This window comes from Ranitomeya imitator, chromosome 1, assembly GCF_032444005.1.
Source record: "Ranitomeya imitator isolate aRanImi1 chromosome 1, aRanImi1.pri, whole genome shotgun sequence".
Classification (NCBI taxonomy): Eukaryota; Metazoa; Chordata; class Amphibia; order Anura; family Dendrobatidae; genus Ranitomeya; species Ranitomeya imitator.
The window spans coordinates 1215766364-1215838452 of record NC_091282.1 but is presented as its reverse complement, the minus strand read 5'-3'; the positions used below and the strand labels follow the sequence as shown (position 1 = coordinate 1215838452).

General features: G+C 47.6%; 1 protein-coding gene across 1 annotated transcript; it reads right to left on the bottom strand.

Annotated features, from left to right (window-relative positions):
- Positions 1-17337: 17337 nt before the first annotated feature.
- On the bottom strand, positions 17338-53895 carry LOC138657150 (vomeronasal type-2 receptor 26-like). The gene is made up of 2 exons (XM_069744738.1): positions 53187-53895; positions 17338-18351 (listed from the first exon to the last, which is right to left on the bottom strand). The coding sequence occupies exons 1-2, from the start codon at positions 53893-53895 to the stop codon at positions 17444-17446; spliced, it is 1617 nt and encodes a 538-aa protein (XP_069600839.1). The 3' UTR covers positions 17338-17443.
- Between the last annotated feature and the right edge of the window lie 18194 nt (positions 53896-72089).

Below are 72089 nucleotides of genomic sequence, written 5' to 3'. Positions count from 1 at the left end.
TAAAACACTATAAAAGCTCATTAAAAACACATACATTATGCATCCTATCATTTAGAATGCATGTTTTGTGCACATGATGCGTTTTTTTCCGCAAAAAAAATGCATCGCGGTAAAAAAAGCAGCACGTTCATTAATTTTGCGGATTTTCTGCGTTTTTCCCGCTATTCTATGCATTTGGGAAAAAACGCACAAAAAACGCATCCAAAACGCGTCAAAAAACGTGAAAAAAACGCATGCAGATTTCTGGCAGAAGTGTCCGGTTTTTGTCAGGAAAATTTCCGCAAGAAATCCTGACGTGTGCACATACCCTGAACCAGTTACAGAAGAAGAAGAAATCAGGCTCCTTGCATCTTCTCGCCCGACCACTTGCACCAGTGACCCCATTCCGTCACATCTCCTCCAGTCCCTTTCCCCGGCTGTCACCTCTCACCTAACAAAAATATTCAACCTTTCTCTCACTTCCGGTATTTTTCCATCCTCATTTAAGCATGCCATCATACATCCATTACTTAAAAACCATCCCTCGATCAAAACTGTGCCGCTAATTATAGACCTGTCTCTAATCTTCCCTTCATCTCTAAACTCCTCGAACGCCTGGTCCACTCCCGTCTTACCCGCTATCTCTCAGATAACTCTCTTCTCGACCCTCTTCAATCTGGCTTCTGCTCTTTATACTCTACTGAAACTGCCCTCACTAAAGTCTCTAATGACCTACTAACAGCTAAATCTAATGGTCACTACTCCATGCTGGATGTCCTCATATGACCTCGAGCGTGGGAACTTTTTCTGAATATTTTCCCAGCCTTGAGGTCATATAAGGACATCCAGCAGAGGGCGCATCACCGCGAATGAAGGTAACTATGTGTCATTGACCTACATTACATTCATTCGCTGGGGTTTTACAGGCACGAGCACAGCTGCATTATAGCAGAGCTCCTGCCTGTAAAATAATTTAACCCCTTCAGATGGATTTACATGGATGGATTTACATCGTCGGACATATTGATGGAGATATGTATATTGTTGGTTTATTATTTTTTATTTGTTACAGGTCGAGGGCCTTCAGGTGGATTGAGAGTGGAATAAAATATTACAACAACCTGTGTGTTTATTTAATTAAAATACTTTGAAATATTGTGTGTGTGTGTTTTTTTAACCATTTCATGCTATTGGATTAATAATGGATAGATGTCATAATTGACACCTCTCCATTATTAATCTGGCTTAATGTCACCTTACAATAGCAAGGTGGCATTAACCCTTCATTACCCCATATCCCACCTCTACACGGGAATGGGAAGGGAGTGGCCAAGTGCCAGAATAGGCGCATCTTCCAGATGTGCCTTTTCTGGGGTGGCTGGGGGCAGATGTTTTTAGCCAGGGGGGGCCAATAACCGTGGACCCTCTCCAGGCTATTAATATCTGCCCTAAGTCACTGGCTTTACTACTCTAGCAGAGAAAATTGCGTGGGAACCCACGCCAATTTTTTCAGCGATTTAACCCTTTAATAGCTAGACAGCCCAAATTTTGCCCATACACACTACTCACATTAGTAGTGTGGAATATGCAAAAAAAAATGGGGATATGAGATGGTTTACTGTGTGTATGTGTGTATATATATATATATATATATATATATATATATATATATATATATATATATATGTATATATATATATATATATATATACTGTATATACTAGATGGTGGCCCGATTCTAATGCATCGGGTATTCTAGAATATGCATGTCCACGTAGTATATTGCCCAGTGACGTAGTATATAGCACAGCCCATGTAGTACGGGTATATTGCCCAGCCACATAGTATATAGCAGAGCCATGTAGTATATTGCCCAGACACGTAGTATATTGCCCAGCACAGAGCCACGTAGTATAGAGACTTTAAAAAAAAAACGAAAAACATATACTCCCCTATAGCCCGTTGAAGTCCTGCTATACTCACCCTCCGCCGCCTTTCTCGCTCCTCTCCACTCTCCCGGGATCGCTCCATTGCAAGTGGCACCTTCCGGTCCCAGGGCTGGTGTGAGCAGGACCTATGATGACGTCGCGGTCACATGACCGTGACGTCACAGAAGGTCCTTGTCGCACACCAGCCCTGGGTCGGGAGCGAGAGCTGCCGCTTACAATGGAGCTGTCCCGGGAGCGTGGAGAGGAGCGAGAAAGGCGGCGGAGGGTGAGTATAGCAGGTTTTTTTTTTTAATTACTTTTAACATGACATATTTTTAATATTGATGCTGCATAGGCAGCATCAATAGTAAATAGTTGGGGGGACACAGGGTTAATAGCAGCGGTAACGGAGTGCATTACACCGCGGGCCGTTACCGCTGCCATTAACCCTGTGTGAGCAGAGGGGATTATGGAGCGGGCGCCGGGCAGTGAGTTCAGGGGAGTAGGGGAGGGACTAATCGGACTGTGGCCGTCGCTGATTGGTCGTGGCAGCCATGACAGGCAGCTGCCTAAACCAATCAGCGAACGAATAACTGTGACAGAAGGACAGACGGAAGTACCCCTTAGACAATTATATATATATATATATATATATATATGTGTCTCACTGACAAAATAAATATATATATATATATATATCAGTACCTATGTTTTTGGGGGCACATGGATCCATTGTATGTCCGTATGTCGGTTTTGCAAGCCTGCGAGAAAATCTCGCAGTACGGATGCCATACGGATTACATACGGAGGATGACATGCGCAAAATACGCTGACACACCCTGCCTACGGATTAGATACGGACCACTATTTTGGTGACTTTTCTGTGTATTACGGCTGTAAATTACGGACTGTATTTTTATACGCTGAGTGTGACGCCGGCCTAATTCTCTTGGATCTCTCCGCAGCATTCCACACTGTAGATCATCAGTTCCTCCTCACTATGCTCCGCTCCATCGGCCTCAAGGACACCGTTCTCTCCTGGTTCTCCTCCTATCTCTCTGACCGATCCTTCACTGTATGTTTTGCTGGTTCCTCCTCCTCTCACCTTCCCCTTACTGTAGGGGTTCCTCAAGGATCAGTCCTAGGCCCCCTCCTCTTCTCTTTGTCCAATAGGGGCAGTATACAATCAGTAGATTTGGTTTCCAGTACCATCTCTATGCTGACGACACCCAATTATACACTTCTTCTCCTGATATCACGCCGACCTATTTAGTAAACACCAGTGATTGTCTTACCGCTGTCTCTAACATCATGTCCTCCCTCTATCTGAAACTGAACCTGTCAAAACTGAACTCATGTTTTCTCCCTCTATTAACCTACCTTTACCCGACATTGCCATCTCCGTGTGTGGTTCCACCATTACTCCAAAGCAACATGCCCGCTGCCTTGGGGTCATACTTGATTCCGAGCTTTCATTCACCCCCCACATCCGATCACTGGCTCGCTCTTATCTGCATCTCAAAAACATTTCTAGAATTCGCCCTTTTCTTACTTTCGACTCTGCAAAAACTCTTCACGGTTTCTCTCATTCATTCCCGTCTGGACTATTGTAACTCTCTACTAATCGGCCTCCCTCTTACCAAACTCTCCCCGCTCCAATCTGTCCTGAATGCTGCAGCCAGGATCATATTCCTCACCAACCGTTACACCGATGCCTCTACCTTGTGCCAGTCATTACACTGGCTACCCATCCACTCCAGAATCCAGTACAAAACTACTACCCTCATCCACAAAGCTCTCCATGGCTCAGCACCACCCTAAATCTCGTCTCTGGTCTCAGTCTACCACCCTACCCGTGCCCTCCACTCCGCTAATGACCTCAGGTTAGCATCCTCAATAATCAGAACCTCCCACTCCCGTCTCCAAGACTTTACACGTGCTGCGCCGATTCTTTGGAATGCACTACCTAGGTTATGATTAATCCCCACAGTTTTAAGCGTGCCCTAAAACTCATTTGTTCAGATTGGCCTACCGCCACAACGCATTAACCTAACTATCCCTGTGTGGCCCATTAAAAACAAAACAAAGAAAACCTTAAACCATAATCCGGTTCCTCGCATCATGTTCTCATACATTTTATACAGTTAATAGCCCTCTGTGTCTGTACTGTTACATACTTAGGCTGATAACTGGTTCATGCAGCTTTACATGGACACCCAATAATAATTACTAATAACTAAAGCATTTGTTACCATCCACCTTGCGTGTCTCCCCTTTTCCTCATAGTTTGTAAGCTTGCGAGCAGGGCCCTCATTCCTCCTGGTATCTGGTGAGCAGGGCCCTCATTCCTCTTGGTATCTGGTGAGCAGGGCCCTCATTCCTCCTGTATCTGGTGAGCAGGGCCCTCATTCCTCTTGTATCTGGTGATCGGGGCCCTCACTCTTCTTGGTATCTGGTGAGCAGGGCCCTCCTCTTGGTATCTGGTGAGCAGGGCCCTCATTCCTCTTGGTATCTGATGAGCAGGGCCCTCACTCTTCTTGGTATCTATTTTGAACTGTGATTTCTGTTATGGTGTAGTGTCTATTGTCTGTACAAGTCCCCTCTATAATTTGTAAAGCGCTGCGGAACATGTTGACGCTATATAAATTAAATTATCATTATTATTATCCCCCCTCACCAGACAGCGGTGTATCCCAGCGGATATCTCCTGTTGTGAATTCTGTTGTTAAGCTCCCTCCTGTGGTCATGGATGGTACTTCGGCTGGTTCTGTCCATGGACTTTCTCTGGTGGCTGTGGATGTTTCTGAGTTTCCTTCCACAGGTGACGAGGTTAATTCGTTAGCTGGCTACTCTATTTAACTCCACTTAGAGCTTTGCTCTACGCCACCTGTCAATGTTGTTCTATTGGTCTAGTTTGCTCCTGGATCGTTCTGGTTACCTGTTCACTCCAGCAGAAGCTAAGTTCCTCTTTGCTATTTTCCTATTTGCTATTTTTCAGTCCAGCTTGCTATTGTTAATATTGTCTTGCTTGCTGGAAGCTCTGGGATGCAGGGTGGCTCCTCCGCACCGTGAGTCGGTGCGGAAGGTTTTTTTTCCTGCACACTCTGCGTGGCTTTTTGTAGGTTTTTGTGCTGACCGCAAAGTGACCTTTCCTATCCTCTGTCTGTTAGTAAGTCGGGCCTCTCTTTGCTAAATCTATTTCATCTCTGTGTTTGTCATTTCATCTTAACTCACAGTTATTATATGTGGGGGGCTGCCTTTTCCTTTGGGAAATTTCTCTGAGGCAAGGTAGGCTTTGTTTTCCTCTTTAGGGCTAGCTAGTTTCTGAGGCTGTGACGAGTTGCATAGGGAGCGTTAGGAGCAATCCACGGCTATTTTTAGTGTGTGTGATAGGCTTAGGGATTGCGGTCAGCAGAGTTTCCACTTCCTAGAGCTTGTCCTATGATTTGTAACTATCAGGTCTTTCCGGGTGCTCTTAACCACCAGGTCCACTATTGTCCTAACCACCCGGTCATAACAATCTCCCCTGTGTGTCCATGCTGCACACTCCATATCCCCCTCACCAGACAGCGGTGTATCCCAGCTGAGATCCCTGTGTGTTCCATGCTGCCCACTCCATATCACAGCTCAGAGGCAAGAAGTCTCATGACATGGTGAGACAGCAGAGAGCCTCTCTCAGGCCAAAGCTTTTATCACCAATTGATCTTCTTTGTCTTTTTTTTCCCCGATTCTCCTTATTATTTTATTCAGAGTCCCATGGCTTCTAGTACCACCTGTATGCGGATGACCCTCAGATCTACCTCTCTGGCCCAGATGTCACCTCTCTGCTGTCCCGAATCCCAGAGGGTCTCTCGGCCATATCCTCCTTCTTCACCTCTCACTTCCTTGAACTCAGTGTAGACAAAACCGAACTCATAATCTGTAACGGGGTCTGCCGTGCTGGAGTACCTCTTCCAGTACCACACCATGTTTCAGGAGGTCCACTCTGCTTTGGCTGAAGTTAGAATGAAGGACGCTGGCTGGAATTCCTTGATTACATGGGCGCATATAAAAGATCACTGCGTCTCCACATATTTCCAGTATCACCACACTACTCACAGGGCACAGAATATATATCACACAGATACAGAGGGCGAGCCAATTGAAAAGCGGAAGGCCAGACATACATTACCATAGCCGCAGGTGGCCGGAACCTGCCGATATTTACTGTGGGAATTACAAAGGTGGGGAAGGTCAAAAGGGTAATATCTTGTCGTCTCTGCCCAGGGGCGCAGCCGGTGGGCTGATGCATTAGGGATATGCATCTCACCGGGAACCTATTATACATACATATAACTGCACAACATATTCTTGGTGCGGTGGGGTTCCGTAACACGGCTCCCCTTTTCAGCGACGCGATCGGCATACACAGTCTGATACTTAACGGATCGGTTTGGGGATGACCAAAGTTTATGGGGTGAGTACAAGTTCCGTTTGTCGACTTAGTCCATCGGCGTTACCGTTTTGTTTGCCGGGTCTGTAGTGGATTGTGAAGTCCCAGAGGTTGTAGGGTTAAACTCCACCGCAGTAATCTGGCATTGTCTCCGGAGACCCAATTAAGCCAGACTAGGGGATTATGGTCCGTTAGGAGGGAAAAATGTCGTCAATAAAGATATGGTTGCAACTTTTTGAGTGCCCATACTACCGCCAGGCACTCCTTCTCGCTGGCCGAATAGCTTAATTCACGGGGCAGTAGTTTCCGACTCAGATAAGCTACCGGGTGTTCTTGGCAGTCCGCCTGACTTAGCTCAGTACTGCCCCCAATCCAAACATAGAAGCGTCTGTGTGAACAAGGAAACGTTTAGTTGGATCGGGTGCGGCCAATACAGGGGTATTGGTGAGGGCGTCCTTTAGTTGGCGGAAGGCTTCCTCACACTCTAGGGTCCAGGTTACTTGGCAGGGTTGGTTCTTACGGGTCAGATCAGTGAGGGGCTTGGCTACGCTGCTGTAATTGGGGACGAATTTTCCTGTAATACCCCGCTGTCCCTAGAAACGCCATGACCTGGGTTTTAGTGCGTGGGGTGGGCCATTTGGCTATGGCCTCAATCTTGGCTGGTTCTAGTCGCTGTTTCCCACTTTCCACCCAATGCCCTAAATACTGAACCTCTGCTTTGCCCACGTGACACTTGTTTGGGTTCAGGGTGATTCCGGCCTTGTGGATCCTGTCTAATACTGTCTCTAGGTGATTTAGATGCTCTTCCCATGTCGCGCTGTAGATGGCGATGTCATCCAGGTAGGCACAAGCATAGTCCTGGAGACCATCCAGAAGCCGTTCAGCCAGCCTCTGGAAGGTCGCAGGGGCATTCTTCATCCCGAATGGCATAATTCGAAACTGGAATAAGCCAAACGGGGTGACAAATGCCGACTTGGGAATAGCGTCAGGACTAAGGGGAATCTGCCAGTAGCCTTTGCATAGATCGATGGTGGCCAAATACTTTGCCCCCGCCAGCCGGTCTAACAACTCATCCACACGTGGCATGGGATACGCATCCGTCACTGTTTTCTCATTGAGCTTACGATAGTCTACACAAAACAGTGTAGTCCCATCCTTCTTGGGCACTAACACTACTGGGGATGCCCAGGGACTATCTGACTCCTCAATGACCCGTAAACGCAACATCTCTTGTATCTCTTGTGGCATCCCTTCTCGTGCCGACTCAGGGACGCGGGAGGGGGGTTGTCGCAGGGGGGTCTGATCCTGGGTCTCCACCTTGTGTTGTGCCAGGCGAGTGTACCCTGGTCTCCCTGAAAACATCCTCTGTCGCTGCCTCAACAATGCCTCCGCCTGCTGTCTCTCCAGGTGGCCTAAGTCTTCACCCCAGTGTACCTGGTCCCAAGTTTTAGATGGAGTCCTTTCCCCTAAGACATCAGGCAAGGGAAGTCCGGCTAAATCCTCTGCTTCAGGTGCACAGATGGCCACTACCTCTTCAGGGTGCTCCCGGTAGGGCTTCAGCATTTTCACGTGAAACATGCGGATAACCCTGGGGTCGTCACAATCGGCGACATTATAGGTGGTGTCGGCTATTTTCCCCACTACGTGGTAGGACCCCTGCCATGCAGCTTGGAACTTGTTCTGCCTAGTGGGCTCTAACACCAGGACCTTCTGCCCTATTTCCAAGGTGTGTTCTCTGGCCTGCGATCGTACCATATGCGCTGGCGCCGCTGGGCCACCTGCATGTTCCCACGTACAGCCTGGGTCAGCTCCTGTAGGTGGTCCCGGAATTCCAGCACATAGGGTACAATAGGTACCCCTTCTATGATGCCCTCCCCTTCCCAGTGTTCTAGTACTAAGTCTAGGGGTCCCCTTACCCGTCTCCCGTATACCAGTTCGAATGAGGAGAACCTCGTGGATTCTTGGGGCACCTCTCGATAGGCAAACAGGAGGTGTGGCAAGAATTTCTCCCAGTCCCTGTAGGTCCCGGTAAAATTCCCAATGAGTTGTTTTAACATCCCGTTAAAGCGTTCACACAACCCATTGGTTTGCGGGTGGTACGGGGCGCTTCTAATGGACTTTATGCCGCACAGCTTCCACAGTTGGTTTGTCACCTCTGCTGTAAACTGGGAACCCTGGTCCGAGATAATCTCCCGGGGAAATCCAAACCGTGAGAAAACCTGGAGTAGGGCAGCCGCCACCGCCTCTGCCAGTATGTTAGGTAACAACCGCCTCTGGATACCGTGTGGCTTAATCTACCACTGTCAATATATACCTTTTCCCTGACGGACTGGGTTTGGCTAACGGCGCTATCAGATCGACCACTACCCGGTTAAATGGTTCCTCCACAATGGGGAGGGGGCGTAATTTGGCCTTGCATCGATCTCCCCTTTTGCCAATGCGCTGGCAATTGTCACAAGTCTGGCAGTACTGATGAACATCATAGGTTACCCCCGGCCAAATGGAGTTTTGTGTCAGACGATGCCTGGTGCGACTGACACCGAAGTGCCCGGCCAAGGGTATGTCATGAGAGATTTGCAGTAACTCCTGCCTATACTTCTTGGGAACTACCAGCTGTCGTTTGATAGTGGGGCTCGTCCCTGTGTGGTGCTGCTCTGTGGTCCGGTAGAGGAGTCCCTGCTTCCGTACAAACTGTTCCCCTTCCAGTACCCCTCTCCCCTCCTGTGCCTTCCCACGATATCCCTCCAATGAAGGATTCTCAATTAACTCCCTCTTAAATTCAGCTGGAGTGGCCCAAGAAATGTGTCTGGCTATGGGAATACGTGTAGGGCTGGGATGTCTTACCTGGGCCTCCTCTGAGTGTGATTCCGCCTCCGCAGCTCGAGCTTGTCTCCGGGTGGTCACAGGATATGTCTCAGCCAGAGGGGCAACCTAGAAGGCAGACAACATGGGCCCCAAGTCATTTCCCAGCAAGACGTCTGCAGGCAAATCCTCCATCAAGCCGACCTCAAAAAGGCCATCCCCGACTCCCCAGTTCAGGTGAATCCTGGCAGTCGGCAGTCGATGTAAAGCTCCCCCTAGTACACGGACTGCCACTGTCCTGTCCGTCTTCTCTTGGTCCTGGATGAGATGAGGCTTCACAAGGGTCAAAGTTGCCCCGGAATCTCTTAGTCCCTGCATACGTTTCCCATTAACCCACACGACCTGTCGATGCTGTTGTCGATTATATGCCCGGGCTGCCTGCACGGGGTCTTATTCATGCAGCACTTCCTCCATCTGTTCCACCCCTTGGTTAGTCGTAGCCCCCAATGCCGGGTCAGCTTCGCCTTGGTAGCAGTTTACAGCAGCTCGGCTGAAGGTAGCTGTTCCCGCCTTTGGCTACTGGGTATGGTGAGTCCGGTTGGGACATTGTCTTTGCAGGTGGCCCAGCTGACGGCAGGTGTGGCATCGCACCCCAGGGGAACTGTGGTAGGCCTGGTTTCTAGCTGGTTCCCCTACAATCTTCGGTGGTTTGGGGCCCTCCAGGTCCATGGGCGGACCCCTAGTGACAATCTTTGATAAAACCAAAAACACATGGCCTACTTGCTTAGTGAACAAGTCTGTAGAAGCCTGTTCACACCACGAAAGAACTTGAAGACACAAAAGCGCACAGAGAGGTGAAAAAATACTCTGTTGTAAAAAGTCACAGTAAATAAGCAAGTGCTAGTCAAAAAAATGAAAAAATACAGGGTATTTAGTTAATACGTTTTTTTTGCAAAAAAAGTATGTTAAGCTGCTCCACCAATCGCCAAGGTATACCCATAATAGAGCAGTCCTGTCTAATGTATATAATCCCTATCTGATGTACAGTTAGGGCCAGAAATATTTGGACAGTGACACAATTTTCGCGAGTTGGGCTCTGCATGCCACCACATTGGATTTGAAATGAAACCTCTACAACAGAATTCAAGTGCAGATTGTAACGTTTAATTTGAAGGGTTGAACAAAAATATCTGATAGAAAATGTAGGAATTGTACACATTTCTTTACAAACACTCCACATTTTAGGAGGTCAAAAGTAATTGGACAAATAAACATAACCCAAACAAAATATTTTTATTTTCAATATTTTGTTGCAAATCCTTTGGAGGCAATCACTGCCTTAAGTCTGGAACCCATGGACATCACCAAACGCTGGGTTTCCTCCTTCTTAATGCTTTGCCAGGCCTTTACAGCGGCAGCCTTCAGGTCTTGCTTGTTTGTGGGTCTTTCCGTCTTAAGTCTGGATTTGAGCAAGTGAAATGCATGCTCAATTGGGTTTAGATCTGGAGATTGACTTGGCCATTGCAGAATGTGCCACTTTTTGGCACTCATGAACTCCTGGGTAGCTTTGGCTGTATGCTTGGGGTCATTGTCCATCTGTACTATGAAGCGCCGTCCAATCAACTTTGCAGCATTTGGCTGAATCTGGGCTGAAAGTATATCCCGGTACACTTCAGAATTCATCCGGCTACTCTTGTCTGCTCTTATGTCATCAATAAACACAAGTGACCCAGTGCCATTGAAAGCCATGCATGCCCATGCCATCACGTTGCCTCCACCATGTTTTACAGAGGGTGTGGTGTGCCTTGGATCATGTGCCGTTCCCTTTCTTCTCCCCATCATTCTGGTACAGGTTGATCTTTGTCTCATCTGTCCATAGAATACTTTTCCAGAACTGAGCTGGCTTCTTGAGGTGTTTTTCTGTCTATGTTTGGTATTGATGAATGGTTTGCATCTAGATGTGAACCCTTTGTATTTACTGTCATGGAGTCTTCTCTTTACTGTTGACTTAGAGACAGATACACCTACTTCACTGAGAGTGTTCTGGACTTCAGTTGATGTTGTGAACGGGTTCTTCTTCACCAAATTAAGTATGCGGCGATCATCCACCACTGTTGTCATCCGTGAACGCCCAGGCCTTTTTGAGTTCCCAAGCTCACCAGTCACTTCCTTTTTTCTCAGAATGTACCCAACTGTTGATTTTGCTACTCCAAGCATGTCTGCTATCTCTCTGATGGATTTTTTCTTTTTTTTCAGCCTCAGGATGTTCTGCTTCACCTCAATTGAGAGTTCCTTTGACCGCATGTTGTCTGCTCACAGCAACAGCTTCCAAATGCAAAACCACACACCTGGAATCCACCCCTGACCTTTTAACTACTTCATTGATTACAGGTTAACGAGGGAGACGCCTTCAGAGTTAATTGCAGCCCTTAGAGTCCATTGTCCAATTACTTTTGGTCCCTTGAAAAAGAGGACGCTATGCATTACAGAGCTATGATTCCTAAACCCTTTCTCCGATTTGGATGTGGAAACTATCATATTGCAGCTGGGAGTGTGCACTTTCAGCCCATATTATATATATAATTGTATTTCTGAACATGTTTTTGTAAACAGCTAAAATAACAAAACTTGTTTCACTGTCCAAATATTTCTGGCCCTAACTGTATTAAAAACCTGATCATCTGTATAGTACCTGTGTGAACAGGGCTCAGAGAGAAAATATCCATGCAGAACTTGCAAGATGGAACAGCTACAATGCAAATGACCCACAGAGGAGTGGTGGACTCCCCAGTCTTGTAGAAACAGAACAATTATAAAACCAAAAACACATGGGCTACTTGCATAGTGAACAAGTTCTTTGGTGGTGTGAACAGGTTTCTACAGACTTGAAGACACAAAAGCGCACAGAGAGGTGAAAAAATACTCTGTTGTAAAAAGTCACAGTAAATAAGCAAGTGCTAGTCAAAAAAATGAAAAAATACAGGGTATTTAGTTAATCTTTGATCCGGACAACTGAGGGCTCCTGGTATCATGATGTTCATCGGCCAGACAAGCGGCTTCCTCAAGAGTGGTTGGCCGCCTTTCCCGAAGCCATTCCTTTGTCTTGGGGGTTAGTCCATTAAAGAATCGTTCTAACAAGAAGAGCTGGAGGACGTCCTCCGTCGTGGTTGCTTGGCTCCCTTGTACTCACTATAGCAGTGACCACCGTAATTTACAGGCCCATTCAGCGTGGGTATCGGTTACGCGTTTTATAAGTCCGCGGAACTTTTGGCGGTATGCCTCTGGTGTCAGCGCTTATCGGGCCAAGATCACTTCATTGATTCGCTCATAGTCCATACAGTCATCATCAGGGGCTGACTGGCAAATTTTAGCCTGGGGGGCAAGCACACAGCAGTGGCCCATGAGTAGCGGCTCATCCTTAAAGGGGTTGTCGGATCTTATGCTACATGTCTACAGACACTATGTGTGAATCCTCATATCATGCGCTATGAAGATTCTCTGGTGCCGGCAACAGGTGGTCTTGTGACTGCAAGCATGCGATATATATATTCCCAGCCACATTTCGACTAGACTGTTTTGGGCCTTGTTCAATACAGTTGCATTAGGCCAAGCAAGTCTAGTCGGCATGTGACCGCATGTATGCAAATCACAAACTTACAGCCACACACCCGCCAAATGACCACAGCACTGCCAGCAATGTGAGAAGCACAAGTCTGCAGTCCAAAGAATGACACAGAGTGAATGCACCAATGGCACACACACACACGCACAGCCCCACTGTATAATGACAGACACATGCACAGCCCCACTGTATAATGACACACACAGCTACACTGTATAATGACACACATACACAGCCCCACTGTATAATGACACACACACAGCCCCACTGTTTAATGACACACACACACAGCCACACTGTATAATGACACACACGCACAGCTACACTGTATAATGACACACAGCCCCACTGTATAATGACACACACACACAGCCCCACTGTATAATGACACACACACACAGCTACACTGTATAATGACACACAGCCCCACTGTATAATGACACACACAGCCCCACTGTATAATGACACACACACACACACAGCCCCACTGTTTAATGACACACACACACAGCCACACTGTATAATGACACACACGCACAGCTACACTGTATAATGACACACAGCCCCACTGTATAATGACACACACACACAGCCCCACTGTATAATGACACACACACACAGCTACACTGTATAATGACACACAGCCCCACTGTATAATGACACACACAGCCCCACTGTATAATGACACACACACACACACAGCCCCACTGTATAATGACACACACACACAGCCCCACTGTATAATGACAGACACATGCACAGCCCCACTGTATAATGACACACACACAGCCCCACTGTATAATGACACACACAGCTACACTGTATAATGACACACAGCCCCACTGTATAATGACACACACAGCTACACTGTATAATGACACACAGCCCCACTGTATAATGACACACACAGCCTCACTGTATAATGACACCCACACAGCCCCACTGTATGACACACACAGCCCCACTGTATAATGACACACACACAGCCCCACTGTATGACAGGCACATGCACAGCCCCACTGTATAATGACAGGCACACGCACAGCCCCACTGTATAATGACAGGCACACGCACAGCCCCACTGTATAATGACAGGCACACAGCCCCACTGTATAATGACACACACACAGCCCCACTGTATAATGACAGGCACACGCACAGCCCCACTGTATAATGACAGGCACACGCACAGCCCCACTGTATAATGACAGGCACACAGCCCCACTGTATGACACACACACGCACAGCCCCACTGTATAATGACACACACACACGCACAGCCACACTGTATAATGGCATACACACACAGCCCCACTGTATAATGGCATACACACACGCACAGCCCCACTGTATAATGACACACACGCACAACCCCACTGTATAATGACACACACACGCACAACCCCACTGTATAATGACACACACACACAGCCCCACTGTATAATGACACATGCACAGCCCCACTGTATGACAGGCACACGCACAGCCCCACTGTATAATGACAAACACACACCCACAGCCCCACTGTATAATGACACACACGCACAACCCCACTATATAATGACAGGCACACGCACAGCCCTACTGTATGACACGCACAGCCCCACTCTATAATGACACACACACACACAGCCCCACTATATAATGACATACACACACACACACACACACACATGTACAGCCCCACTGTATAATGACACACACACACACACACGCACACACGCAACAGCACCACTCTATAATGACAGGCACACGCACGGCCCCACTGTATGACAGGCACACGCACGGCCCCACTGTATAATGACAGGCAAACGCACGGCCCCACTGTATAATGACAGGCACACGCACGGCCCCACTGTATAATGACAGGCACACGCACGGCCCCACTGTATAATGACACACATGCACAGCCCCACTGTATAATGACACACACACAGCCTCACTGTATAATGACAGGCACAAGCACAGCCCCACTATATAATGACAGGCACACGCACGGCCCCACTGTATAATGACACACATGCACAGCCCCACTGTATAATGACAGGCACACACACGGCCCCAATGTATAATGACAGGCACACGCACGGCCCCACTGTATAATGACACACACACACACAGCCTCACTATATAATGACAGGCACACGCACGGCCCCACTGTATAATGACACACACACGCACGGCCCCACTGTATAATGACACACACACTCACACACAGCCCCCCTCTGTATAATGACAGGCACATGCACAGCCCCACTATATAATGACAGGCACATGCACGGCCCCACTGTATAATGACACACACACTCACACACAGCCCCCCTCTGTATAATGACAGGCACATGCACGGCCCCACTGTATAATGACACGCACACGCATGGCCCCACTGTATAATGACAGGCACATGCACGGCCCCACTGTATAATGACACACACACACACACACCCATTGTATAATGACAGGCACACGCACGGCCCCACTATATAATGACAGGCACACGCACGGCCCCACTGTATGACACACACACACACACACCCATTGTATAATGACAGGCACACGCACGGCCCCACTATATAATGACAGGCACACGCACGGCCCCACTGTATAATGACACGCACACGCACGGCCCCACTGTATAATGACACACATGCAGCTCACAGATGCACGCAGCACACACACGCACGCAGCTCACACACACGCACGCAGCTCACACACACACACACGCAGCTCACACACACACATGCACGCAGCTCACACGCACACATGCACGCAGCTCACACACACACACGCACGCAGCTCACACACACACACGCACGCAGCTCACACACACACGCACGCAGCTCTCACACACACACACACACACACTCTCCTCATACACACACACACACTCTCTCCTCATACACACACACACACTCTCTCCTCATACACACACAGACACTCTCCTCTGTGGTGCAGGGGCGGCTGATGTCCATGTGCAGCTCTTCAGTTTCTCCTGCTCACAGCTCTGCACTGTCCCGGCACCTCCCCCATCTCTCCTTCTCTGCCGGGATAGCAGATAAGAGCAGGAGAAGCCGGAGCTCCGTGCACACACAGGCCGGTATGCCGGTATGCTGACCTTTCATCTTGGCTGCTGGCTCTCTCCCTCAGAGTGGCAGTGGCGCATAGGAGCCTGCTCATCACATACCCCTGCAGCCTGCATGTTAGGGCTGCTGGCGGGATGACACCATCGCGCACTACAGGTGCGCTATGTATTAGTCACTGCCAGTCCTCCAGCGGCCCTGTGCAGCTGCTTAGACACCGGCCCGGGGGGCATATGCATTTCTGCCACCTGGGCCAGCCCGCGCCTGGTCATCATCAGGTACCGTGCGATAGGCGTCTGCTGCCCGGCCTGTCAGCTTGCTGGCCAGAATCTGAACCCGTTCCTCCGGCTTCACTTGATGAAGGGCACACTGCCGCTCAAAGTCCTGCAGAAAGCCATCAATGTCTTCCTCTGCTTCCCCCAACTGTTGGAAGGCATTATACTGGATCTTTTTGTGGCTTATGTTGAAGGTACCTGGTCGAAGGCCAAAGCTCCCCCTGCTCGCTGACTCTCCTCTCTCCGCTCTGCCATCTCCATCTTGGCCAGCTCCACTTTGGTCCGCTTTGCCATCTCCATCTAGGCTAGCTCTATCCTGGTCTGCTCGGCCATCTTTTCCTTCAGATCAGTAAGCACATCAGCCATCACCTCTCGTATGATCTCTACTGCAGGGTTTGGGCCATAGAACACCAGTCTGTTCTTTACCTCCCTCTGGAATTCAGTCTCCTCCACGTTCACATTGGGGGGGCGCTGCACTGTCGTGTTCCATGATGGCTGCTATCAAATCCGCTTTTGTTTTGTTGCTGGCGATCAACCATCGGGCTTCCACCAGATCTTTTAATGTAGTCCTCTTTAACTTCTGGTAGTTGTTTACCATTCATTCCTTTCCTCCTGTAGATGGGGTATCACATCCCGCTGTCTGCCACCCGTGGAACGGGGTCTACCAAGCTGGGGTACCTCTTTCAGTACCACCCCGTGTTTCAGGAGGTCCACTCTGCTTTTGCTGGAGTCTGAATGAAAGACGCTGGCTGGAATTGCTTGGTTACTTGGACGCATATAAAAGATCACTGCTTCTCCACGTATTTCCAGTCTGACAACACTTTACTCACAGGACACAGAATATATCACACAGATACAGAGGGCGGGCCAATAGAAAAGTGGCAGGCCAGACATACATTACCGTGGCCGGAGCCTGCCGATATTTACTGTGGGAATTACAAAGGTGGGGGGCGGAAGAAAGGGGAATATCGTGTCCCCTCTGCCCAGGGGCACAGCCAGTGGGCTGAGGCATTAGGGACATGCATCTCACATGGAACCTATTATACATACATATAACTGCACAACATATTCTGGGTACTCAGTGGTTCCATAACACGTAACATTACCAAAACCACAGAGAAATTTCTACATTTCCCAAACTCTAATACAAATATGGGAAGTCCTGATTAATGCACCAATTACTGGAGATAACGGGATAAGACATTTTTATATGTTTATTTCATACACAGATTGATAGAGAGTCTTACATCTTACTTTAAAATTGTTTCTATGGGTCTAATGTACAGAATTAGTCACTATTATCAGTGGTTCCTAATATTGTGCAGTCATTCCTTTCTTTTTCCGAGCAGCTCAGTTTTATTATTCATTCCCGATTTAAACAAAATAATAAAGCATTTAGGGAAAAACACACAACCTAAAAGTCCAGCACTGGAAGCCATCACTGCAAATATCTCCACAGCCACCATGTTCTTCCCTCTGGTGCTCAGATAAGCCGGGATCATGGAAATCCAGACACTGATGAACACCAGCATGCTGAAGGTGATGTACTTGGCCTCATTGAAACTGTCCGGTAATGTCCTCACCAAGAAAGCCAGGATGAAGCTCCCAGCTGCCAGGAGCCCCAGATAACCCAACATGGAGTAGAACCAGATATCTGAGCCTTCATTACACTGAATGATGAGAATCCCAGGATAAGACTCAGTGTCCAGATCTTGGAATGGGGGAGAAATAGTCAACCAGAAAATGCAGATTACAAGCTGAACGGATGAACACAACAGCACTATGGTATAGGGCAGTTTCACATTCAGCCATTTTCTCCAGGCGCTTCCAGGCTTGGTGGACTTAAAAGCAACACAAACCATGACAGTCTTGGCGAGAAGTGAAGAGACGGCTACTGAGAAGAAAAATCCAAAACTGGTTTCACGTAATCTACAAGTTGCATCATTGGGACGACCAAGGAACAAAAACACAGAGAGAAAGCTGAGAAAGATGGAGACCAGGAGGAGGTAACTCAGGTTCCGGTTATTGGCTCTAACAATAGGAGTGTCCCGGTAGGAAATAAATATCCCAAATGTGAAGCCGGTCACAAGACATCCGAAGACCGCGATACCGGAAAATACCGAAGCCATTGTGTCATTCTGGTAAGAGATGAATTCCATCACTTTAGGCAGACACTGGTCTCTCTTCTCATTTGGCCATTCGTCATTTTGGCATTTCATGCAGCTCTCGCTGTCTGTAGGAAAAATTAATAGTGTGTTACTTTTATTGTGGGAAGAATAACCATTATCTATTATCTATCTATCTATCTGTTTTAGAAAAAATGTAACAGCACACTTTCCAAATAGGTGGGTGCACAGGCCTCCCGGCAAACAACCTGTATACTTGCCAAATATATAATAAGCCAAAAAATGGGAAGCAGCACTGCAAAAATTACTTAAAGAGTAAGGTGGACTTTAGTGGGTCCACATGGATGCATGATAAATCCTTTTGGGAACCGAAACATCTCCACACCATGTGGACCCACTAAAGTCTTACTCTTTAAGTAAATTTTGTAGTGCTGCTTCCCATTTTTTGGCTTAATCTATTTATCTATCTATTATCTATGAATTATCGATCTATTATCTCTATTAACTATCTGCCTATTATCTATCTAATGAAATATGTACAGGTATATATGTGTGTAGTGAATATGTATAGGTTTATATGTGTAACCTGCAGTAGTTTAACATCTGCCCTGAAACACAACATATGTATCTACTTTCTCCAATCTCAACAGAGGATCTGCTTAGAACCAGGAAGAAGGGGAACATTTCACACCTTCTAGCTCTTTTGAAGAGAGATGTCAATTACAGCCTGACACTATCCATCTGTGAGAACCTTTAGGCAAAGAGTGTTCAGAGGAAAATAATATATTCATTGGGGGAGCCAGGGCCGCCATCAGGGCATTACAGCCATCACTACAGTATGGGGCCCGATGAGCTGAAGCAAAAAGGGGGGCCCGCACACGCTGGCAGCCCGGTCTGGGCGGGCCCCCCTCTCTTTGCTAATGCTCATCGGGCCCCTGGGATATTTTGTTTAAAGCTGCCGCAGACCAGACACATAACAACACTGTGGTGATTTAAAGTTACACCTACAGCGTTGTTAATGTATCCGGCAGAGAGAAATGGGCACTATACCTTTAATTTGCGGGCCCTGGTGCATCATGGTCCCGACGTCACGTTACACACTGAGCACTTCCTCATTCTGGAGGAGTGTGGCGTGTGTTGTCGGGCGGGCTGAGGCAGAGAGCAGGAGAAGTGAGGAGACTGCACATCCAGTGAGAAGAGGCTTCGGGTGGCTGCATCTGCCGGCGCTAATTCAGGTCTCTCCTCCTCCCCCCTGTCTGGCAGTTGTGCAGCTCTGTGCTCTTAGTCACGGAGAACTGTCACTCCAGTCCTGTTGGACACAGTGGGGGCAGAAAGCTGGACACAGTGGGGGCAGAATGTTGGATACAGTGGGGGCAGAGAGCTGGACACAGTGGGGGCAGAATGTTGGACACAGTGGGGGCAGAAAGCTGGACACGGTGGGGGCAGAATGTTGGACACAGTGGGGGCAGAAAGCTGGACACAGTGGGGGCAGAAAGCTGGACGCAGGGGGGCAGAAAGCTGGACACAGTGGGGGCAGAAAGCTGGACACAGTGGGGGCAGAAAGCTGGACACAGTGGGGGCAGAAAGCTGGACACAGTGGGGGCAGAAAGCTGGACACAGTGGGGGCAGAAAGCTGGACACAGTGGGGGCAGAAAGCTGGACACAGTGGGGGCAGAAAGCTGGACACAGTGGGGGCAGAATGCTGGACACAGTGGGGGCAGAAAGCTGGACACAGGGAGGGCAGAATGCTGGACACAGTGGGGGTAGAAAGCTGGACACAGTGGGGGCAGAATGCTGGACACAGTGGGGGCAGTAAAGCTGGACACAGTGGGGCAGAATGCTGGACACGGAGGGGGCAGAATGCTGGACACGGTGGGGGCAGAATGCTGGACACGGTGGGGGCAGAATGCTGGACACGGTGGGGGCAGTAAAGCTGGACACAGTGGGGGCAGTAAGCTGGACACAGTGGAGGCAGAATGCTGGACACAGTGGGGGCAGAATGCTGGACACAGTGGGGGCAGAATGCTGGACACAGTGGGGGCAGAATGCTGGACACTGGGGGCAGAATGCTGGACACGGGCAGACTGTGAGACCCGGGGGCAGAATGCTGGACATGGGGGCATGGTTGGAGACATAGGGGGCAGAAGGGAGACACGGGGCATGATTGGAGACAAGTGGCAGGATTTCAGACATGGGGGCATGGTTGGAGACATAGGGGGCAGAATGGAGACATGGGGCATGATTGGAGACACTGGGGGCAGAATTGGAGACAGATCGTGCAGGATCATGGGGCAGGATGGATACGATGGAGACAGATGGGGCAGGATGGAGAGATCACATGGGGCGATCATATGGGGCAGGATGGGGAGATCATATGGGACAGAATGGATACTCATGAGGGCAGGATGGGAGAACATATGGCTGACGCCAGGAATGAGACACACGGTGGCCAGGATGGGGAATATTATTACCATAGGGGCTAATTTAGGGATATTATTACTGCAGTGATGTATTTATTTTATTTTTTAAAGACACGGTTTTAAATTGGGGGGGGGGTGGTACTGTTACTGTGTAGAGTGACACTATGTCGCCTCTTTTTCTTCATGTGGTGTAATGTAGAAGTTGGGAAAAATTAAGTAATGTATTCTACAAGCAGAGCTCGAGATAACTGTGTTATTTCCTGCAGAGACGAGTCCTGGCTGGATGAAGTGATGGCGGTCTGGGCTGGATGAAAGATGAAGGACTTCACCTAGAGACGTCACTGGTGAGTCAGTGTGTTACCTATACACTGACACTATACACTGTATACTATATACAGAGCTCCTGTGTATAATTTCACTAGTGATCACTGTATTATCTGTACACAGACACTGCATACTAAGTACAGATCTCCTGTGTATAATGGCACTTATGGTGATAGTATGGTGCTTTTTTTTTAATTACTGATCAGAATTGTAGTATTCAGTCACTATGTGGTGGTAATATGTGGTCTGGACATGGTGTTGCGGTATTTGCTCCTTGTTTGTGATATTATTTGATCACTGTGGCGGTAATATGCGGTCTGGACATGGTGTAGCGGTATTTGTTCTTTGTGATATTATTCGATCACTGTGGTGGTAATATGTGGTCTGGTCATAGTGTTGTGGTATTTGTTCCTTGTATGTGATATTATTGGTCATTTTAAAAATTGAAAAATAAATAAAAATATACCTAAATTGTATTGCATATTTTAACAAATATTTAATAGGTTACAGTAGAGTAGGGCCCGGCCAAAAGTGTCTACCGTGTTATGGTGGCGGCTTAAAAAATCTTTTGGCCAAAACAAAAGCTGCCGGCTATATGTGTGATCTGGTGATGGGAACTGTCAATGTGTGATTGGTGAGAAGTGGAGTTTTTCCAAGAGAGAGCGGTGGGACTGTGGACAGTTCGAGGGGTGGAGCCTAGAGGCGGGGCTGGGGTGGAGCCTGAGCGGAGTCTCAAGGGGGCCCCGAAAATTTTGCCAGTATGGGGCCCCAAAATTTCTAGTGGCAGCCCTGGGGGGAGCGACAGTGGTCCAATCAAAAAACAAGCAATTATAATATTAACCTGAGAGGCTTGTCTAGAAATTTGACCTCCAGAGTAACTCTATAAATTAGGTTTGTACACATACAAAGTTGTGAGAGCCAAAAAAGAAAAGAAAAACAGTGGAGCAGCACTGCTGGGGCACACGGAGAAAAAAACACCAATGTGCGTGCTGAACCAGCTGGGATCCTGACCACTGATCCCGGGTGCTCGCATGGAACATTAGTGAGTAACAAATCCTTGTCATAGAAAAATGCGGCAGCACTCACCGATCCTGGAGTGAAGACAGTCTTTATTGAGACATGTGATATTACATCTTCACTGCTTGGGGGATGTGCAGTGATAACAGGAATGTGCAGGGGTCGACGACGGCCGTTTCGCGCTGTGTCTAGCGCTCCTACGGGTCCATGCCTGTTGGGAAGTGACGCTGGGGGAAATAGGGAATCACCTAAACTCCACCCACGTCACGTGCCAATCAGACATGAGAAAGTGCATAATATAAAAACATTTAAAAACAATGGAACTATCCCGGTAACATAGCCGGACAAGAACAACGAAACCTTTCTTTCTCTCATATGTTGCCATTATCAAATATATTAGTAAGTCTTTCTGCTGTACAAACATGTATTATCAGAGAAAAGAAACAGCATATCCAGTTAGAGAAAACGTATACAATTAGGGAAAACACAAAGACACATTTTTCTTCCAGAAAGTGGAGTGAACTCCCCCTAAGTGCCGCAGGCTAGTCAACACTATAGAATTCACTTCTGAATACCCTTTAAGGGTCAAGATGGTGTTGCATTTATGTGGTATGGAAAATCTATAGTTTTTTATTATTTCTACTATTATATATTTTTTCCCCCTTACCAGACCAGGGTGTGAATTTTACAAAAATATAGACATGTCCATTCTATCATTGAGGCCGGCCGGACCTGTGGCTTTAATCCGCAAAATCCACCTGGCCTCTTGTCTTAATAATAACCTATGCAGATCTCCTCCCTGTACTGGTAATACCACCTTTTCAATGCCCGCAAATCTCAAAACCTCTGGGTTGCCTTCATGTTCTTCTCTAATGTGGCTGATCAACCTCGGCACTCCTTTTCCTGAAAGCACTGATTTGAAATGCTCCCTAAACCGTATATACAACTTACGTATGGTTTTCCCAATGTAATACCTGTTACACGGACAAAATACCATGTACACCACGTAGTTTGTCCTGCAAGAAATGAACTGTTTCACAGCATGCGTTATAGGACCAATATTCAACGTTCGTTCGAAAATGTGATATTGACAATACTGACACCGACCACAATGATAGTTGCCCAGCGGGGCTGCTTGCTCTAACCAAGTATTTTTTTTGCTTAGTGATACGGTTACGGACCAACACATCCCTTATACGTGTGCTACGCCTGTTAGAAATTAATGGCCCACCCACTGCCTTGCCTGCTAAATCCTTATCTCTCTCCAATATGTGCCAGTGTTTTCTTATAGTAGATCTGATGACCTGATCCATAGGGCCATACTGAAAACAAAAATTAATCCGCTGGCCCCCTGTACTGTTCTCTTTTTCCCCATAACTATGAGGTAAATTATTTACCCTCTCCATGGATGTCTGCAACAACATGTCTGGATAGCTCCTTCCGCGGAGGCCTTGGCACAGTTCCTCAGACTGCTGTTCATAACCTTGACGTGTATTGTTGCTCCTCCGTGTCCTCAGCAATTGGCCGTAAGGTAAAGACTTCTTGATATGGCTGGGATGGAAGCTATTGAAATGTAATGTTGAATTTGTGGCAGTCGGTTTTCGGTAAGTCGATGTGCACACCTCTGTTATGATTAGGTAATTCAGAACCACAATGGACCTTGAAGTTCAGAGCACACAAAGTGACCTGACAATAACCAAAGACATAGGACGAGCTCTGAGACGTGGGAACTCTGCTGACCGCAATCCCTAATCCTATCCAACCACACTAGAGGCAGCCGTGGATTGCGCCTAACGCTCCCTATGCAACTCGGCACAGCCTGAGAAACTAGCTAGCCTGAAGATAGAAAATAAGCCTACCTTGCCTCAGAGAAATACCCCAAAGGAAAAGGCAGCCCCCCACATATAATGACTGTGAGTAGAGATGAAAATACAAACGCAGAGATGAAATAGATTTAGCAAAGTGAAGCCCAACTTACTGAACAGACCGAAGATAGGAAAGATAACTTTGCGGTCAACACAAAACCCTACAAACAACCACGCAGAGGGGCAAAAAGACCCTCCGCACCGACTAACGGTACGGAGGTGCTCCCTCTGTGTCCCAGAGCTTCCAGCAAGCAAGAAAAACCAATTAAGCAAGCTGGACAGAAAAAATAGCAAAACAAAAATAACACAAGCAAAACTTAGCTTATGCAGAGCAGACGGCCACAGGAACGATCCAGGAGGAAGCAAGACCAATACTAGAACATTGACTGGAGGCCAGGAGCAAAGCACTAGGTGGAGTTAAATAGAGCAGCACCTAACAACTTCACCACATCACCTGAGGAAGGAAACTCAGAAGCCACAGTACCACTCGTGACCACAGGGGGGAGCTCTGCCACAGAATTCACAACAGTACCCCCCCCCCCCCTTGAGGAGGGGTCACCGAACCCTCACCAGAGCCCCCAGGCCGACCAGGATGAGCCATATGAAAGGCACAAACAAGATCGGCAGCATGGACATCAGAGGCAAAGACCCAGTAATTATCTTCCTGACCATAACCCTTCCACTTAACCAGATACTGGAGTTTCCGTCTCGAAACACGAGAATCCAAAATCTTCCCCACAATATACTCCAACTCCCACTCCACCAAAACCGGGGCAGGAGGATCAACAGATGGAACCATAGGTGCCACGTATCTCCGCAACAATGACCTATGGAATAAGTTATGGATGGAAAAAGAATCTGGAAGGGTCAAACGAAAAGACACAGGATTAAGAACCTCAGAAATCCTATACGGACCAATGAAACAAGGCTTAAACTTAGGAGAGGAAACCTTCATAGGAATATGACGAGATGACAACCAAACCAAATCCCCAACACGAAGTCGGGGACCCACACAGCGTCTGCGATTAGCGAAACGTTGAGCCTTCTCCTGAGACAATGTCAAATTGTCCACTACATGAGTCCAAATCTGCTGTAACCTGTCCACCACCGTATCCACACCAGGACAGTCCGAAGACTCAACCTGCCCTGAAGAGAAACAAGGATGGAACCCAGAGTTGCAGAAAAATGGCGAAACCAAGGTAGCCGAGCTGGCCCGATTATTAAGGGCGAACTCAGCCAAAGGCAAAAAGGACACCCAATCATCCTGATCAGCAGAAACAAAGCATCTCAGATATGTTTCCAAGGTCTGATTGGTTCGTTCGGTCTGGCCATTAGTCTGAGGATGGAAAGCCGAGGAAAAAGACAAATCAATGCCCATCCTAGCACAAAAAGCTCGCCAAAACCTCGAAACAAACTGGGAACCTCTGTCAGAAACGATGTTCTCTGGAATGCCATGTAAACGAACCACATGCTGGAAGAACAATGGCACCAAATCAGAGGAGGAAGGTAATTTAGACAAGGGTACCAAATGGATCATCTTAGAGAAGCGATCACAAACCACCCAAATGACCGACATTTTTTGAGAGACGGGGAGATCCGAAATAAAATCCATAGAGATATGTGTCCAAGGCCTCTTCGGGACCGGCAAGGGCAAAAGCAACCCACTGGCACAAGAACAGCAGGGCTTAGCCCGAGCACAAATCCCACAGGACTGCACAAAAGAACGCACATCCCGCGACAGAGACGGCCATCAAAAGGATCTAGCCACTAAATCTCTGGTACCAAAGATTCCAGGATGACCAGCCAACACCGAACAATGAACCTCTGAGATAACTTTATTCGTCCACCTATCAGGGACAAACAGTTTCTCCGCTGGGCAACGATCAGGTTTATTAGCCTGAAATTTTTGCAGCACCCGCCGCAAATCAGGGAAGATGGCAGACAAAATTACTCCCTCTTTGAGAATACCCGCCGGCTCAGACAAACCCGGAGAGTCGGGCACAAAACTCCTAGACAGGGCATCCGCCTTCACATTTTTAGAGCCCAGAAGGTACGAAACCACAAAGTCAAAACGGGAGAAAAACAGCGACCAACGAGCCTGTCTAGGATTCAACCGTTTGGCAGACTCGAGATAAGTCAAGTTCTTGTGATCAGTCAAGACCACCACGCGATGCTTAGCTCCTTCAAGCCAATGACGCCACTCCTCGAATGCCCACTTCATGGCCAGCAACTCTCGATTGCCAACATCATAATTTCGCTCAGCAGGCGAAAACTTCCTGGAAAAGAAGGCGCATGGTTTCATCACCGAGCAATCAGAACTTCTCTGCGACAAAACAGCCCCCGCTCCAATTTCAGAAGCATCAACCTCGACCTGGAACGGAAGTGAAACATCTGGTTGACACAACACAGGGGCAGAAGAAAAACGACGCTTCAACTCTTGAAAAGCTTCCACAGCAGCAGAAGACCAATTGACCACATCAGCACCCTTCTTGGTCAAATCGGTCAATGGTTTAGCAATACTAGAAAAATTACAGATGAAGCGACGATAAAAATTAGCAAAGCCCAGGAAATTTTGCAGACTCTTCAGAGATGTTGGCTGAGTCCAATCATAAATGGCCTGAACTTTAACAGGGTCCATCTCGATAGTAGAAGGAGAAAAAATGAACCCCAAAAATGAAACCTTCTGAACACCAAAGAGACACTTTGATCCCTTCACAAACAAAGAATTAGCTCGCAGGACCTGGAACACCATTCTGACCTGCTTCACATGAGACTCACAATCATCCGAGAAGACCAAAATATCATCCAAGTATACAATCAGGAATTTATCCAGGTACTCTCGGAAGATGTCATGCATAAAGGACTGAAACACCGATGGAGCATTGGCAAGTCCGAAAGGCATAACTAGGTACTCAAAATGGCCCTCGGGCGTATTAAATGCAGTTTTCCATTCATCGCCCCGCTTAATACGCACAAGATTATACGCACCACGAAGATCTATCTTGGTGAACCAACTAGCCCCCTTGATCCGAGCAAACAAATCAGATAGCAGCGGCAAGGGGTACTGAAATTTGACTGTGATTTTATTTAGAAGGCGGTAATCTATACAAGGTCTCAGCGAACCATCCTTCTTGGCCACAAAAAAGAACCCCGCTCCCAATGGCGACGATGACGGGCGAATATGACCCTTCTCCAAGGACTCCTTCACGTAACTCCGCATAGCGGCGTGCTCAGGTACAGATAAATTAAACAGTCGACCTTTAGGAAACTTACTACCAGAAATCAAATCGATAGCACAATCACAATCCCTAAGCGGAGGTAGGGCATTGGACTTGGGCTCATCAAATACATCCCGGTAATCAGACAAGAACTCTGGGACCTCAGAAGGGGTGGATGACGAAATAGACAGAAATGGGACATCACCATGTACCCCCTGACAACCCCAGCTGGACACAGACATTGATTTCCAATCTAATACTGGATTATGGACTTGTAGCCATGGCAACCCCAACACGACCACATCATGCAGATTATGCAACACCAGAAAGCGAATATCCTCCTGATGTGCAGGAGCCATGCACATGGTCAGCTGGGTCCAGTACTGAGGCTTATTCTTGGCCAAAGGCGTAGCATCAATTCCTCTCAATGGAATAGGACACTGCAAGGGCTCCAAGAAAAACCCACAACGCCTAGCATACTCCAAGTCCATCAAATTCAGGGCAGCGCCTGAATCCACAAATGCCATGACAGAATAAGATGACAAAGAGCAGATCAAAGTAACGGACAAAAGAAATTTTGACTGTACCGTACCAATGGTGGCAGACCTAGCGAACCGCTTAGTGCGCTTAGGACAATCGGAGATAGCATGAGTGGAATCACCACAGTAGAAACACAGCCCATTCTGACGTCTGTGTTCTTGCCGTTCAACTCTGGTCAAAGTCCTATCACACTGCATAGGCTCAGGTTTATGCTCGGATAATACCGCCAAATGGTGCACAGATTTACGCTCACGCAAGCGTCGACCGATCTGAATGGCCAAAGTCATAGACTCATTCAGACCAGCAGGCATGGGAAATCCCACCATGACATCCTTAAGGGCTTCAGAGAGACCCTTTCTGAAAATAGCTGCCAGCGCACCTTCATTCCATTGAGTGAGCACAGACCACTTTCTAAACTTCTGACAATAAATCTCTATCTCATCCTGACCCTGACACAGAGCCAGCAAATTTTTCTCTGCCTGATCCACCGAATTAGGTTCATCGTACAGCAATCCGAGCGCCAGGAAAAACGCATCAATATTACATAATGCAGGATCTCCTGGCGCAAGGGAAAATGCCCAGTCTTGAGGGTCGCCACGTAATAAAGAAATTATGATCCTAACTTGTTGAACTGGGTCACCAGAGGAGCGAGGTTTCAAAGCCAGAAACAGTTTACAATTATTTTTGAAACTCAGAAATTTTGCTCTATCTCCAGAAAACAAATCAGGAATAGGAATTCTTGGTTCTAACATAGAATTCTGAACCACAAAGTCTTGAATATTTTGTACTCTTGCAGTGAGATGATCCACACATGAAGACAGACCTTTAATGTCCATCACTACACCTGTGTCCTGAACCACCCAAATGTCTAGGGGAAAAAAAAGGCAAAACACAGTGCAAAGAAAAAAAAATGGTCTCAGAACTTCTTTTTTCCCTCTATTGAGAAGCATTAGTACTTTGGGCCTCCAGTACTGTTATGATTAGGTAATTCAGAACCACAATGGACCTTGAAGTTCAGAGCACACAAAGTGACCTGACAATAACCAAAGACATAGGACGAGCTCTGAGACGTGGGAACTCTGCTGACCGCAATCCCTAATCCTATCCAACCACACTAGAGGCAGCCGTGGATTGCGCCTAACGCTCCCTATGCAACTCGGCACAGCCTGAGAAACTAGCTAGGCCTAAGATAGAAAAAGAAGCCTACCTTGCCTCAGAGAAATACCCCAAAGGAAAAGGCAGCCCCCCACATATAATGACTGTGAGTAGAGATGAAAATACAAACGCAGAGATGAAATAGATTTAGCAAAGTGAGGCCCAACTTACTGAACAGACCGAAGATAGGAAAGATAACTTTGCGGTCAACACAAAACCCTACAAACAACCACGCAGAGGGGCAAAAAGACCCTCCGCACCGACTAACGGTACGGAGGTGCTCCCTCTGCGTCCCAGAACTTCCAGCAAGCAAGAAAAACCAATTAAGCAAGCTGGACAGAAAAAATAGCAAAACAAAAATAACACAAGCAAAACTTAGCTTATGCAGAGCAGACGGCCACAGGAACGATCCAGGAGGAAGCAAGACCAATACTAGAACATTGACTGGAGGCCAGGAGCAAAGCACTAGGTGGAGTTAAATAGAGCAGCACCTAACGACTTCACCACTTCACCTGAGGAAGGAAACTCAGAAGCTGCAGTACCACTCGTGACCACAGGAGGGAGCTCTGCCACAGAATTCACAACACACCTCCCCCTCCTGAATTTCAACCAGCACATCCAGAAACTCCAATTTGGAACCTCCGAATTGAAATGTAAACGCCATTCCCATGGTATCTGTATCATTTAGATACTGTACAAAATGTGTAAACTCGTCCTCTGCCCCGTCCCATACTACAAATACATCGTCCACATATCTCAGGTAATGCTTTATGTGTTTAAGGAAAACGTTACCTGCTGAATAAATGTAATCCTCTTCAAATACTGCCAAAAAGAGATTAGCGAACGTGCATGCAGCCGGGGTCCCCATGGCTGTCCCGGTGGTCTGCCTGTACCATGTGTCCATGAAGGTGAAGGCGTTGTGCGTAAGTATAAAACTGAGGCCCTCACAAACAAAATCTATGAAAGCCTGTTGGCTGTCTGTAGTTCCTAGAATGCGTCTAATTGCCTGTACCCCCACCTCCTGTGGGATCTTAGTATACAAGCTGACCACATCAATAGACGCCAAGGAGAACCCCGACTGCCAACCGAGATTCTGGACCTGGCCTAGAAATGATTTTGTGTCTTTGATGTAAGATGGGATGTTTTGTAATAGCGGGTGCAGAAGCCAATCTATGTACTGGGATAGGGGCTCGGTGAGCGATCCTATCCCAGACACGAAAGGCCTGCCGGGGGGATGTGTCAATGAACTTTAGGGACATAATACTAATAAGGTTTTGTGGGAAACTGGGGTAGAAGCTTTTCTGCCTTTCTTTGAGTGATAACTCTGTTTTCTACTGCCTTTCTCAGAAATGAACATACAAAGTTGTTCACAGATTGAGGGTAGTCAAGTTGATGTGATCTAGTCCATCCATTTCCCCCTCAGGGAGCAGAAAGCAGACTACAAATTAGCTGTTTCTGTAAGTTTTCTCCTGTTTATTTTTATAACGGTTTTGCATATTTGTATGTCTTTTTATTACCTTATTTTTAATACCTTTTTCTTTATTGTAAGCACTGTACCTTGTATTAAAGCATAAAACTTTAACAAGTTGAACCTCATATGCTCTAAAGAATCCATAGCCTTAAACTGCGTGAGCCTTATGATTGGCAGACAGTAGTAGTAATATTTCTGGGACTCATCACCCGTGTGTTCCGCTAGTGGTAGCAGCGTGTATGAGCGGGTGTGTGGCCTGCGTCGGTGTGTGATTTATGCTCCCATTACAGCATAGGACAGTGGTTGAATGCTGAACTGAGAGAGGGGAGATAGATTAACCCTTGCAGGTGCAACCCCAAGTCGTGTGCTGAGAGCGGGTACGTGACAAATTGGCAGCACGGTGGGATCCATGACAATCGATCTGTCTATTATCTATCATCTATTTATTATCTATCTCTCTATCATTTATTATCTATCATCTATATCTATTATTTATCTATTAACTATGTATCTATCATCTATTATCTATCTACAGGGTGGGCCATTTATATGGATACACCTAAATAAAATGGGAATGGTTGGTGACATCAACTTCCTGTTTGTGGCACATTAGTATATGGGATGGGGAAAACTTTTCAAGATAGGTGGTGACCATGGTGGCCATTTTGAAGTCGGCCATCTTGAATCCAACTTTATTTTTTCCAATGGGAAGAGGGTCATGTGACACATCAAACTTATTGAGAATTTCACAAGAAAAACAATGGTGTGCTTGGTTTTAACGCATTATTTATACTGCAGATGGTGGGTGAGGAATACTCCCATCAGCCGCTCTTGCCATCCATTGCTATTAGCGGCAGCAGGGGTAGGCTGATCGGAGTAATAGCCGCAGCCTGATGTCAGGTGAATACAATTCTCATAATTCTCCCCTGCTAGCGCTGATTACTGGCAGAGTAGGGGATATTGATGGTGGCATCTTCAGAAACCTGAGCAGTGGAACAGAGCTTACTGTACATCGGCTTTCAGGCACTGGTGTGTGTGGTACTGACGCAGCACACTGTTGCCACACTTGTGCCGCAAGTACTACACATGCGGCCACTGACATCTCTGATACCTTTTTTTGGTACTGGAAATATCAGACGTGTAGAAGCGGCTTGAATAAAGCCTCGCAGTGCAGCGGTGAGTTAGCACCGAGAGAAGTTTATCTCTGTGACCTGTGCTGAACACTAATAGTTCGGACAGCCAATTATTGAGTGAAAGAGATTTGGTTGTGGAGGTGGAGTCTAGAAGACAATCTGGAACCACATTAACGTCTCCTAGGATTAGCAAAGTACCTTTTTTGATTGCATCAAATTTCTTAATTAACTTGTCTAAAAATCTTATGTCCTCTATTGGGGACATATACATTAGTTATCGTGTAAGTCGGATTATTAAGGATGTATACCAAGATATGGTAGTGACCATTTTTTTCTGAGATTTCTTCTAGGAGCTCGAAGGAAATGGAGTTCTTGATGAAAGTAAATACTCCTGCTTTTTTGCCTGGATTAGGGGATTCAAAACTATTGGGAAAATTTTTGATTGAAAAATTTGGGTTTTTATTATGTCTAAATTTTGTTTCTTCCAAACATATTATGTCAGCATGTGATTTAACTATTTCTTTTTGGATGGAGAAAAGCTTATTTGGACTATTTAGGCCTCTGACATTGTATGTTAGTAATTTAATAGTCATTTGTAGAGAAGGCACCATTAGCAACTGAAGTATTGATTAATGCTTGAACCAAATATTGCAATTTTGCAACTGTAATATGACAAACAGAAAAGATACCAATAACAATCTTGCCAAACAAATAAGCATACAGTTACTTGCAGAAAGTCCTTTGAAGCAATGATCTAATTCCAAGGAGGCGTCCCCTGCAGTAGAATAATTCCGCTACGCTAATTAAATAGCCAAAGAAATATGTATAATAAAATGAGACCTAAGCATAAACTTTTCTGTACATAAACAAATGTATAGTTTACAGAGTATTTACATGGAAAATTGTGAGAATAAGACATTTAAGAAGTGTTTCTGGGCCTGGCGCGACTAGTGGTACCTGTGCTTAGAGCGATACCTATGGAAGTCAAAGTCCTGTCCTTCTTCTGGTGAAAATAAGGCAGTGGTTTTGCCTTTGAAGTGAACCAGCAGTTTTCGAGGGAATCCCCATTTATAAGGAATGTCTTCATCTCTTAAGGTGGCAGTAATTGTATTGAAGTTTTTTCTGCCTTCAATTGTCTCTTTTGAGTGGTCCACAAATAATTGTAGATGCCCATGGGGTTCATGAAGCTTTTTCTATTTTAAGACAGTTTTGAATTTGCTCTTTAACGTGGTAAAAGTGGATTCTCATAATAGTGTCCCTGGTAAGTCTTTATGGACATTAGCCGGTTTCGGCAGGCGGTGAATCCTGTCAATGGTCGAATCTGATTCTGAGTTTGGTAGCATCTTCTTAAATATCGTTTTAACAAATTCTGGCAGTTTGTTTGGAGAAATGTTTTCAGGGATGCCCCTGATTTTATTATTATTTCTCCTCATACGATCCTCAATATCCGACATTTTTGTTTTTAGTTTGTGGAATTCACTTTTTAAGTCTTGATTTTCCCTTGAAAGGGTTTCATTCCCTTTTTCCACTTCAGTTATCCTTGTTTCAAGGTTTTCTATCTTACTGTTAAATAACTCGAGAGTCTCTTGGAAGATTTTTGCCTGTTTATGAAAGTCTATTCTGAAGCGGTCACCTATTTTGTCAGTGAGACTGACCATGAGAGCTTTGATAGAACTTGTGTCTGTAGTAAGAGGACTAGTAGTAACAGGTTCTTCTTTCCTAGGTCTAGATTTTTCTGGACTAGGGTTAGACGAGTAGTTCTCTGATTCAGCGTCCAATGGCGCAAGCTGTGAAGAAAAATTTTCTGCCCATTCACCTGGACCTTTCTTTTTTGACAGCTGTGGATAAATCCATATCCTCTGGATTTTTTGGAGGGCCAGATGTTTGAATGACATACTCTTAATATTTTTTATATTTCTCTGCATGCGCAGTCTTAATGGACACAGTGGAGGACTGTTTATCCTTTCTTTTTAATGGTGACCTCGATTTTAATGGGCTTAAGATGTTAACGGAGTTCTCTGATGGGTTGCGACGCCGTCGTTTGTCTTTAGTATACCTTTGTGAGACAGAGGACTGTGAGGAATTTATAGTAATGGACTTTGATTTTGAGCTGTTCTGACTCATTTTACTTATATAAAGGTCAAAAGAAAAGAGAAATATCGGATTAGAAGTAGGATTATTAGAATAAATGTTACGAGATCTATTGAAGTAATATTTAGACCAACAAGTATGGTATAAGATATGGAAAATAGAGAATTAACCAACCAACTAATATGGTATTAGATAATAGACTAGAGGACCAACTAATATGGTATGAGATGAAATGACCAGCTGGTAAGTGTCACGATAATGCCAAAAATGCCATATTATGTTGTGAGTTTAGTTTCAGAAGGACATGGCTTTCTACACACACAATGCAGCTGCGACCCCCCCTTTCTCTCCCCTCTGCATTCGACCATCCAAGGACAAAGCCTATAGCAGAGAATGGGCAACATGATACCGATGTGTGGGCAGGGTGTGGCTTTAAACTGCAGATGACCAATCCTGTAAAGCCACTCATTGTCCCTCCCCTCTCAATCAGGAATTCCTTTGTCTGAGACTTTGGAAGATGTAAATAACTAGCAGATCAGTGCATATCATTACTCAGCCCACTTAGTGATGTCACGACAGGGGGTATATCTTTTACGCCTGCTGAATAGCGAGTCAGTCTTGGCCACGGAAGTCATCTAACACAAGCTTGGCAAAGCTGTTCCATGCATCTGGATGTATTTATCCTCCTAAGCCACAGGCCAGCCAAGATGATGCCATGACATAACCTGTAAGTGTGCTCTTTTCAACGTTAATCCTGTTTTATTTTGTAATCTGTAATGTATATACAAATTGTCTCCTTTCTAATATATTTTTATACTTTGTAAACACTGCCTAATTTTTCATGGAGTAAAATATTTAATTGCTAGCTTGTCTCTTCGGCTCTATACGACTGTGCGTCCTCTGAAGTGAATTGCGCTAATGATTTGGGTTGGCTTCCGACCCGTGAATCGGAACTAGTGGCAGCATACTTTGTTCTGTGCGTTTGGGAATCTTTGCAGCGACGGCAGCGTTGATAATTATTGTTCCCGCCTGTGTGGGAGTAGTTATATTGCCCTCACTGCAGCGTGCCCAATAACCAGTACATAGCAGGCAGCTGTTCTGGCAACTAATTACCCTAGGTGCAGTACCTAGTCTGACCTGAGGGTAAGGGGGTGCCAGAGAGCTGCAAGTTCCAAACTGGAACTGGGAAGTGGGATATAGATAAATCCCCTTCAGAAGGAACCAGGGGCAACCAAACAACCCCGATTCATAACAAATTGGTGTGAGTAGTGGGGATGATAAAGATATCCTCCCCAGGATCCCTGACATACTGCTATGATCCGTGACGTAGTGTTGGCAGTACGGTGGAACCGTGACAGTAAGGTATTAGATTAAACAGAAGGACCAACTGATATGGTATGAGATGAGACCAACTGGTATGAGAAAATAAACCAACTAGTATGGTATGAGATCAGGGCTGTATTTAGAATTTATGCTGCCCTAGGCACTTTTAGTGCTGCCTTCCCCTTTGGTGGGTATGACACTATCGGCAGTGAATTTGGCAAAAATCGATGATGTGAAAGTCGCCTTTTGCAGCAGATCGGGCAGTTTTTCTGCATCTGGCCCGCAACGGATCACTTACGATAACACTGCGTTTGGCCTCATTCATTCCCTATGGGATTTGCGGCACTTGCCGCGATCTGGCAAATGTGGTATCATACCTCCCAACTTTTGAAGAAGGGAAAGAGGGATAAAGTTTGCAGCGGGCATAGTTCGCCGTGGCAAATTTTAGGCCACGCCTCTGACCACACCCATTTCACAACTAGTCACACCCATATCCACATCCCAACCACACCCATTCAGCACTGCTGATCACACTGTTTCATAAACAATAATTATAAACAAAAAAAATATGGTCACACAGTGCTCCATACTGTATAATGGCCACACTGTTATGATCCGGTGACCGTGGAGCAGCATGAGAACGTTCACTGGAGTAGGTGGTCACTATACTGACCGCAAATCCTGATCTTAACACCGCAACTAGAAGTAGCCGTGGAGTGTACCAAACGAATCCTAGACACCTTGTCACAGCCTGAGGACTAAATACCCCTAAAGATGGAAATAGGAATCCTATCTTGCCTCAGAGCAGAACCCCAAAGGATAGACAGCCCCCCACAAATATTGGCGGTGAGTCGGAGAGGAAAAAACATACACAGGCAGAAAAACTGGATTTAGCACAAGAGGCCACTCTAGCTAAAATAGGACAGGATAGGACAGAGTTCTTCGCGGTCAGTATTAAAACCCTTCAAAAAATATCCACAGCAGAATATACAAAAACTTCCTTCATCTAACTAAAGATGTGGGAGCGTATATCTGCAACTCCAGCGAATCCTACATTCAGAGCAGGAATACAATCAAAAAACAAGCACACAGCCTATGTGCCACAGAAAAAGAAACAAACACTTATCTTTGCTGAAATGGCAGCCAAGGAGGAGAAGCCAGACAGAGATCCATCATGATCCAAAAAACATTGACAACTGGCAAGGACTAATGAGTCCTGCAAGCCTAAATACCCCAGTCAGAACTGCAATTAGCAGATACACCTGTCCAAGACTGCAGCCCAGGAACAACTGCATTACCATCTACTACCACCAGAGGGAGCTCAAAAGCAGAATTCACAACAGTACCCCCCCCTTGAGGAGGGGTCACCGAACCCTCACCAGAGCCCCCAGGACGATCAGGATGAGCCAGATGAAAGGCACGAACCAAATCAGCAGCATGGACATCAGAGGCAAAAACCCAAGAATTATCCTCCTGGCCATAACCCTTCCATTTGACAAGGTACTGAAGCTTCCGCCTCGAAAAAAGGAACATGACGGGAAGACAACCAGACCAGATCCCCAACCCGAAGCCGGGAACCAACACACCGACAATGATTAGCAAAACGTTGAGCCTCCTCCTGAGACAACACCAAATTGTCCACCACATGAGCCCAAATCTGCTGCAACCTGTCCACCACAGAATCCACACCAGGACAGTCAGAAGGCTCAACCTGCCCAGAAGAAAAACGAGGATGAAAACCAAAATTACAAAAGAAAGGCGAAACCAAGGTAGCCGAACTAGCCCGATTATTAAGAGCAAACTCGGCCAATGGCAAGAAAGAAACCCAATCATCCTGATCAGGAGACACAAAGCATCTCAAATACGTCTCCAAAGTCTGATTAGTTCGCTAGGTCTGACCATTTGTCTGAGGATGGAACGCAGAAGAAAAAGACAAATCAATGCCCAGCCTAGCACAAAAGGCCTGCCAAAACCTAGAAACAAACTGGGAACCTCTGTCGGACACAATATTCTCCAGAATACCATGCAAACGAACCAGATGCTGAAAAAACAACGGAACCAAATCCGAAGAGGAAGGCAATTTAGGCAAAGGCACCAAATGAACCATCTTAGAGAACCAGTCACAAACAACCCAGATAACCGACATCCTCTGGGAAACCGGAAGATCGGAAATAAAAATCCATAGAAATATGCGTCCAGGGCCTCTCAGGGACTGGCAATGGAAAAAGCTACCCACTAGCACGAGAAGAACAAGGCTTGGCACGCGCACAAGTCCCACAGGACTGCACAAAAGAATGCACATCACGTGACAAAGAAGGCCACCAAAAGGACCTACCAACCAAGTCTCTGGTACCAAAAATGCCAGGATGACCAGCCAACATGGAACAGTGAACCTCAGAAATCAGTCTACTAGTCCATCTGTCAGGAACAAACAATTTCCCCACAGGACAGCGGTCAGGTTTATCAGCTTGAAATTCCTGAAGAACCCGTCGCAAATCAGGGGAAATGGCAGAAAGGACCACCCCTTCTTTCAAAATACCGACCGGTTCTAAGACCTCAGGAGAATCAGGCAAAAAACTCCTAGAGAGGGCATCAGCCTTAATGTTCTTAGTACCCGGAAGGTACGAGACCACAAAATTAAAATGGGAAAAAAACAAGGACCATCGAGCCTGTCTAGGATTCAGCCGTTTAGCAGACTCGAGGTAAATCAAATTCTTATGATCGGTCAAGACCACAATACGGTGCTTAGCTCCCTCAAGCCAATGTCGCCACTCCTCAAACGTCCACTTCATAGCCAACAACTCCTGATTGCCGACATCATAATTGCGTTCAGCAGGCAAAAACTTACGGGAAAAGAAGGCACACGGTTTCATTAAGTAACCAACAGGATCCCTCTGAGACAAAACAGCCCCTGCCCCAATCTCAGAAGCGTCAACCTCAACCTGAAACGGAAGAGAAACATCCGGTTGGCGCAACACCGGAGCAGAAGTAAATCAACGTTTAAGCTCCTGAAAGGCAGAGACAGCCGCAGAGGACCAATTAGCAACATCCGCGCCTTTCTTCATCAAATTGGTCAAGGGTTTAACCACGCTGGAAAAATTAGCAATGAAACGGCGATAAAAATTTGCAAAACCCAAAAATTTTTGAAGGCTCTTCACAGATGTGGGCTGAATCCAATCACGAATGGCCTGAACCTTAACCGGATCCATCTCTATAGATGAGGGAGAAAAAATAAAGCCCAAAAAAGAAACCTTCTGCACCCCAAAGAGACACTTAGACCCTTTCACAAACAGGGCACTGTCACAAAGGATCTGAAAAACCATCCTGACCTGTTGCACATGAGACTGCCAATCATCGGAAAAAATCAAAATATCGTCCAAATATACAATCAATAACTTATCAATATAAGTCCGGGAGATATCATGCATGAAGGCAATTAGATGCAAAGAGCGCACTACTAATACTAAATGGTACAAACTATCAATCGGGGTGCAAACAAGCGGCTAATAATGTAAATCTGCACAAAAAAGAAAAGAAAAAGAGCCACTCAAACGAATGCACACACCACATGGAAAATAAATAACAATACTCAAAATATAACCACGGAAATTTTATTAACAAACAGCAACTTCAAAACCATAAAACATACTTAAAAACAATGAAACATGAGAAACTTGGTCCACATAAACATATGAAATGTGAAATACAAGTATATATAATATAAACCTGCACACCCTTATATATATAATGGGAAACCCCACCGTCTGGCTCATGGGCCTATCTGCACAATTATGGGCCAATAATAACCCCTATAGCGTGTATGACCCCAGGAAATCAGGGGCAAACACCAAAAATAATAAGTGGAGCACCCCCTGATGATGTAATCACAGGGCCAGACCACCTAAATGCAAAGAATAAGGCAGCATTCTATATAAACGGCCAGAGAAAACCCACCGGGGTAAATAGCCCAGATGCAGCACCAGCCCATAATAGAGCAGCAAGGATTATACCATTACCCACATGGTCAGAGCAATAGGAGGAGGAGGCACCGCCGTCCCCAAGTGCAGGTCAGTGTGGACCAAGAGACACGCAGCCCAACGCGTATCGCCCTACGCAAGAGGGCTTCGTCAGGGGAAGGTCACCTTCCCCTGACGAAGCCCTCTTGCGTAGGGCGATACGCGTTGGGCTGCGTGTCTCTTGGTCCACACTGACCTGCACTTGGGGACGGCGGTGCCTCCTCCTCCTCCTCCTCCTCTTTCCAAAATGGGGTCATTTGTGGGGGATCTCCAATGTTTAGGCACACAGGGGCTCTCCAAACGTGACATGGTGTCCGCTAATGATTGGAGCTAATTTTCCATTTAAAAAGCCAAATGGCGTTCCTTCCCTTCCGAGCCCTGCCGTGCGCCCAAACAGTGGTTTACCCCCACATATGGGGTATCAGCGTACTCAGGACAAACTGGACAACAACATTTGGGGTCCAATTTCTCCTATTACCCTTGGCAAAATAGGAAATTCCAGGCTAAAAAATCATTTTTGAGGAAAGAAAAATTATTTTTTATTTTCATGGCTCTGCGTTATAAACTTCTGTGAAGCACCTGGGGGTTTAAAGTGCTAGTTTCCAAAATGGGGTCACTTGTGGGGGAGCTCCAATGTTTAGGCACACAGGGGCTCTCCAAACGCGACATGGTGTCCGCTAACGATGGAGATAATTTTTCATTCAAAAAGTGAAATGGCGCTCCTTCCCTTCCGAGCCTTACCATGTGCCCAAACAGTGGTTTACCCCCACATGTGAGGTATCGGTGTACTCAGGAGAAATTGCCCAACAAATTTTAGGATCCATTTTATCCTGTTGCCCATGTGAAAATGAAAAAATTGAGGCTAAAAGAATTTTTTTGCGAAAAAAAAGTACTTTTTCATTTTTACGGATCAATTTGTGAAGCACCTGGGGGTTCAAAGTGCTCACTATGCATCTAGATAAGTTCCTTGGGGCGTCTAGTTTCCAAAATGGGGTCACTTGTGGGGGAGCTCCAATTTTTAGGCACACGGGGGCTCTCCAAACGTGACATGGTGTCTGCTAAAGAGTGGAGCCAATTTTTCATTCAAAAAGTCAAATGGCGCTCCTTCCCTTCCAAGCCCTGCCGTGTGCCCAAACAGTGGTTTACCCCAACATATATGAGGTATCAGTGTACTCAGGACAAATTGGACAACAACCTACGTGGTTCAGTTTCTCCTTTTACCATTGGGAAAATGAAAAAATTGTTGCTAAAAGATAATTTTTGTGACTAAAAAGTTAAATGTTCATTTTTTCCTTCCATGTTGCTTCTGCTGCTGTGAAGCACCTGAAGGGTTAATAAACTTCTTGAATGTGGTTTTGAGTACCTTGAGGGGTGCAGTTTGTAGAATGGTGTCACTTTTGGGTATTTTCAGCCATATAGACCCCTCAAACTGACTTCAAATGTGAGGTGGTCCCTAAAAAAAATGGTTTTGTAAATTTCGTTGTAAAAATGAGAAATCGCTGGTCAAATTTTAACCCTTATAACTTCCTAGCAAAAAAAAATTTTGTTTCCAAAATTGTGCTGATGTAAAGTAAACATGTGGGAAATGTTATCTATTAACTATTTTGTGTCACATAACTCTCTGGTTTAACAGAATAAAAATTCAAAATGTGAAAATTGCGAAATTTTCAAAATTTTCGCCAAATTTCCGTTTTTATCACAAATAAACGCAGAATTTATTGACCTAAATTTACCACTAACATGAAGCCCAATATGTCACGAAAAAACAATCTCAGAACCGCTAGGATCCGTTGAAGCGTTCCTGAGTTATTACCTCATAAAGGTTATCGGAGGTTTGATTTTTGTCTCAAAAAATTGTGGTTTTCTTTATTTACAAACACCAAACTTAAAGGTAGCACCGCAGTGTTTCAAGGTAGGTAACGTTTCGACCCACAGGGTCTTTCTCAAACCTTATAAAAACAAACAAAGGGTACAGGGTATCACCAAATATGAACATAAACTATTTACAAAATTATATACAGACAATAATTATATACAACACAAACAAATAGACAGAAACAAAATCCCTCTGTATATGCTACATATGTCTAGTCGCCAAGGATAGACTAGGACGAGGCGACAAAGTAAGGATTATAAGAATAAACAGGTATACGTCCTCAGGTTTGCAATATGATGCTGGGATAACGGTTGAGCATGAAATATCTGAAGAGCAGAAGACTGCTGGGGTGGCAAGCCTAATGACAACATTGACGTAAGGAAAACAGAGTTCCCTGTTATGCAGGCAATCCAGTAACACAGTGTGCAGTAATCAGAGCACATACAGTGATCTGACAATAACCCAAAAACAATAGAACGAGCTCTGAGACGTGGAATCTCTGTAGACCGCAATACCTGAACCTATCCTAAACACAACTAAAGGCAGCTGTGGATTGCGCCTATCACTACCTATGCAACTCGGCACAGCCTGAGGAGCAGACTAGCCTGAAGACAGAAATACAAGCCTGGCTTGCCTCAGAGAAATACCCAAAAGGAATAGGCAGCCCCCCACATATAATGACTGTTAGCAAGATGAAAAGACAAACGTAGGAATGAAACAGATTCAGCAAAGTGAGGCCCGATATTCTAGACAGAGCGAGGATAGCAAAGAGAACTATGCAGTCTACAAAAAACCCTAAAGCAAAAACCACGCAAAGGGGGCAAAAAGACCCACCGTGCCGAACTAACGGCACGGCGGTACACCCTTTGCGTCTCAGAGCTTCCAGCAAAAAAGAATAGACAAGCTGGACAGAAAAAACAGCAACAAAAATAAAGTTGCACTTATCTAGCAGAGCAGCAGGCCACAGGAAAGATCCAGGAGCTCAGATCCAACACTGGAACATTGACAAGGAGCAAGGAAGACAGAATCAGGTGGAGTTAAATAGCAAGGCAGCCAACGAGCTCACCAGAACACCTGAGGGAGGAAGCCCAGAGGCTGCAATACCACTTGTGACCACAGGAGTGAATTCAGCCACAGAATTCACAACAGTACCCCCCCCTTGAGGAGGGGTCACCGAACCCTCACCAGAACCCCCAGGCCGACCAGGATGAGCCACATGAAAGGCACGAACAAGATCTGGAGCATGGACATCAGAGGCAAAAACCCAGGAATTATCTTCCTGAGCATAACCCTTCCATTTGACCAGATACTGGAGTTTCCGTCTAGAGACACGAGAATCCAAAATTTTCTCCACAATATACTCCAATTCCCCCTCCACCAAAACAGGGGCAGGAGGCTCCACAGATGGAACCATAGGTGCCACGTATCTCCGCAACAACGACCTATGGAATACATTATGTATGGAAAAGGAGTCTGGGAGGGTCAGACGAAAAGACACCGGATTGAGAATCTCAGAAATCCTATACGGACCAATAAAATGAGGTTTAAATTTAGGAGAGGAAACCTTCATAGGAATATGACGAGAAGATAACCAAACCAGATCCCCAACACGAAGTCGGGGACCCACACGGCGTCTGCGATTAGCGAAAAGCTGAGCCTTCTCCTGGGACAAGGTCAAATTGTCCACTACCTGAGTCCAGATCTGCTGCAATCTGTCCACCACAGAATCCACACCAGGACAGTCCGAAGACTCAACCTGTCCTGAAGAGAAACGAGGATGGAACCCAGAATTGCAGAAAAATGGAGAGACCAAGGTAGCCGAGCTGGCCCGATTATTAAGGGCGAACTCAGCCAACGGCAAAAATGACACCCAATCATCCTGGTCAGCAGAAACAAAACATCTCAGATATGTTTCCAAGGTTCGTTCGGTCTGGCCATTAGTCTGAGGATGGAAAGTCGAGGAAAAAGATAGGTCAATGCCCATCCTACCACAAAAGGCTCGCCAGAACCTCGAGACAAACTGGGAACCTCTGTCAGAAACAATATTCTCAGGAATGCCATGCAAATGAACCACATGCTGAAAGAACAAAGGCACCAAATCGGAGGAGGAAGGCAATTTAACCAAGGGCACCAGATGGACCATTTTAGAAAAGCGATCACAGACCACCCAAATGACCGACATCTTTTGAGAAACGGGAAGGTCAGAAATGAAATCCATCGAAATATGTGTCCAAGGCCTCTTCGGGACCGGCAAGGGCAAAAGCAACCCACTGGCACGTGAACAGCAGGGCTTAGCCCTAGCACAAATCCCACAGGACTGCACAAAAGCACGCACATCCCGTGACAGAGATGGCCACCAGAAGGATCTAGCCACCAACTCTCTGGTACCAAAGATTCCTGGATGACCAGCCAACACCGAACAATGAAGTTCAGAGATAACTTTACTAGTCCACCTATCAGGGACGAACAGTTTCTCGGCCGGACAACGATCAGGTTTATTAGCTTGAAATTTCTGCAACACTCTCCGCAAATCAGGGGAGATGGCAGACACAATGACTCCTTCCTTGAGGATACTCGCCGGCTCAGATAACCCCGGAGAGTCGGGCACAAAACTCCTAGACAGAGCATCCGCCTTCACATTTTTAGAGCCCGGAAGGTACGAAATCACAAAATCAAAACGAGCAAAAAATAACAACCAACGGGCCTGTCTAGGATTCAAGCGCTTGGCAGACTCGAGATAAGTAAGGTTCTTATGATCAGTCAATACCACCACGCGATGCTTAGCTCCTTCAAGCCAATGACGCCACTCCTCGAATGCCCACTTCATGGCCAGCAACTCAGAGCACATACAGTGATCTGACAATAACCCAAAAACAATAGAACCAGCTCTGAGACGTGGAATCTCTGTAGACCGCAATACCTGAACCTATCCTAAACACAACTAAAGGCAGCTGTGGATTGCGCCTATCACTACCTATGCAACTCGGCACAGCCCCCCACATATAATGACTGTTAGCAAGATGAAAAGACAAACGTAGGAATGAAACAGATTCAGCAAAGTGAGGCCCGATATTCTAGACAGAGCGAGGATAGCAAAGAGAACTATGCAGTCTACAAAAAACCCTAAAGCAAAAACCACGCAAAGGGGGCAAAAAGACCCACCGTGCCGAACTAACGGCACGGCGGTACACCCTTTGCGTCTCAGAGCTTCCAGCAAAAAAGAATAGACAAGCTGGACAGAAAAAACAGCAACAAAAATAAAGTAGCACTTATCTAGCAGAGCAGCAGGCCACAGGAAAGATCCAGGAGCTCAGATCCAACACTGGAACATTGACAAGGAGCAAGGAAGACAGAATCAGGTGGAGTTAAATAGCAAGGCAGCCAACGAGCTCACCAAAACACCTGAGGGAGGAAGCCCAGAGGCTGCAATACCACTTGTGACCACAGGAGTGAATTCAGCCACAGAATTCACAACAGTTCCCAAGCCCTTCTCACACACCACCACCGCAGACACCGGTATCTTCAAAATTAAAGGTAATCTTGCTGGTCTTTTTCCTTGCATCCCCGTACATACCCCCCCTACCTGGGTCCTTTTACTCTTCTCTATACCATCTTTATACCATCTTAACCCAGTGGCCCTTTTTCCCATAGCCCCGATCGGGACTTCTGCACCCATCCAGTGACCTATGTCCTTTGCTCCGCTCCTACAATTCTAAGGTTAGTTATCTGCCATTTAAGTCATTCCACCACCTGGTTAGTTCATTTAGTACATATTTCAGATTACACCAGTGTACCAGTTTTGTGCTCCCATTTTTTCTCGGGTTATTTGTGCTCCCATTTTTCTATGGTTATTTGTCCACCATTTAGAGATTCCACCACCTAGGTAGTTCATTTTTGTACTCATATAGCACCAGACCAGTACACCGTGTCTGTGCTTCCTGCCATTTAGTACTCGCTATTGTTATGCATTGTAATTTGTTTTTATTTAATCAAAACTCTGTTTTCCTTACGTCAATGTTGTCATTAGGCTTGCCACCCCAGCAGTCTTCTGCTCTTCAGATATTTCATGCTCAACCGTTATCCCAGCATCATATTGCAAACCTGAGGACGTATACCTGTTTATTCTTATAATCCTTACTTTGTCGCCTCGTCCTAGTCTATCCTTGGCGACTAGACATATGTAGCATATACAGAGGGATTTTGTTTCTGTCTATTTGTTTGTGTTGTATATAATTATTGTCTGTATATAATTTTGTAAATAGTTTATGTTCATATTTGGTGATACCCTGTACCCTTTGTTTGTTTTTATAAGGTTTGAGAAAGACCCTGTGGGTCGAAACGTTACCTACCTTGAAACACTGCGGTGCTACCTTTAAGTTTGGTGTTTGTAAATAAAGAAAACCACAATTTTTTGAGACAAAAATCAAACCTCCGATAATCTTTACTTGAGTGCGACTGTTGTTGTATGAACATAATCTGGAGCAACCCTCCATGTTCAGTCTGCACCACCCATAGCGAGAGTGCACGTCTTGTTCTACTATACTACATTACCTCATAAAGGGACACTGGTCAGAATTGCAAAAAACGGCCAGGTCATTAAGGTCAAAATAGGCTGGGTCATGAAGGGGTTAATGAAACAGTGTGCCTTCTTTTCCTGTAAATTTTCGCCTGCTGAACGCAATTATGATGTCGGCAATCGGGAGTTGTTGGCTATGAAGTGGGCGTTTCAAGAGTGGCGACATTGGCTTGAGGGAGCTAAGCACCGTATTGTGGTCTTGACCGATCATAAGAATTTGATTTACCTCGAGTCTGCTAAACGGCTGAATCCTAGACAGGCTCGATGGTCCTTGTTTATTTCCCATTTTGATTTCGTGGTCTCGTACCTTCCGGGTTCTAAGAATATTAAGGCTGATGCCCTCTCTAGGAGTTTTTTGCCTGATTCTCCTGGGGTCTTAGAGCCGGTCGGCATTCTGAAAGAGGAGGTGGTCCTTTCTGCTATTTCCCCTGATTTACGACGGGTTCTTCAGGAATTTCAGGCTGACAAACCTGACCGCTGTCCTGTGGGGAAACTGTTTGTTCCTGACAGATGGACTAGTAGAGTTATTTCTGAGGTTCACTGTTCAGTGTTGGCTGGTCATCCTGGCATCTTTGGTACCAGAGATTTGGTTGGTAGGTCCTTTTGGTGGCCTTCATTGTCGCGTGATGTGCGTTCTTTTGTGCAGTCCTGTGGGACTTATGAGCGGGCCAAGCCTTGTTATTCCCGTGCTAGTGGGTTGCTTTTGCCATTGCCAGTCCCTGAGAGGCCCTGGACGCATATTTCAATGGATTTTATTTCTGATCTTCTGGTCTCCCAGAAGATGTCTGTTATCTGGGTTGTTTGTGACCGGTTCTCTAAGATGGTTAATTTGGTGCCTTTGCCTAAATTGCCTTCCTCTTCAGATTTGGTTCTGTTGTTTTTTCAGCATGTGGTTCGTTTGCATGGTTTTCCGGAGAATATTGTGTCCGACAGAGGTTCCCAGTTTGTTTCTAGGTTTTGGCGGGCCTTTTGTGCTAGGCTGGGCATTGATTTGTCTTGTTCTTCTGCATTTCATCCTCAGACAAATGGCCAGCCTGAGCAAACTAATCAGACTTTGGAGACTTATTTGAGATTCTTTGTGTCTGCTGATCAGGATGATTGGGTGGCCTTCTTGCCATTGGCCGAGTTTGCCCTTAATAATCGGGCTAGTTCTGCTACCTCGGTTTCGCCTTTCTTTTGTAATTTTGGTTTTCATCCTCGTTTTTCTTCTGGGCAGGTTGAGCCTTCTGACTGTCCTGGTGTGGATTCTGTGGTTGACAGGTTGCAGCAGATTTGGGCTCATGTGGTGGACAAGTTGGTGTTGTCTCAAGAGGAGGCTCAACGTTTTGCTAATCGTCGTCGGTGTGTTGGTTCCCGGCTTCGGGTTGGGGATCTGTTCTGGTTGTCTTCCCGTCATGTTCCTATGAAGGTTTCTTCTCCTAAGTTTAAGCCTCGGTTTATTGGTCCTTATAGGATTTCTGAGATTATTAATCCGGTGTCTTTTCGACTGGCGCTTCCGGCCTCTTTTGCTATCCATAATGTCTTCCATAGATCTTTGTTGTGGAAATATGTGGAGCCCGTTGTTCCCTCTGTTGATCCTCCGGCCCCTGTGTTGGTTGATGGGGAGTTGGAATATGTTGTTGAGAAGATTTTGGATTCCCGTTTTTCGAGGCGGAAGCTTCAGTACCTGGTCAAATGGAAGGGTTATGGCCAGGAGGATAATTCTTGGGTTTTTGCCTCTGATGTCCATGCTGCTGATTTGGTCCGTGCCTTTCATCTGGCTCGTCCTCATCGTCCTGGGGGCCCTGGTGAGGGTTCGGTGACCCCTCCTCAAGGGGGGGTACTGTTGTGAATTCTGCTCTTGGGTTCCCTCCAGTGGTTGTAGGTGGGAATGCAGTTGTCTCTGAGTCGCAGTCCTGGCCAGGTGTATCTGCTGATTACAATTCTGACTGGGATATTTAGGTGTGCAGGATCCATTAGCCCTTGCCAGTTGTGAATGTTCCTTGTGAAGTGTTGGATCTCTTTCTGGCTTCTCCTGCTTGCTGCCAAATTCAGCAAAGATAAGTGTTTGGTCTTTGTATCTGTGGCACACTGCTGTGTGCTTGTTTTTGTTTATATTCCTGCTCTGTGGATGTTTTTGAAGGGTTTTAATACTGACCGCACAGAACTCTGTCCTATCCTGTCCTATTTAGCTAGAGTGGCCTCCTGCGCTAAATCCTGTTTTTCTGCCTGTGTATGTTTTTTCCTCTCTGACTCACCGCCAATATTTGTGGGGGGCTGTCTATCCTTTGGGAATCTACTCTTCTGAGGCAAGATAGTATTCCTATTTCCATCTTTAGGGGTATTTAGTCCTCCGGCTGTGACGAGGTGTCTAGGTGTGTTAGGTACACTCCACGGCCACTTCTAGTTGCGGTGTTAAGTTCAGGATTGCGGTCAGTATAGTGGCCACCTTCTCCAGTGAAAGTTCTCATGCAGCTCCAAGGTCACCGGATCATAACACCCAAAGGATATATCCCCCCTCCCATCCTGTATGCATGGCTCATCTCCCCCCCCCCCCCGTATGCATTTCTCATATCCCCCATCCCGTATGCATGGCTCATCTCTCTCCCATCCCATATGCATCGCTCACCCCCCATCCTGTATGCATGTCTCATATCCCCCTCCCATCCTGTATGCATGGCTCATCTCCATCCCATCCCATATGCATGGCTCATCTCCCTCCCCCCCTCCTGTATGCATGGCTCATATCCCCCCTCCTGTATGTATGACTCATCTCCGTCCTATCCCATATGCATGACTCATCTCCCCCCTCCTGTATGCATGGCTCATCTCCCCCCTCCTGTATACATGGCTCATATCTCCGCCCTCCTGTATGCATGGCTCATATCCCCCCTCCTGTATGCATGGCTCATATTCCCCCTCCTGTATGCATGACTTATATCCCCCCTCCTGTATGTATGGCTCATATCCCCCCTCCTGTATGCATGGCTCATATCCCCCTCCTGTATGCATGGCTCATATCCCCCTCCCCCGCTCCCGCTCCTGCTCCCATCTTGCATGGCTCGGCTCCCCGTCCTTCATCCCCCCGTCCCCCTGGCTGTCATACTCACCTTTCTCATCTGCGCCCAACATCCCTCTGTCCCGGTGCAGCACCTTCCTGCGTGAGCGCTCAGGGGGTACCGCTCATTAAGGTGATGAATATGCCCATATTCATCACCTTAATGAGCGGTACCATGTGACCGCTCACACAGGACGAGCTGAAGGTGCTGAGACCAAACTACTGGAGCAGGGTGAGTATGACATCTTCAAGGAGGCAGGCAGGCGGTCGGTCAGAAGGTGACCCCGGACTTTAATTTAAAAAAAAAAAAACAGAAAAAAACTTGCTCAGGTGCTCCCCCCCCTCATCGTCCCACCCTAGGCACGTGCCCTCATGTGCTTAGTGGCAAATACGGCCATGTATGAGATTTACATGTAGCATACCTGAAACTAAAATAACTGTTAACAGAATTACCACAAGAGAGTGTCCGGTTTTAAATAAAGCAGGATAGAGAAATGCACAATCAAGGGTCTCCAGTTGTGGAAGATGTCAAACAGATATTATGATTTCTGCAGCGCTTACTTTAAGATGTATACAACGATAAAATTTCAAGCAGCTATTATCCAGCTGAGCTCTGTGCTATCAATTAGAATGAAAGAGCTTGAAAAAAGTTGTAGCGACGGGTGATGATTACTCAACAGAGCAGGTATTTGTAGAGGACGTAGTCGTGCTGCCAGAAATACAATCAGAAGGAGGTAAAATCCCGCAGTACCGGTGTGGTAGGCACGTGTACCAAATTACACTGATAAGACGCATGCAAAAAATGAGCAGTACTCCTTGTGACGCGCACACTCTGTGAAGCAGACAGTCATTGTGACGGATCACAGGGAGGACAACATTATCATCCCCACCGCTCACACCAATTTGTCATGAACCCTGGTTGTTTGGTTGCCCCTGGTTCCTTTCTGAAGGGGATTTATCTATATCCCACTTCCCAGTTCCGGTTTGGAATTTGCAGCTCTCTTGTGCCCCCCTTACCCTCAGATCAGACAAGGTACTGCACATAGGATAATTAGTCGCTATAAAGACTACCTTACTTTGCATTGGCTAATGGGCACACTGCAGCGAGGGCGATATAACTACTCCCACTCAGGCAGGAACAATAATTATCAATGCCGTCCGTCGCTAAAAAGTCTCCCAAATGCACAGGACAAAACCGCTACAACCAGCTCCGATTTCTTAATTAATAACGGGTCCGGAGCCACCCAAACCAAATTAGTAGTGTAATCCACTTCAGAGGAGGTGACAGTACGTTATAGAGCAAGGAGATACAAAGCTAGTAATCTTATATATTTTACTCCAAAAAGGTAGGCAGTGTTAACCGAAGTATAAAAAGATATTATAAAAGTAGACAAGTATCGTATGTTCAGTACAAGTACAAATAAAAGGGATTAAAGTTGAAAAACACTTACAGTTCGTTATCTTATTTCATCTCATGGCAGACCATGTGCTGTGGGGGATGGGCATACATCCAGATGCATTACAGATCAGTCTCACAGCTAGACCCAGGACAAAAGACTAGTGAAGACTGATGCCTCACTCACTTATCTCCGTGCCCAAAACCAAGGCACTCCCCCTGTGGTGACCTCACACAGAGGCTGAATACTCCCCTTTTTTAGAGTTATGACAAGCCATTTCTATACATAACTTGCCGTAAGCACCTGATGCATACCCCGTCAGGGGGGTTCTTTTAGGTATAAACATGGTGTAGATATATGACCCGCTTATGGAGAAATGCGTTTGTTGCATTTTGTGGGTTTAGATTCTAGCGATTTCATTGAGTTATAGATCTCTCGATGGACATTTGGAATATGTAACCCTTATAGCTCTATCCCTGATCACTTCTCAAGAACAAAAGAGTCCCATGCGGTTGAAAGTTGCTGTATCAGTTATAGCCGGTATCAGAGAGGAGGGGGGAAGAAGGGTTTAGGCAGGAGACTAGCTTTCCCAGCACAAAGCCAAAAAAGTTCCTCAGCGACTTCAGTGAGTGTTGGTGGCACGCTGGTCTCACATTTACAGCTCTATGGCAAGTGGGATGGATGGAGAGTGGCTTAGAATTCCAGCCTTGTGCTGGCAGGCAGAGGAAACTGCAGCCGAGAGCCCTGTATGTGTTATAAAATTAATCAGAACTTCTTCCTATTTCCTGACAGTCATAGAGTTAAAAATAATCTGTTGAAAAATCATCTAAGAGCAGCCTGATGTAGGGGCTGAGATCCTGATTCCAGCAACGTATCACTTACATCTCTGTTTTATCTGTTGTCCATCTATCAGTTTTCAGAATGTTGACCTCTGTATATCTCCGCCCACTCCTCTGATTGGCAGCTTTCTGCCTATGCACAGTGAAAACAACTATCAATCAGTAGTAAGGGGCGGGGTTTTACAGAGTGGATTACCGCATCATTGGATCTGACGCATTATTGTTTCCTAGATCCATGCACCACACTTGGGCCGAAATGAGCTGGTGAGAAAGACTTCTTAATCCTATTATGTGTGATACTTTGCATCTACGCCTGGTATCCAATGTGTGATATCATCTGCTGAGCCGTGTATCTAACCCTATTATTTGTGATACCATCTGTTGAGCTGTGTATCAAATCCTATTATTTGTGATACCATCTGCTGAGCTGTGTATCTAACCCTATTATTTGTGATACCATCTGTTGAGCTGTGTATCTAATCCTACTATTTGTGATACCATCTGCTGAGCTGTGCATCCAACCCTATTATTTGTGATACCATCTGCTGAGCTGTGTTTCTCATAGTGAAGAGTGACCGCTGCAGACAGTGCTGGGGCTGAAATCCTGCACACCGATCCCTGAATGACCTCTTCCTCTGCACTGTGTGATTGTGGTCGATGCGGAGTCCATCTTGCTGTGTGATTGTGGTCGATGCGGAGTCTATCATCCTGTGTGAATGTGGTCGATGCGGAGTCTATCATCCTATGTGAATGTGGTCGATGTGGAATCCATCATCCTGTGTGAATGTGGTCGATGCTGAGTCCATCTTGCTGTGTGAATGTGGTCGATGCTGAGTCCATCTTGCTGTGTGAATGTGATTGATGTGGAGTCCATCATCCTGTGTGAATGTGGTCGATGCGGAGTCCATCTTCCTGTGTGAATGTGGTCGATGTGGAGTCCATCTTGCTGTGTGAATGTGGTCGATGTGGAGTCCATCTTGCTGTGTGAATGTGGTCGATGCTGAGTCCATCTTGCTGTGTGAATGTGGTCGATGCTGAGTCCATCTTGCTGTGTGAATGTGGTCGATGCGGAGTCTATCATCCTATGTGAATGTGGTCGATGTGGAATCCATCATCCTGTGTGAATGTGGTCGATGCTGAGTCCATCTTGCTGTGTGAATGTGGTCGATGCGGAGTCCATCTTGCTGTGTGATTGTGGTCGATGCGGAGTCCATCATCCTGTGTGAATGTGGTCGATGTGGAGTCCATCTTGCTGTGTGAATGTGGTCGATGCGGAGTCCATCTTGCTGTGTGAATGTAGTCGATGCGGAGTCCATCTTGCTGTGTGAATGTAGTCGATGCGGAGTCCATCTTCCTGTGTGAATGTGATTGATGTGGAGTCCATCTTGCTGTGTGAATGTGGTCGATGCGGAGTCCATCTTGCTGTGTGAATGTGATTGATGTGGAATCCATCATCCTGTGTGAATGTGGTCGATGCGGAGTCCATCTTCCTGTGTGAATGTGGTCGATGTGGAGTCCATCTTGCTGTGTGAATGTGGTCGATGTGGAGTCCATCTTGCTGTGTGAATGTGGTCGATGCGGAGTCCATCTTGCTGTGTGAATGTGGTCGATGTGGAGTCCATCTTGCTGTGTGAATGTGGTCGATGCGGAGTCCATCTTGCTGTGTGAATGTAGTCGATGCGGAGTCCATCTTCCTGTGTGAATGTGATTGATGTGGAGTCCATCTTGCTGTGTGAATGTGGTCGATGCGGAGTCCATCTTGTTGTGTGAATGTGGTCGATGTGGAGTCCATCTTGCTGTGTGAATGTGGTCGATGCGGAGTCCATCTTGCTGTGTGAATGTGGTCGATGCGGAGTCCATCTTCCTGTGTGAATGTAGTCGATGCGGAGTCCATCATCCTGTGTGAATGTGGTCGATGCGGAGTCCATCATCCTGTGTGAATGTGGTCGATGTGGAGTCCATCTTGCTGTGTGAATGTGGTCGATGTGGAGTCCATCTTCCTGTGTGAATGTGGTCGATGTGGAGTCCATCTTGATGTGTGAATGTGGTCGATGCTGAGTCCATCATCCTGTGTGAATGTGGTCGATGTGGAGTCCATCATCCTGTGTGAATGTGGTCGATGTGGAGTCCATCATCCTGTGTGAATGTGGTCGATGTGGAGTCCATCATCCTATGTGAATGTGGTCGATGCTGAGTCCATCTTGCTGTGTGAATGTGGTCGATGCGGAGTCCATCTTGCTGTGTGAATGTGGTCGATGCAGAGTCCATCTTGCTGTGTGAATGTGGTCGATGCGGAGTCCATCTTGCTGTGTGAATGTGGTCGATGCGGAGTCCATCTTGCTGTGTGAATGTGGTCGATGCGGAGTCCATCTTGCTGTGTGAATGTGGTCGATGCTGAGTCCATCTTGCTGTGTGAATGTGGTCGATGCTGAGTCCATCTTGCTGTGTGAATGTGGTCGATGCTGAGTCCATCTTGCTGTGTGAATGTGGTCGATGCTGAGTCCATCTTGCTGTGTGAATGTGGTCGATGTGGAGTCCATCTTGCTGTGTGAATGTGGTCGATGTGGAGTCCATCTTGTTGTGTGAATGTGGTCGATGCGGAGTCCATCTTGTGTGAATGTGGTCGATGCGGAGTCCATCTTGCTGTGTGAATGTGGTTGATGCTGGGTCCATCTTGCTGTGTGAATGTAGTCGATGTGGAGTCCTTCTTGCTGTGTGAATGTGGTCGATGCGGAGTCCATCTTGCTGTGTGAATGTGGTCGATGCTGAATCCATCTTGTTGTGTGAATGTGGTTGATGCTGGGTCCATCTTGCTGTGTGAATGTGGTCGATGTGGAGTCCATCTTGCTGTGTGAATGTGGTCGATGTGGAGTCCTTCTTGCTGTGTGAATGTGGTCGATGCTGAATCCATCTTGTTGTGTGAATGTGATCGATGCGGAGTCCATCTTGCTGTGTGAATGTGGTTGATGCTGAGTCCATCTTGCTGTGTGAATGTGGTCGATGCGGAGTCCATCTTGTTGTGTGAATGTGATCGATGCGGAGTCCATCTTGCTGTGTGAATGTGGTCGATGTGGAGTCCTTCTTGCTGTGTGAATGTGGTCGATGTGGAGTCCATCATCCTGTGTGAATGTGGTCGATGTGGAGTCCTTCTTGCTGTGTGAATGTGGTCGATGTGGAGTCCATCTTGTTGTGTGAATGTGATCGATGCGGAGTCCATGTTGCTGTGTGAATGTGGTCGATGTGGAGTCCTTCTTGATGTGAGAATGTAGTCGATGTGGAGTCCTTCTTGCTGTGTGAATGTGGTCGATGCTGAATCCATCTTGCTGTGTGAATGTGGTCGATGCTGAATCCATCTTGCTGTGTGAATGTGGTTGATGCTGAGTCCATCATACTGTGTGAATGTGGTTGATGCTGAGTCCATCATACTGTGTGAATGTGGTCGATGCTGAGTCCATCTTGCTGTGTGAATGTGGTTGATGCTGAATCCATCTTGCTGTGTGAATGTGGTTGATGCTGAGTCCATCTTGCTGTGTGAATGTGGTCGATGTGGAGTCCATCTTGCTGTGTGAATGTGGTTGATGCTGAATCCATCTTGCTGTGTGAATGTGGTCGATGTGGAGTCCATCTTGTGTGAATGTGGTTGATGCTGAGTCCATCTTGCTGTGTGAATGTGGTCGATGTGGAGTCCATCTTGCTGTGTGAATATGGTCGATGTGGAGTCCATCTTGTTGTGTGAATGTGGTCGATGCTGAGTCCATCTTGTTGTGTGAATGTGGTCGATGCGGAGCCCATCTTGCTGTGTGAATGTGGTCGATGTGGAGTCCATCTTGTTGTGTGAATGTGGTCGATGCTGAGTCCATCTTGTTGTGTGAATGTGGTCGATGTGGAGTCCATCTTGCTGTGTGAATGTGGTCGATGCTGGGTCCATCTTGCTGTGTGAATGTGGTCGATGCGGAGTCCATCTTGTGTGAATGTGGTCGATGCGGAGTCCATCTTGCTGTGTGAATGTGGTCGATGCTGGGTCCATCTTGCTGTGTGAATGTGGTCGATGCTGAGTCCATCTTGCTGTGTGAATGTGGTCGATGTGGAGTCCATCTTGTTGTGTGAATGTGATCGATGCGGAGTCCATCTTGCTGTGTGAATGTGGTCGATGCGGAGTCCATCTTGCTGTGTGAATGTGGTCGATGCTGAGTCCATCTTGTGTGAATGTGGTCGATGCGGAGTCCATCTTGCTGTGTGAATGTGGTCGATGCTGGGTCCATCTTGCTGTGTGAATGTGGTCGATGCTGAGTCCATCTTGCTGTGTGAATGTGGTCGATGTGGAGTCCATCTTGTTGTGTGAATGTGATCGATGCTGAGTCCTTCTTGCTGTGTGAATGTGGTCGATGTGGAGTCCTTCTTGCTGTGTGAATGTAGTCGATGTGGAGTCCTTCTTGCTGTGTGAATGTGGTCGATGCGGAGTCCATCTTGCTGTGTGAATGTGGTCGATGCTGAGTCCATCTTGCTGTGTGAATGTGGTCGATGTGGAGTCCATCTTGTTGTGTGAATGTGATCGATGCTGAGTCCTTCTTGCTGTGTGAATGTGGTCGATGTGGAGTCCTTCTTGCTGTGTGAATGTAGTCGATGTGGAGTCCTTCTTGCTGTGTGAATGTGGTCGATGCGGAGTCCATCTTGCTGTGTGAATGTGGTTGATGCGGAGTCCATCTTCCTGTGTGAATGTGGTCGATGTGGAGTCCATCTTGTTGTGTGAATGTGGTCGATGTGGAGTCCATCTTGCTGTGTGAATGTGGTCGATGTGGAGTCCTTCTTGCTGTGTGAATGTGGTCGATGTGGAGTCCATCATCCTGTGTGAATGTAGTCGATGTGGAGTCCTTCTTGCTGTGTGAATGTGGTCGATGCGGAGTCCATCTTGCTGTGTGAATGTGGTCGATGCGGAGTCCATCTTGCTGTGTGAATGTGGTCGATGCGGAGTCCATCTTGCTGTGTGAATGTGGTCGATGCGGAGTCCATCTTGCTGTGTGAATGTGGTCGATGCGGAGTCCATCTTCCTGTGTGAATGTGGTCGATGCGGAGTCCATCTCCTATAAGAAGTTGCCGGACGCCGGTTACACCCCTCAGACTGTACATACCGGTTATATTGGAGATCTCGCCTTCTGGACACGGGATGCAGTCATAGCAGCAGGTGTGAATTGTCGGTTTCGCCTTTTTCCAGCTTCCAGGTGAGCAGTGATCTGAGCAGCGGGATACTGGGACCTGAGAAACAGAAGAGAACTTTACCGGAGGGACAAAGACTGAATGCTGATAAATGAGACAATGAAGGAGCCGCAGCATCGACGGGCCGCATGACAATCTAGAGGGTGGGAGTGAAGGGGTTAACTTGTGTGACAATCAGGATGGGAGGGATTTTTGGTGGTGTACATGCAAGGGGTCTGATTGGTGGGAGGGAGTTTTGGAGGCGGGGTTGTGTGAACAGGTACATACATAACTCCCCTACATCGGTGGGGTTCCCATGTGTCTCTGTGAGCAAAACTGTATCCAGGGTATCTCTCGCCTGTGGGGGCCGAAGCATGACAGAGTCCCTGGCCTCCCCATCTAGTGCCATCATAGCCACCTCTGCTTCTAGGGCCGGAGTCATGGGATGCATCCTCATCATCCGCCTTATACATTCAGTCCAACTCCAAAGCATCGTCTTATTTCCAGTGAACTTTGGCAGGTTATTTAACGTGGCCCCAGGGAGATATTGGATCTTGGGCCCCCTCCAACTGCGCCAAATATAGAAATCGCAGCAACGTGAGATGTCGTCACGGACAGGAGGCAGATCAAGTGTTAACAGTAGTGATGAGCGAAAATGCTCGCCACTACTCGTTACTCGCCCGAGTATCACTATGCTCGGCGTACTCGGCGAGCAGCCAGCATTTCCAGGATTATTCGACAGTAACTGGTGTCTCCACCCAGCGTTTTTGGTGGACTTTAGAGACCCAACCACGCTGCAGGGATTGTCTGCCAGGCCATGAAACGCCGCAGCCATCTTTGTTGTGGTCGTGCAGTGATTGGCTGGGCCGCACAGCATCATCCCGAGTATAAGAGACCTGGCGGCGCTCTGCTCGCTGCATTCTGCTCCGGATTCAGGGAGAGTAGGGAGAGCTGCTGCCGACATAGGGTCAGAATCGTGGTTTGTAGAGTTAGTGTAGGTCTGCAACTGTTACATCCACAACTCCTGAGAAAACAACAGTCCCTTTTAGGGCTAATTCGATATTGCAGCGCTAGGCAGGCAGGGCACAGCATATCCACATCAGTGCGAGGCCTGCAGGCAGTGTATGTGCGTCCATTGCTCCCACTGCATCCCTCCCAAAGCTCCATATCTGCCTGCTGCTGCAGCAGCGCCCCCCCCCCCCCCAAAAAAAAAAAAATACAGTTTGTTCTGTCAGACAGAAGCCTGTTTAAAAATCATAGTTTTTTCAGGCATACGTAGCGTAGTTGTGTGTGCTAGCCTTGTTCTACTAATTTTTTTTGTGTTTTAAATTCACCAAAAAAGGCCTCATATATCTCCGTGCTCCAAGTTTGGGCATTGGAGGCCGGTGTACCACTGTTTTTGCTGTCTGATACTCTAATTGTCTACAGCACTATTTAGCATATATTTTTTTCTAAAATGGCACATATTTCCCATTGTGTTATCGCTGTCAGACGTCTGATGTATTTGTGGCCTACAAATTGTGGAAATTCAGGCCTACATTCAGCTGTATGCACACCTCCCAACCGTCCCGGATCCAGCGGGACTGTCCTGATTTTGACAGTCAGCCCCGCGATCCCGGGCGGGACACTACTTGTCCCGCACTGGTTGGGAGGTGTGTAATACACCCGCTCCGCTCCCTGAGTCCCTGCACCCGCAGAGCAGCACAACACATATCGGCTGCTCTGTGCGCACAGGACCTGTGATGAGGTCACAGGATGGGAGGAGTCAGGGGTCACATGATCGGGAGGACCTCCGTGTACAGGACTCTGCTGGTTGCCATGGCGCCGGACGAGGGTAAGTAAAGTGTATGTGTGAGGTCAGGAAATGTTTACAGTGTGGATGTAGCAGAGCCGCGTGTGTACGAGGTGTGTGGAGCGGAGCCACGTGTGTACAAGGTGTGCGGAGCGGAGCCACGTGTGTACGAGGTGTACGGAGCGGAGCCACGTGTGTACAAGGTGTGCGGAGCGGAGCCGCGTGTGTACGAGGTGTGCGGAGCGGAGCCACGTGTGTACAAGGTGTGCGGAGTGGAGCCACGTGTGTACGAGGTGTACGGAGCCACGTGTGTACAAGGTGTGCGGAGCCACGTGTGTACAAGGTGTGCGGAGCCACGTGTGTACAAGGTGTGCGGAGCCACGTGTGTACAAGGTGTGCGGAGCCACGTGTGTACGAGGTGTACGGAGCCACGTGTGTACGAGGTGTGCGGAGCGGAGACACGTGTGTACGAGGTGTACGGAGCGGAGCCACATGTATACAAGGTGTGCGGAGCGGAGCCACGTGTGTACGAGGTGTACGGAGCGGAGCCACATGTGTACAAGGTGAGCGGAGCCACGTGTGTACGAGGTGTACGGAGCCACGTGTGTACAAGGTGTACGGAGCGGAGCCACGTGTGTACAAGGTGTGCGGAGCGGAGCCACGTGTGTACGAGGTGTACGGAGCCACGTGTGTACAAGGTGTGCGGAGTGGAGCCACGTGTGTACAAGGTGTACAGAGCCACGTGTGTACAAGGTGTGCGGAGCGGAGCCACGTGTGTACGAGGTGTACGGAGCCACGTGTGTACAAGGTGTGCGGAGCGGAGCCACGTGTGTACAAGGTGTGCGGAGCGGAGCCACGTGTGTACAAGGTGTGCGGAGCGGAGCCACGTGTGTACAAGGTGTGCGGAGCCACGTGTGTACAAGGTGTGCGGAGCGGAGCCACGTGTGTACAAGGTGTGCGGAGCCACGTGTGTACAAGGTGTGCGGAGCGGAGACACGTGTGTACGAGGTGTACGGAGCCACGTGTGTACGAGGTGTACGGAGCCACGTGTGTACGAGGTGTGCGGAGCGGAGCCGTGTGTGTACAAGGTGTGCGGAGCGGAGCCACATGTGTACGAGGTGTGCGGAGCCACGTGTGTACGAGGTGTGCGGAGCAGAGACACGTGTGTACGAGGTGTACGGAGCGGAGACACGTGTGTACGAGGTGTACGGAGCAGAGACACGTGTGTACGAGGTGTACGGAGCGGAGACACGTGTGTACAAGGTGTGCGGAGCGGAGCCGTGTGTGTATGAGGTGTACGGAGTGGAGCCGTGTGTGTACGAGGTATACGGAGCGGAGCCACATGTGTACGAGGTGTGCGGAGCCATGTGTGTACGAGGTGTGCGGAGCAGAGACACGTGTGTATGAGGTGTGCTTAGCGGAGCCACGTGTGTACAAGGTGTGCGGAGCGGAGTCACGTGTGTACGAGGTGTACGGAGCGGAGCCACGTGTGTACAAGGTGTACGGAGCGGAGCCACGTCTGTACGAGGTGTACGGAGCGGAGCCACGTCTGTACGAGGTGTACGGAGCGGAGCCACATGTGTACAAGGTGTGCGGAGTGGAGTCACGTGTGTACGAGGTGTACGGAGCGGAGCCACATGTGTACAAGGTGTACGGAGCGGAGCCACGTGTGTACAAGGTGTGCGGAGCCGTGTGTGTACGAGGTGTACGGAGCGGAGCCACATGTGTACAAGGTGTGCGGAGCGGAGCCACGTGTGTACAAGGTGTACGGAGCCACGTGTGTACGAGGTGTGCGGAGCAGAGCCATGTGTGTACGAGGTGTACGGAGCTGAGCCGTGTGTGTACAAGGTGTACGGAGCGGAGACACGTGTGTACGAGGTGTGCGGAGCGGAGCCACGTGTGTACGAGGTGTGCGGAGCGGAGCCACATGTGTACGAGGTGTGCGGAGCCACGTGTGTACGAGGTGTGCGGAGCAGAGACACGTGTGTACGAGGTGTGCTTAGCGGAGCCACGTGTGTACGAGGTGTACGGAGCGGAGCCACGTGTGTACGAGGTGTACGGAGCGGAGCCACGTGTGTACGAGGTGTACGGAGCGGAGCCACGTGTGTACAAGGTGTGCGGAGCCACGTGTGGACGAGGTGTGCGGAGTGGAGCCACGTGTGTACAAGGTGTACGGAGCGGAGCCACGTGTGTACAAGGTGTACGGAGCGGAGCCACGTGTGTACGACGTGTACGGAGCGGAGCCACGTGTACGAGATGTGCGGAGCAGAGCCATGTGTGTACAAGGTATACGGAGCAAAGCAGCGTGTGCATTGTATATGGAGTGGAGCCGTGTGTGTACGAGATGTATGGAGAGGAACAGTGTGTGCAAGGTATACGGAGCGGAGCCGTGTGTGTACGAGGTGTACGGAGCGGAGCCGTGTGTGTACGAGGTGTACGGAGCGGAGCCGTGTGTGTACGAGGTGTACGGAGTGGAGCCGTGTGTGTGTGTGTGTGCAAGGTATACTCCGCTCCACATACCTTGCACACACACGGCTCCGCTCCGTACACCTCGTACACACACGGCTCCGCTCCGTATACCTTGCACACACACGGCTCTGCTCCATACACCTCGCACACACGGCTCCGCTCCATACACCTCGTACACACACGGCTTCGCTCCATATACAATGCAATACAATCTGTATGGAGCGGAGCCGAGTGTTCGAGGTGTACGGAGTGGAGCCGTGTGTACGAGGTGTACGGAGCGGAGCCGTGTCTGTACGAGGTGTATGGAGCGGAGCCGAGTGTTCGAGGTGTACGGAGTGGAGCCGTGTGTGTACGAGGTGTACGGAGCGGAGTCGTGTGTGTACGGAGTGGAGCCAAGTGTATATGAGGTGTACGGAGCGGAGCCTCATGTGCAAGGTGTACGGAGCGCAGTCGTGTGTGCACGAGGTGTATGAAGCTGAGCCGTGTGTGCATGAGGTGTACGGAGTGGAGGCGTGTGTGTGTACGAGGTGTACGGAGTGGAGGCGTGTGTGTGTATGAGGTGTACGGAGCGGAGCAGCGTGTGAAAGGTGTATGGAGCAGAGTCGTGTGTGTAAGACGTCTAGGGAGCCGAGCCATGTGTGTAAGAGGTATACTGATCGGAGCAGAATGTGAAAGGTGTATGGAGTGGAGCCGTGTGTGTACGAGGTGTACAGAGTAGTGCTGTGTGTGTACGAGATGTATGGAGCTGAGCCGCGTGTGCAAGGTGTATGGAGCGGAGTTGTGTGTGTACGAGGTGTATGGAGCAGACGCTGGCTGAGTCGGATCGGCGCTGATATTGCTCCTCGCTCTGACACTGACTGGCACAGGAGACACGGAGGTCTTTATCAGTGGCGTATCACAGCTGCAGCGACGTGGGCAGTCTGCGGTGCAGCTGGATGACACCATTTAGCGCCGGGGGAGTGGAAGCTGCCGGCTGCTGCGAGGGTGCGCGGTAAAAGGTGTGTGTGTGTGTGTGTAGTGATGGAGAAGGCAATGATGGGGTTGCAGTAACCATGTGTGGCCATTATACTGTACCCAGCATCGTGTGGGGCCATTATACTGTACAAAGCATCATGTGGGGCCATTATACTGTATGGACCATCACGTGGGGCAAGTATACTGTACGCAGCATCATGTGTGGTCATTATACAGTATGGAGCATTATGTGTGGCCATTATACGGTATGGGGCACTGTGTGGCCATTATACAGTATGGAGCATCATGTGGAGCCATTATACAGTAAGGAGCATCATGTGTGGCCATTATACAGTATGGAGCATCATGTGTCGCCATTATACAGTACGCAGCATCATGTGTGACCATTATACAGTACGAAGCATCATGTGGGGCTATTATACAGTATGGAGCACAATGTGGCCATTATACAGTATGGAGCATCATATGTGGCCATTATACTGTATGGAGCATCATGTGGGGCCAGTACACTGTACGCAGCATCATTTGGGGCCATTATACAGTATGGAGTGTCATGTGGGGCCATTATACAGTATGGAGCATCACGTGGGGCCAGTACACTGTATGCAGCATCATTTGGGGCCATTATACAGTATGGCGCATCATGTGTGGCCATTATACAGTACGCAGCATCATGTGTGGCCATTATACAGTACGAAGCATCATGTGGGGCCATTATACAGTATGGAGCATCATGTGTGGCCATTATACTGTATGGAGCATCACGTGGGGCCAGTACACTGTATGCAGCATCATTTGGGGCCATTATACAGTATGGAGCATCATGTGTGGCCATTATACAGTATGCAGCATCATGTGAACCCATTATACTGTATGGAGCATCACGTGGGGCCAGTACACTGTACATAGCATCATTTGGGGCCATTATACAGTATGGAGCATCATGTGTGGCCATTATACAGTATGCAACATCATGTGGGCCCATTATACTGTATGGAGCATCATGTGGGGCCAGTACACTGTACGCAGCATCATTTGGGGCCATTATACAGTATGGAGCATCACGTGGGGCCAGTACACTATAAGCATCATCATTTGGGGCCATTATACAGTATGGAGTGTCATGTGGGGCCTTTATCCAGTATGGAGCATCATGTGTGGCCATTATACAGTATGGACCATCACGTGGGGCCAGTACACTGTATGCAGCATCATTTGGGGCCATTATACAGTATGGAGCATCATATGTGGCCATAATACAGTACGCAGCATCATGTGTGGCCATTATACGGTATGGGGCACTGTGTGGCCATTATACAGTATGGAGCATTATGTGTGGCCATTATACGGTATGGGGCACTGTGTGGCCATTATACAGTATGGAGCATCATGTGTCGCCATTATACAGTACGCAGCATCATGTGTGACCATTATACAGTACGAAGCATCATGTGGGGCTATTATACAGTATGGAGCACAATGTGGCCATTATACAGTATGGAGCATCATATGTGGCCATTATACTGTATGGAGCATCATGTGGGGCCAGTACACTGTACGCAGCATCATTTGGGGCCATTATACAGTATGGAGTGTCATGTGGGGCCATTATACAGTATGGAGCATCACGTGGGGCCAGTACACTGTATGCAGCATCATTTGGGGCCATTATACAGTATGGCGCATCATGTGTGGCCATTATACAGTACGCAGCATCATGTGTGGCCATTATACAGTACGAAGCATCATGTGGGGCCATTATACAGTATGGAGCATCATGTGTGGCCATTATACTGTATGGAGCATCACGTGGGGCCAGTACACTGTATGCAGCATCATTTGGGGCCATTATACAGTATGGAGCATCATGTGTGGCCATTATACAGTATGCAGCATCATGTGAACCCATTATACTGTATGGAGCATCACGTGGGGCCAGTACACTGTACATAGCATCATTTGGGGCCATTATACAGTATGGAGCATCATGTGTGGCCATTATACAGTATGCAACATCATGTGGGCCCATTATACTGTATGGAGCATCATGTGGGGCCAGTACACTGTACGCAGCATCATTTGGGGCCATTATACAGTATGGAGCATCACGTGGGGCCAGTACACTATAAGCATCATCATTTGGGGCCATTATACAGTATGGAGTGTCATGTGGGGCCTTTATCCAGTATGGAGCATCATGTGTGGCCATTATACAGTATGGACCATCACGTGGGGCCAGTACACTGTATGCAGCATCATTTGGGGCCATTATACAGTATGGAGCATCATATGTGGCCATAATACAGTACGCAGCATCATGTGTGGCCATTATACAGTACGAAGCATCATGTGGGGCCATTATACAGTATGGAGCATCATGTGTGGCCATTATACTGTATGGAGCATCACGTGGGGCCAGTACACTGTACGCAGCATCATTTGGGGCCATTATTCAGTACGAAGCATCATGTAGGGCTATTATACAGTATGGATCACATTGTGGCCATTATACAGTATGGAGCATTATGTGTGGCCATTATACTGTATGAAGCATCACTTGGGGCCAGTACACTGTACGCAGCATTATTTTGGGCCATTATACAGTATGGAGCATCATGTGTGGCCATTATACAGTATGCAACATCATGTGGGCCCATTATACTGTATGGAGCATCATGTGGGGCCAGTACACTGTACGCAGCATCATTTGGGGCCATTATACAGCATGGAGTGTCATGTGGGGCCATTATACAGTATGGAGCATCACGTGGGGCCAGTACACTGTAAGCATCATCATTTGGGGCTATTATACAGTATGGAGCATCATGTGGGGCCATTATACAGTATGTAGCACTGTGTGGCCATTTTTTTTGTTTATAATTATTGTTTACGAAACATTGAGATCAGAAATGCTAAATGGGTGGGACTAGTAGTGAAATGGGTGTGGTCAGAGGAGTGGCTTAAAATTTGCCGCTGCGCGCGCCGCTAACTTTGTCCCTCTTTCCCTTCCTCAAAAGTTGGGAGGAATGTGTATGTGATGTCTGTTACCCTAGTTCAGTACACTATTTTAGTTTACAAAATTACCAAATACAGGCCACATATCGAACAGTGTAGTATTTAGTTAAAAATCCTTCTCTTTCAAGTTGTTATGGCTGCTTCATGACCACTTGGGCGGTGTTAAACTCTGTCTCTGTATCACGAAGGCATTTGCTCCTGCCAATAAAAGCGGTACTGCCAGAAAGCGAGGAGCTATGTTCACAGTGACCGCCAGAGAGCGAGGCACCGTGCGCTCCATGACCGTGAGTACAGCGCATGTTCACAGTTTACAGTTCATGCTCTTTGTTCAGCTTTACTAAACAATAATGAAAGGGCACAGAGGAATGACAGAGGATGTTGGTACGGTCAGCAAGGTACTCCCTCAGCATTTTCCAAACACAAAGCACTCCTTGTGAGAGTCCTCCACACCTCAGGGCCAGGGCGATAGTAGGGTCTGAGAAAACTCTTCCCGAACTTTGTCAGTGTTCCACTGCTTCTGCTGGATTGGAGTTGTGTCTCTCTCACCTGTACTTTTTGCTTGGCCAATGAACTGTGACCTCTTCTGCCAGCGTTTTCAGATGGGAATTTTTTAAATAATTCAGCAAGAAAGCCCTAAGGTCCTCCAACATTGTAGTACACCTGTCTGCTTCTGGAATAAGAGATATGAAATTCTCCTTGTAGCGTGGGTCTAGAGTTGTCAACAATTAGTATTGCCTGTCACCTAAAATTTTGAGAACACGAGAGTGATGGGAAAGGCAGCGTAACGTAAACTCAGCCATGCGTGCAAGACTGCTAATAGTCGTTACTTCCATGTCCTCACCAAGAAGACAACTGACCATGGTCTCCTCCTCCTCCTTGTCTTCAGGCCTCCACGACTTTTGACAAACGTCAGTAATATCATTGTAAATACATCATTGTAAATACATTCCCCTGCAGTTTTTATCCCCTCACCTCATTGTAGATTGTAAGTTGTCACGTACAGGGTTTTTTTTTTTTTTGGGGGGGGGGAGGGTTAATTATTGTTATCATTGTTACTTAGTGTAGATTGTATGCTGTCACAAGCAGGGTTGTTTGATTTCTGTTTAATTATTGTATTGTTATCTTTGTTACTTAGGACCAGGGCTGCCACTAGAAATTTCGGGGCCACATACTGGCAAAATTTACGGGGCCCCCTGGAGACTCCGCCCAGGCTCCACCCCAGCCCCGCCTCCACGCTCCACCCCTCGAATTGGCCACAGTCCCACCACTCTCTCTTGGAAAAACTCCACTTCTCACCTATCACACATTGACAGTTCCCATCACCAGATCACACATATAGCCGGCAGCTTTTGTTTTGGCCAAAAGATTTTTTAAGCCACCAAAATGACAAGGTAGACACTTTTGGCCGGGCCCTACTCTACTGTAACCTATTAAATATTTGTTAAAATATGCAATACAATTTAGGTTTATTTTTATTTATTCTTCAATTTTTAAAATGACCTATAATACCACATACAAGGAACAAATACCACAGCACCATGACCAGACACCATATTACCACCACATAGTGACTGAATACTACAATACTGATCAGTAATAAAAAAAACACCCCACAATACTATTACCATGAGTGCCAGTATTCACAGGAGATCTGTACTTAGTATGCAGTGTCTGTGTAGAGGTTATACAGTGATCACTGGTGACTAGTGTTGAGCGATACCTTCCGATATCGGAAAGTATCGGTATCGGTTTGGATCGGCCGATATTCAAAAAATATCGGATATCGCCGATACCGATACCCGATCCCAATGCAAGTCAATGGGACCAAAATATCGGAATTAAAATAAACCCTTTCTTTCCTTGTAGGTTCATTCTACATGAAGGAAAACAACAAAGAATAATGCAGGATGTATTTGGGGAGGTGGCGGAGACATTAAAGGCAATGAGGATTAGTCCAATCAAATAGAATAGCATGATTTTTTTTTTTTTTAAAGACGTTCGGATTGAAAAAGATATTGACTATGTAAATTTTTTTTTATTTTGTCAGATATTGATGTTTCACTATTCCACGACCTTCCCCTTCTTTTTTTTCCTTTTCCCACACTTTCATCTTCATCATCATCAGCATCTTTGACATCAACTTCTTCACCTTATTCATCTTCTTCTTCATCTTCTACCTATTTTTTTTTTTTTATTACATTCTTCATATTCATTTTCTTCAACTATTATTATTCTTCCTATTCTACATATTCTTTTTATTCCACTGTTATTATTCTTCCTATTCTACTTCTTCATCATATTCTCATTTGTGACAGGCATTCCCGTAGTTGTTATCTATAAAAGTTGGAAGATTACACCTTCCGTTCTGCCAGTCACAAAAGTTACATTTGTCCGCGTTCAGTTTGGCCTGCAGCATCAGGCTTTATCCAGGGGCACCACGAGGAGGAACGGACTCACCCCCATACACTGCTTAGTCTTCTTCTGCATATAATTTAGATAATATCTTTTGCTCTGATATTAAGTGTTATGCTTAATGTTCTTCTGCTCTTTGTTCTGCAGCCTCTTGTTCTTCTGCTTCTCGGTATTCCATGTCGTCGTCTCCAGGGTCGTCGTCTTCAGTGTCGTCATCTCCGCCGTCGTCGTCTCCGCCGTCGTCGTCGTCATCGGGGTGGTCTTCCGGGTCGTCGTCGTCGTCGTCATCGGGGTGGTCTTCCGGGTCGTCGACTTTAGGGTCTTCAACTTGGAAATGTAGCAGAAGGTACAAGAAGGCTGAGAAAATGCCAAGAACCAGCTGATGGAACTGGAACTCGGATGGCTACCCGAAGGTTCAAGAGCCTATGGAACTACCGAGGACCAGCTGATGTTACTGGAACCCGGTTACTAAGCAGGAGGTACCCGTGCTAAAAAGCACTACCAAGGACCACCTGATGTTGGCGGAACTCGGATACCCAGAAGGAGGCACCTAAGCCAAAGGCTCTGCCCGGAACCAGCTGACGTTACTGGAACCAGGATGGGGAGCAGAAGGTACAAGAGCAAAAGACACTGCCGAGAACCAGCTGACGGTACTGGAACCCGGATGGGTAGCCGAAGGTCCAAGAGCCAATGGAACTACCGAGGACCAGCTGACGTTACTGGAACCCGGTTACTAAGCAGGAGGTACCCGTGCCTGAAAGCACTACCAAGGACCACCTGACGTTGGTGGAACTTGGATACCCAGAAGGAGGCACCTAAGCCAAAGGCTCTGCCCGGAACCAGCTGATGTTACTGGAATCAGGATGGGGAGCAGAAGGTACAAGAGCAAAAGACACTGCCTAGAACCAGCTGACGGTGCTGGAACCAGGTGGTGGACCCGAAGGCCCACAGGAGAGGAGAGAACAGCTAGGCCGCGAGGCAGCCGCAGTTACCGAACCCCAACAGTCCTACAGGGGGAGCTGGGCCTACTGGCACTACAGAACCAGCCTTGACTACCAGTTCACGCAGCCCACATAGGAAGCTCCTAAACTGGAGGCACCCTGGAGTTGGCTAACTCGACCGCACCACGACGGGGCAAGCATAGGCGTCTCAGTGAAGTTGGCACAACCCGGAAACAGCTGACTGTGCTGAAACCAGGCTTGGCACGAGGGAGTACCTGTGACAAGAACACTGCCGAGAACCAGCTGGCGGTGCTGGAACACGGATGCGTTGCCCCAGTGTGCAAGAGCCAATGGCACGACCGAGGACCAGCTGACGGTGCTGGAACCCGGTTACTAAGCTGTAGGTGCCCGCGCTTAAAAGCACTACCAAGGACCGCCTGGCGTTGGCGGAACTCGGATACCCAGGAGGAGGCACCTAAGCCAAAGGCTCGGCCCGGAACCAGCTGACGGTGCTGGAACCAGGTGGTGGACCCGAAGGTCCACAGGAGAGGAGAGAACAGCTAGGCCGCGAGGCAGCCGCAGTTACCGAACCCCAACAGTCCTACAGGGGGAGCTGGGCCTACTGGCACTACAGAACCAGCCTTGACTACCAGTTCACGCAGCCCACATAGGAAGCTCCTAAACTGGAGGCACCCTGGAGTTGGCTAACTCGACCGCACCACGACGGGGCAAGCATAGGCGTCTCAGTGAAGTTGACACAACCCGGAAACTGCTGACGGTGCTGAAACCAGGCTTGGCACGAGGGAGTACCTGTGACAAGAACACTGCCGAGAACCAGCTGGCGGTGCTGGAACCCAGATGCGTTGCCTTGCCTATTAAAGATTGTCTTCCTAGACCCCCAACTAGCGGTGTTGGAGCAAAGGGTAAGCAGGGGGAGATGAGTGTAGGCCGAAGCCTGCACTGGAGGCAGCTTTGTGTCTGCGTTGCGTTTGCAGGACACTTTGCCGGCTACACACTGGGGGAACAGCTGGCGTTGCTGAACCCCACTAACACAATGGCGTGTGTTTTTCTCTGTGCAGCTAGCACTTGCGGGCAAAAACTAGCGATGTTAGAGCCCGTGTTGAAGCAGGAGGAGGAGGAGAGGAGCAGAGTGTAGGCCGAAGCCTAGTTGAACCAATTTCAAAGGAAACCTTTAACCCCCCCCTCAGGTGTTACAAAGTACAAGAGACACACCTTGTGCAGTATTAATGCTGCACAAGTGAAAGGTTGCTCTATTAATTTGTCTACTTGCACACGCTGAATGAAAGACATACACAATTTACCCCATTCTACAGTCAAACTGTAGTGGATGCGTGACTTGGTTTTTTGATGAGACGCAGCACAGGTGTCCAAAATAACGCCTTGGTGCTTGGCGCAGCTTCCTGAGCGTTGTTATTTGCTGTACAGGAGTCTGCGCTCTTGTGTTATCCCTTGGCAATGCCCTGTTAGCGCTGCCCATCTTATGACATCATTTCATGTTGGCCGGTGCGGTTAACGATGGCCATAAATCCCAGACCCACAGTGTCTTTTCATAAAGCCACACTGCGGTGCTGGGATTCGTGGCCTTGAGCAGTAAATATTTTGGCCGCTCACACACGTCCTTACACCTGCTTCAGACTGGGCGGCCTCTGCTGATCCCTTCTCGCATGCCGCGGCCATGAGGCTGCACAGTCTGAAGAAGGCGGAAGGAGATGAGTGACGACAGGCGAAGATATGCACTGCTCGTGCCCATCAATCACACCCTCGCAGTCAAAATAATTAAGACAACGAGGAGCATTTTATTCAGGCAGGGCGGACGAACAGGCGCAAGTAGCCAACCAATGATGTCAGAAGACGGGAAGCGCTACCAAGGGGGGTGCTGCGTATCATTAGAAAGGAAAGTCACACCTCAGGGACAGTGGAATGGTCTCAAAGAGACACATTTTGTACGTGTTGAGTTCCACGTGGGCAAGGAGAAAACATCAGCCACCTTGTACAAATGCAGCAGTACTGCTGTACAAGGTGGCTGTTATACATAGAAACACCTGGGGGTGGGGGCCAGGCTCCCTTCAATTTCAGTTCATGTGCCTGCGTGGCGTTTGCAGGTCACGTTGCAAGCTGCACAGCAGGGGAACAGCTGGCGGTGCTGAACCCCACTAACACATTGGCTGGTGTTTTTCTCTGTGCAGCTAGCATTTCCGGGCAAAAACTAGCGGTGTTTGAGCCCAGGGTCAGCAGGAGGAGGAGGAGAGGAGCAAAGTGTAGGCCGAAGCCTGCACTGGTGGCAGCTTTTGGTCGGTTGTGCCAGCGTGGCTTGTGCTGGACACGATGCCGGCTACACAGCGGGGGAACAGCTGGCGGTGCTGAACCCCACTAACACATTGGCTGGTGTTTTTCTCTGTGCAGCTAGCATTTCCGGGCAAAAACTAGCGGTGTTTGAGCCCAGGGTCAGCAGGAGGAGGAGGAGAGGAGCAAAGTGTAGGCCGAAGCCTGCACTGGTGGCAGCTTTTGGTCGGTTGTGCCAGCGTGGCTTGTGCTGGACACGATGCCGGCTACACAGCGGGGGAACAGCTGGCGGTGCTGAACCCCACTAACACATTGGCTGGTGTTTTTCTCTGTGCAGCTAGCATTTCCGGGCAAAAACTAGCGTTGTTAGAGCCCAGGGTCAGCAGGAGGAGGAGAGGAGCAGAGTGTAGGCCGAAGCCTAGTTGAACCAATTTCAAAGGTTACCTTTAACCCCCCCTCAGGTGTTACAAAGTACAAGAGCCACTCCTTCTGCAGCATTAATGCTGCACAAGTAAAAGGTTGCTCTATTAATTTGTCTACTTGCACAAGCTGAATGCAACACGTACACTATTTAGCCCATTATACTGTTAAACAGTAGTGGAGGCGTGACTTGTCTTTTTAAAGAAAAGCAGCACAGGTGTCGAAAACAACACCTTTTTGCATGGGCGCAGCTTCCTGAGCGTTGTTAGTTGCTGTACAGGAGTCTGCGCTCTTGTGATCCTTTGGCCATGCGCTGTGAGCGCTTCCTGTCTTATGACCTCATTTCATGTTGGCCGTTGCGGTTAGCGATGGACATGAATCCCAGACCCACAGTGTGTTTTTAAAAAATCACACTGCGGTGCTGGGATTCGTGCCCTGGTGCACTAAATATGTTTGCCGCTCACACATGTCCTTACACCTGCTTCAGACTGGGCGGCCTCATCTGATCCCTTATCGCCTGCCGCGGCCATGAGGACACCCAGTCTGAAGAAGGCGGAAGGAGATGAGTGAACACAGGCAAACATATGCACTGCACATGCCCATCAATCACACCCTCGCTGTCCAAAAAAATAAGACACCGAGGGGCGTTGTTTCGAGCAGGGGAGATGCACAGGCGCAGCCAGCTAACCAATGATGTCAAAAGACGGGCAGCGCTAACAAGGGTGGTGCTGCGTGTCATTACAAAGGAAAGTCACACCTCAGGGACATTGTAATGGTCTCTAATGAGACACATTTTGTACGTGTTGAGTTCCACGTGGGCAAGGAGAAAAAGTCAGCCACCTTGTACAAATGCAGCAGTACTGCTGTACAAGGTGGCTGTTATACATAGAAACACCTGGGGGTGGGGGGCAGGCTCCCTTCAATTTCAGTTCATGTGCCTGCGTGGCGTTTGCAGGTCACGTTGCAAGCTACACAGCAGGGGAACAGCTGGCGTTGCTGAACCCCACTGACACATTGACTGGTGTTTTTCTCTGTGCAGATTGCATGTCCGGGCAAAAACTAGCGGTGTTAGAGCCCAGGGTCAGCAGGAGGAGGAGGAGAGGAGCAAAGTGTAGGCCGAAGCCTGCACTGGTGGCAGCTTTTGGTCGGTTGTGCCAGCGTGGCTTGTGCTGGACACGATGCCGGCTACACAGCGGGGGAACAGCTGGCGGTGCTGAACCCCACTAACACATTGGCTGGTGTTTTTCTCTGTGCAGCTAGCATTTCCGGGCAAAAACTAGCGGTGTTTGAGCCCAGGGTCAGCAGGAGGAGTAGAGGAGCAGAGTGTAGGCCGAAGCCTAGTTGAACCAATTTCAAAGGTTACCTTTAACCCCCCCCTCAGGTGTTGCAAGGTACAAGAGCCACACCTTGAACAGCATTAATGATGCACAAGTCAAAGGTTGCTCTATTTAATTTTGCTCCTTGCACACGCTGAATTAAACACGTACACTATTTAGCCCATTATACTGTCAAACAGTAGTGGAGGCGTGACTACTAGTCTTTTTAAGGTGACGCAGCACAGGTGTACAAATTTACACCTAGGTGCTGTGCGCAGATTCCTTACCGTTGTTATTTGCAGTACAGGAAACTGCGCTCTTGTGTTATCCCTTGGCAATACCCTGTTAGTGCAGGCCGTCTCATGACCTCATTTCATGTTGGCCGGTGCGGTTAACGATGGCCATAAATCCCAGACCCACAGTGGCTTTTCCTAAAGTCACACTGCGGTGCTGGGATTCGTGGCCTTGTGCAGTAAATATGTTCGCCGCTCACACATGTCCTTACACCTGCTTCAGACTGGGCGGCCTCAGCTGATCCCTTATCGCATGCCGCGGCCATGAGGCCGCACAGTCAGAAGAAGGCGGAAGGAGGGGAGTGAAGACAGGGGAACATATGCACTGCTCGTGCCCATCAATCACACCCTCGCAGTCAAAATATATGAGACAACGGGGGGCGTTGTGTCGGGCAGGGGGGACGCACAGGCACAGCC

Excerpts from the sequence above, each read along its gene's own strand:
- LOC138657150 (XM_069744738.1), bottom strand. The coding sequence starts at position 53,895 with ATGGATTCAGCATCGACCACATTCACACAGCAAGATGGATTCAGCATC. Across the intron at positions 18,352-53,186 it reads GCATCAACCACATTCACACA|ACAGCGAGAGCTGCATGAAA; the intron begins GCAAGATGGACT and ends TTTTTCCTACAG.